The 60,948-nt window shown below is 40.0% G+C and overlaps 1 protein-coding gene across 6 annotated transcripts; it reads right to left on the reverse strand.

Moving 5' to 3' along the window:
• Positions 1 to 5,221: 5,221 nt before the first annotated feature.
• Positions 5,222 to 38,430, reverse strand: IL20RA (interleukin 20 receptor subunit alpha). Of its 6 annotated transcripts, none has more exons than XM_061428104.1 (8): positions 38,181 to 38,430; positions 35,264 to 35,309; positions 19,962 to 20,097; positions 14,793 to 14,971; positions 13,264 to 13,439; positions 12,548 to 12,692; positions 8,300 to 8,439; positions 5,222 to 6,132 (listed from the first exon to the last, which is right to left on the reverse strand). In XM_061428104.1, exons 3-8 carry the CDS (start codon positions 20,036 to 20,038, stop codon positions 5,341 to 5,343), a joined length of 1,509 nt encoding a protein of 502 aa, XP_061284088.1. In that variant the 5' UTR covers positions 20,039 to 20,097; positions 35,264 to 35,309; positions 38,181 to 38,430; the 3' UTR covers positions 5,222 to 5,340. The 6 variants fall into 6 exon arrangements, with proteins under 6 accessions (XP_061284088.1, XP_061284084.1, XP_061284083.1 ...); XM_061428100.1 differs by lacking the exon at positions 38,181 to 38,430 and adding an exon at positions 36,876 to 38,126; XM_061428099.1 differs by lacking the exon at positions 35,264 to 35,309 and having other exon boundaries at positions 38,181 to 38,391.
• Positions 38,431 to 60,948: the final 22,518 nt, after the last annotated feature.

A 60,948-nucleotide genomic window follows, 5' to 3' on the forward strand; every position in this document is an offset into this window, starting at 1 on the left:
CGGAGCAGCCCCTCAGAGTTACCTGAGAGACTGCCTCCCAGGCTTAAATCCTCAGAAGTTCTGTCAAATAAAATATAAATCTTAACCTCTAGGTTCTCTAATTTTTTTCAGTTGACAATCCTTATATAGCTTTGTTTCTCAAATGCTGCCAGATTCTTTTAGAAGCACAAATTTGACAAATTGAATGAAGATCCAATATCCATGCCTTCTTTCGGGGGGGAGTTAGGATTAAAATTTTCCACTCTCACATCAAATGTTCTGAAGGGTCTGCATTTCAAATCAATTTCAAAGTGGGGAAGAATGCACTTCATGAGAAGGAAGAATAAACTGTCTTAACTATGTTAAGTCTGTGAGACCTCTCAGAGCAGTGTCTAATTCATACATCCCACAGAAGTCAGTTTCAGGGACAGGCAAATGGCAGATGGTATTTATCCCCAGCAGTGTTCATCGTCTCCGTGGCCTGGGTGTGAAAACACAAACATGAGCCATATGTCCATCGTCTGAATTGGTGGGAAGCCTCCAAATACCACTTAATTCAGAGAATGACAGATTGAGATACCAAAAGAAATCTGTTGAGAAGTAGGAGAAGATACCTCATCTGCTTCCAAATTTAGCAAAGTGCCAGAGATACAGTTGTAGGAGAACCCAAGAGAGACAGCCTTGCCTGAGGACAGAAGAAGCCTCCTTCAACTGGCATAAACGCAATGCAACCCCCAAGCCCTCACCGCTTCAGGAAGGGAGCTTTGGATGAAGCAATGTTCTCAGAACCTTAGCCCTACATCTATACTGACTTTCAGAAATGAAAACGAACTGGAAGATTTGTTAAAGTCTAAAACTAGTAAAGTAGAACAGAAATCTTGCTGCTGCTACAGACAAGAAATCTGGAGGAAAATCAGTGATAAACATGAATGAAAGCCCAAAAAGCCAAGATTGCCTTCTAGGACCTATCACTGAAGATCTTAAAGACTTTAAGAGGAAAAGTGGTCAAAATTAAGCGCAACAGAGTCCAGCACCTCAAAGGAAAGGTAAATGACCATCTAATAGTCATCCAGCCACTTTGCAGGATGTGATTTCCAGGAAAAACATTTTGGAGAGGTTCAGTTATCTTTAAAGGATCCATTAATAACATGGCATTATTAAGATCCATGTTGCTCTTAATAATGCCAACTTTTGGTTGCTATTTGACTAAAAAAAATTAAAGAGTTAAGTTCAGAAAAAATAATTCATCATCTGTCATTTCAGTAGTTCTAGTTTGAATAAGATTGGTGCTTCATAAAGTTAATCTAAGTATAGTTAAGACAGATACATATTTTTGAGTGAGTGAAAAGAAGTTATGAGAGAGTTCAGTAGGATTCTTTTTGGGAGAAAAACTGCAACTAGCTAATAGGCTGCATGAAACTAAATAGTAATGTACCTTGCTGGTAATTTGTGTGTAGTCAACCTCTTCTTTTTTAATTAAAAATTTTAATGTATTTATTTTTAATTTAACTTTTATTTTATATTGGGGTATAGTCGATTTACAACATGGTGTACAGCAAAGTGATTCAGTTATACATACACATTTCAGATGCCTTTCCCATATAGAATACAGAATGCCTTTCCCATATAGAATATCGAATAGAGTTCCCTGTTCTACAGAGTCCTTGTTGGTTGTCTATTTTATATATAGTAGTGTGTATATGTTAATCTGAAACTCCTAATTTATTGTATTATTTATTTAAAAATTATAGGCCTAAGTTTTTGAGCAAAGTCTTTGAAAAAAAAAAAACATAGATAGAAGATTTATGGAAGATACAATGTGGGGAATCACAAAGGAAATTGGAAAAAAGTTCTTCTCAAGATAATTTAGCAAAAATTCATCTCAAGACATGGGGGTGGTAGTGTGTGGGCCAGAGAGAATTTGATTAATGAGCCAGGTGCACCGATCCACACTGATGGAGCCCTCTATTTGATGTTCTCATTAGATTTACCATGCTGCACAGACTTGTGCTCTGGGCTGTACAAGCAATTTTACCCTGCACCGATTTCCCTCTGAGATGAGTTCAGCCTGGGGGCATCTGAGCTTGTCCACATTGTGGCTGAGGGGAATGCCCCTCTTCACCTACTTCCTTCCCATGAGCATTGTTGACACTGGGTCTCACTCACTTTGTAGTGAGGGTGTTTTTATTCACCGGGTTGTTTAGAATTTATGGGGTGTGGACATAGAGCCGTCAGCAGGTGTTTTAACGAGGAAAGACCATCTGATGTAGAAGAGGTGTGTGAAATCCTAAAACTGATGAACAGCTAATGAAAGGAGGAAAGCGCTGGTCCAAGATTCTGAAACCTCAACTTCCCAGCTCCCTTGGGACCTCAGTCCTAGGGATGGAATCTGCTGAGGCCCCAGAGGATGGCTTCTTCAAGCTGCTGAGGCTGTGGTCACAGAGGTAACAGGAAGCATGATGGCTGCCACCCACACAGGTACACCACATCAAAGAATGTGCCACCTTTCCCCCCACAAGACATGCCTACTGTATGCTCACATTTGAATATGTATATGTGTGTATGTATATTGCAAAGTACTGAAGAAACAAAATTTTACGAAGGCTTAATACTTCTGATATGCTTAGAATGACAAGAGCAACTCAGAATTAGATTCTCTTTTACAAAACCACAGATGGATTTCAATCTGAAGGCACAATGTAGGAAGGAAATTACTATTGTACTTTTAGGGAAGAGAAACACAGTGAGGCGAGCTCTGCTTTTGAATCACAGCAGTCATACGTCTAAATGGCTTGTCTTCTTGATGCTAAGCACATGGTTTGGAAGTTACTAATGATAACATGGAGAAGGAAATGACAGCCCACTCCAGGATTCTTGCCTGGATAATTCCATGGACAGAGGAGCCTGGTGGGTCCCAGTCCAGGGGGTTGCAGAGTCAGACACGACTGAGCGACTAACACTTTGATGAAAACAAGCACTGCACTCACTATGTGCTGGGCACTGTTCTAAGTGCTTTACATGTTCCAAGGCTTTTTCATCCTTAAAATAACCCTAAGGTTGCTGTTATCCTCCCTACAATGAGCACGTGGTAGGACACAGTAGATGCTCAGTAAGTATTTTGTGAATGAAATTAATGAAGCAAACAGTCGTCAATCACTTTATTTTCTTTTTGCTCTTAATAATAACTCATTCTTTCCCACTCCTGAACTTCCTTTATAATAATAATAAATTTGTTCTTCAAAACGGGCTGTCTGTTTTGAAGAAAATGGTGAAGGAGAAAGGAATAGCTAATGGAATTTAACTAGGATAGTATTGTTTTATGATATACATTCGTTCCCACAGTATATTAAGTCAAATCTTTCATACACTCTCTCTTACATATTTACTTAATAATACATTTGTTCTTCAAAACTAGCAGCATAATTTTTACAAAGATTGAGAAGAACAGGACACTCTGGTTAATAGAATTATGCTCTAAATTAAATCGCTAGATCAGAAGCTGTTTGGATTTGTGGACAATCTCAAAAGACCATGACTTCAAAATCCAGGGTTGTCTGTGCCAAGAACACAAATAAGAAAATATGGATATTATCCGTTTTCCTGAAAGAGCATCAATGGATCATGAGTTCATTATTAAAACAAACCTACATTAAGGTAAATTATAAAAAAATTGTTGTCTCTGCAGGTCAAATATGAATAATTTTATATGGCTCAACTTAACAGATTCTGTCATATTTTAACACAGTGTTACTACTGAATTTTTTATTTTCTAGGCAAACAGTGAAGGAGGTGGGAATGGTTACTGAAATTTAACAAGGTTGGTATTGTTTTATGATATAGTTTCATTCTCACAGTAAACTATGTCAAAATTTTAATACACTCTCCCTTACATATTAACTCAACATTTCTTTTGTATGTCTTTACTTACTGATTTTAAGATTATGTAGTTATGGGATATTCATTCACATAAATTCCAAAAAGTCTCTGAGGCACAGTCCATTCAAATATAATATTTAATATTATAATGGTAACTGGAAGGACTGATGCAGAAGCTGAAACTCCAATACTTTGACCATCTGATGCAAAGAACCGACTCATTGGAAAAGACCCTGATGATGGGAAAGATTGAAGGAGAAGGAGAAGGGGACGACAGAGGATGAGATGGTTGGATGGCATCACCGACTTGATGGACATGAGTTAGAACATGATCCAGGAGTTGGTGAGTGATAGGGAAGGCTAGCGTGCTGCAGTCCCTGGAGTCGCAGAGTTGGACACAACTGAGCGACTGAACTGAACTGAATGGTAACTGACTCAGCTACTAAATATGTTTTGGTTTATAGACTACCTAAATATCTTTTTGAAAAACACATTTCCAGAAATAAATGTAAGACTATTATAAAATGTGACATTTTCTTTTAGGTTAATTCCCTACTAAAAGCTCCCACTAAATTATTGAGAGAATATTTTCTGAGTATAAAATAATAACAACAATTTATATTTACACTCCAGAACTTCTCCTAAAGTATTAATATATCTACTTACTGTAGTCCAAATCATGTGACATCAAGATCTCTGCCTGATACCTTCACTCTGAACATGGATTATTATGACTAAAGAGTGGATTAGGGTCTTTAAATGTGACCACTTCCCACCCATTTAGAGGTATTTGCAAGTTTTACGTATGTCATCATTTGGGAAACAAACCAAATTCTAAAAAAGTAGCGCTTGTACAATGAATGACCTTCATGGAATGTTTTTTGTGTGCTATACACTTGATAGGGGCTTCCCTGATGGTTCAGATGATAAAGAATCTGCCTGCAATTCAGGAGACTTGGGTTCGATCCCTGGGTCAGGAAGACCCCCTGAAGAAGAGAATGGCTATCCACTCTAATATTTTGCCTGGAGAATTCCATGGACAGAGGAGCCTGGCAGGCTACAGTCCATGGGGTTGCAAAGAACTGGACATGACTGACTAACACTTTCAGTCTCACTTTCACAGTTGGTAAAGGCCCAGGAAAAACTGTACAAGTGTTAGAAAACCATAAATAAGAAGACTACAGTATACCCACCTGAATAAATCCTGCATCCAGTTTGGTCAACATTTTTGAATATTTACTGGGTACAAAGAGGGTCAGCCCCTGCACTCTGGGAGCCCACCATTGGTGCAGGAGACCCCCATGCATGACTAAATCACCCACATGAGGCAGAACTAAGCAAGTGCTATGAAAATAAAAGAAATAAGTGATTCTCACTGACACAGAAATCTGAGTAGACTTCTATCTCAGTACTTTATTATTGGGTCACTTCTCTGCACTGACATGTTTTGTAACAGTAGAGGTCTGGCAAAGGGACATTTGAGGGTTAGTCTTCCATTTGTACATATAATCCCCATTCTTCCATAAATTGCATGAGATAGGCTTCATTTTCTTCCGGTGCCTTGTCTGGAGCCTGGTCCTGGTAGAGTCTAGATAAGAGGCCCTCCTCCCCGAGCCCCTCAGATTCAGGATGGCCACATCCCTCTGGGTCATGTTGAAAGCTGGGTAATGAAGGTATACACAGCTTGCCAGTCTGAGGGTCCCAGTCAACCAGCGTGGTGGACAGCTCTTCCTCTGGCCCCTCCTCTGTGTCCACATGCCCCTGCCGCAGGTGGTCCAAGTCTCTGAGCTGAGGGGTATATGAACACAGCAGTGTTTGTGGACCCAAGTCTGCTAAAGGTGCCTGTTGTTCAAATATCTTTCCTTGAAGGGACTCCTCCTCCTGCAAATTGAACTCCTGTCCTCTAGGCCCCACAGAAATGTCACTACTTCTTACATCATATTCATATTCAATGACTGTTTTATCCATGGGCGTTGTTCTGCTGGGTGGCTCTTGCTGGGTTAAGGACGTCCCTTTGGAGCTTTTCTCAAAGTCACATACGATGTCCACCGCATGTGACACATAGCCCAGGTGTTCCGCCCCCACATCCTCCCAGTGGGGTTCCTGGTCCTCGATGGGCTCATTCAGGTCTGATGCCTCACTGCTTTTCTCCATTACACTTATATCCTTGGAAGAAGTTTTAGAATCCTCCAAAATATTGAGGGTGATGAAGTTGATCACAATTTTTTCAGTAGGTACAAAAAATCTTTTGTCAAATTCATTTCCATAAATCAAAACCTAAAAAGAGAGAATAGAACAGTTTTCATCTTTTCACTTTAGGGAGACATTAAAAACAGCTGTTAGTTAGAATTTATACTGTCCCCACATGGTTTTAAAGGCCTATACTTACCAACTCATGAAAGTTAAAGCTATGCTTGGAATACACAGGAAACCTCCCTCACCTGGACCCAGGGGACCCAAGTTGCACGAGATGCACAGGGCAGTGAAAAGTGGTTCCCCGGGTGGTCCCGATCTAATCCAAGGGTCAGGGTGTGATTGCCCCTTCCTCTAATTGGCTCGGGGCATTCAAGGGGGTTATTTAAATTCTGGAGCCTCAGTTTTAAATTCTGTAAAATCAGAATTCCTGCTGTGTCAGGAGGGGTGAAAACAAATAGAGGTTTTGAAATTCCTTTGTTAATTACAGTTTGAAAGTGAAAGTCACTCAGTTATGTCCCACTGTTTTCGACCTTATGGACTGTAGCCTGCCAGGCTCCTCTGGGATTCTCCAGGCAAGAATATTGGAGTCGGTAGCCATTCCCTTCTCCAGGGGATCTTCTTGGCCCAGAGATCGAACCCAGGTCTCCTGCACTGCAGGCAGGTTCTTTACCACCTGAACCACCAGGGAAGCTCTAATTATAGTTTAAATGTACTTATCAATAAATCATCCTCTGGGCCACCAGCTCTTTTTTGCATATACTCTGGACAGGAAATGTGGAAGGGTATGAAAACTAGGTGTAAAAAGGGAAGTAAGCACATGACTAGAGATGGTTTAACTAACTGCCTCCCTACACTATGCTATAATAGGGCCAAAATCGGAAATTCACCTGCCAGTTCATAGTAGATGGAGAAACTCTAGATCGTGGGAGGAAACTTGTTTAAGATTAACATTTTCCTGGGGATACGTGGACGGTGCCGATTTAGACTGTTGACCATGAATTACGTTCCAGTTCTCACTGTCCACGCTATGATGTGATTTCATTTAACTAGAAAATAGCAACTCCAACATCATTCTTTTATGAAAGCTTTGGTTTCAAAAAGCCACACATGGTCAGTTCTCCTGTGCCTTTTCCTCCTAGGAAAGGTCTCCGTATCTCATTAAAAAGCTAACTCTGAAATCTAAATGAAGGCAGAACAATAGAAATGTTTTAAAACAGAACAGAAATGCACGTATGTATCATGTACATATGAACATGTATTTTGATAATTCCCAAAGAAATAATTTTTGCTTGTTAAAATATGCTCAGCCCTTGGAAGCCCTCTAGTACATGGTCTAGAAGCATAAGGTTTGTTCCCTCTTCTACCTTCTTGCTTCTCCTTGCTGTGAGTAATGAAGTCCTGGCTACTTTCCCCCTAAACGTGTCTCCACTCTGTGTCTGTCTCTCCTCTTTTAGACTCTTATCTTCTGTCTCCTGGACAACTCTCACAGTCTCCTAGCTGCTTTTTTGGTTCTAGGCTTCCTCCCCTTAAAGTTGTCCTTAACACTATCTAGATGTATCTAAAACTCAATATTGACCCTGATGATTCCAACCCAAAACCCGACAGAGTTTTGCAAACACAATGAGGCCCAAGAATAGTACCTTGGGCTAGATAATTCCTTAGAATAGCACCCCAATTATCCCATTACTTGGCCTTACTCCCTCAGTCTCTTTCATAGCTCCTTATCAGGAATCTTGTGGTTTAGAAATATTATGTGGTTTTCCAAATATCCACCCACCTTTGACTCTGCTATTTTTTCTGCCTGTGGTAGGTGCCCTAACTCTCTCAACATTCATGACCAAGCCCTGGCATGAAATTCCTTCTGATCTTCCAGGTAGGGTGCCACTGCCCTTCCTGTACCCTCAAGAGTCCTGAGAACCCACTTTCATCTTAGTCTTCACATATCATTTAAAAATTCTAGTTCCAAACTAGACTTAAGCCTCTGGAGGGGCATGGATCATAACAATTTATCTATGTACCTCAAGACCTAGTCTAATCTGTTCAGTAAATATAAAGTCTTTGTCAAAGTAAAGGAATCTTTCTCTTTAGTTATGTTAATGAGCTAACCTAGTACAGAAAGTGTTTTTAACTCATCAGCTCTTTAACTTGAAACACTCTGCCCACAAAAGGAATGGTATCTGTTCTAGAACGTCCTTTTCTATCTTCTTGGAGGTGTGTTATAATGCCTCTCACCACAGTAAGCACTCACCAGATTTGCTGGGTGTTTCTCTTTGCCGACATGGATATATCTGTACATGGAGTAGCCCATCACAGAGAAAATAAACACAGTAACAGATATGGGCAAAACATACCAGAGGATGATTTTAACCTCCAATGCTGTTGTTTGATCTGTAAAAATAGAAAAGCGAGGTGGGGTAGATAGTTGTGATTTGGTGGGGTGGGAAAACATTGCTAATGTCAAGCGACTTTGCAGAGATCAGTTTAAAAATTAAGTTTTATCATTTATAAACTGAGAAGCTTGAGCTAAATGTTATAAGGGATCTCAGAATTCTTACTCTAACAATAGATGGCCTTAAGGAATCATCTGGACTTGTCTCAAACCTTTACGGCAAGGATGCCTTAACAACCCAAATCAGCAGATATTCCAACAGCTTATATTTGGCTATGAGACTCATACTGGTCCTTATATTTGAAGTTAAGTGTGTATTAAGGCAACTCAGAGCACTGCAAACCAAACAAAACCCTCTTGTGACGATCCCATTAAGCTGCTCCACGTTTCCACATCTCTCATTTGACTCAATCTTTTCCATATATTCGGGAGAGGAGAAGAACATATGGTGTCGTCTTCTGTGTAACAGATAGAACCATCGAACACAGTTGGCCAGGCCTTCTGGTAGGTCTGGAGCGTGGGGATGCGTGTGGGAGGTGGCTGAGGTGGTATGTGCTGAGAATGGCAGTAACTCTCTTCCAGGTCCTGCTGTACTGTAGGTGCATGGTGAATTTAACAGTCAATAGAGGAATGAAAGATCTGCTGAATAGTTTTAATAAAAGTAGTTCTGGATCACCACTGATCAGACTGTATGGTTGATGGACAGGACTCACTGTGACTAATTTATATTTGCTAAGCTTCTATGGGGTACCTGAAAATTGAAAGGGTTAATTTTACATGTCAATCTATGTAGGCCAAGGTACCCAGTTATTTGGTCCAACATTATTTCAGATGCTTCTGTGAAAACTTTTTTAAGATGAGATTAGCATTTATATGCGGAGAAGGCAATGGCACCCCACTCCAGTACTCTTGCCTGGAAAATCCCATGGATGGAGGAGCCTGGTGGGTTGCAGTCCATGGGGTCGCAAAGAGTCGGACACGACTGAGTGACTTCACTTTCACTTTTCACTTTCATGCATTGGAGAAGGAAATGGCAACCCACTCCAGTGTTCTTGCCTGGAGAATCCCAGGGACGGGGGAGCCTGGTGGGCTGCCATCTATGGGGTCGCACAGAGTCGGACACGACTGAAGCGACTTAGCAGCAGCAGCAGCATTTATATGAGTAGTCTTGAGTAAACCAGATTACCCCCTATACTGTGGGTGAGCCTCATCCAATCAGTTGAAGGCTTTGATAGAAAAAAGACTTGATTACTCCCCACTCCTCTGGAGGAGAGAATTCTGCTACCTGATCACTTTCAGACAAGAACTGTAACATCAACTCTTCTTTGGTTCTCCAGCCTGCTGACCTGCCCTGTGGATTTTGAATTTACCCTGTGCCTTCAAAATCATGTGAATCAACTCCTTAAAATAAGTCTTTTTCTCTCCCTCTTTGTGTATATACATATAAAGATTATGTATATTGTGTTCTCCAGAGAATTGTGACCAATACAGCTGTAGAAAAAGGGGCCGCTTTAGCACAAATGACAAACGTTCTAGGGCATTGCGCCTGTGTGCTCTGTCGCTTAGTTGTGTCTTTGTGACCCCTATTGACTCTTTGTAACCCCAGGGACCCCAGTAGCCCACCAGGCTCCTCTGTCCAGGGGATTATCTGGGCATGAACACTGCAATGGGTTGCCATTTCCTCCTCCAGGGGACGCTCCTGGCCCAGGGATCAAACCCACCATTTCCTGTGGCTCCTGTACCAGCAGGTGGATTCTTTACTGAGCCACCTGGAAGGCCATTCATTACATACTAATACAATCAGCAGGCGTGTCCCGAGAGCATTCTAACCCATGCAGACAGTGGATGCTCTGGATGCCTAGTCCTGGGAGAAAGCTGCCAAGTCACTGTCTGGTTAACTGTCCAGTTAAAAAATGGAAAGAGAAGCATCATGGACTTCTGGTCAACAAATGCCAGTAGGAAAGGTCCAGGTACATGGGTCTAACTGCAGGTTCTTCCACCCGAGAGTGCATCGGTCTACACGTTCCACATAGAAAGACACCAACAATGCAGATGTGGCAGGTGACTGAGTATCACCTGCTCCTACTTCAGGCTACAACTCAGCCCAGTCCTCTTTATTTAAAAAAAAAAATTTGTATTGGAGTTTAGCTGATTTACAATGTTGTGTTAGTTTCAGATATACAGCAAAGTGAATCAGTTATACATAAACATATATCTACTCTTTTAGATTCTTTCCCCATACATGCAATTACAGAGTATTGAGTAGAGTTCCCTATGCTATATAGTGGGTCCTTCTTAGTTATCTATTTATTCTAGTGTGTATATGTCAATCCCAGTCAGTCCAGACCTCTTAATACAATCTCTGATCTCTGGACTAAACTCACCCTGCTTAAACAGGGCTGCAACAACAATGACTGATGGCACCAGCATAAGTTTGCAACAATCACTTGATAATCTGTATCTATATTTTAGGAATTGGGGGATTTTGGAGAACAGAAATATTTCTAAGAATAGTCGCAAAAGAGGTAATAGCAAGTTTTTGAAAAAGTAGCCCCTCATAGTGGTGTCTTAGAAAGGTACCTGGGTTGATCAACAGCTAGGAGATCAAGAAAAGGTCAGAACCTGAAATGGAACCTTGTTGTTTTGTTACTTTTCCAGGACTAGTGAGAAAGTCAGTTCCATCTGCTTACTGGGAAGTATTTAATTTAATCTGTATTTTAGTTGCTTTAGCTTTGCCAATGGCTTGAATGATTTCCACTGGGAATTCATTCCTACCATTTGGCCACTGATCAAGCTGTTAGTAAACAGAACACTCTTCCAAATACAAAAATGATTTCCTCAATCTGCTTTGTTTTGCCTTTTGCTTGTTTTGCATTTTAATTGTATTGGACATATGGTAGAGAATCCTTTGTTTAAAAGGGGAAGGTATGATAAGGATGGAGATTCAAACATAAGGTTTTTCATTTTTGATATGTATTCACAAAATTCCCTCTTTAATCCCTGGGACAGTTTCATCTCAAAATGTGGAAGGCATGAGGAGAGAGGAAAACAGGGATTCTGTCACCATTCCTGTCCCATAGCTGTGATGAAAAAGGCTTGGGGGAAAATGGTTGTTTCATGTGGAAGGCCAGAACATTTGGAAGAGAGAAACAAGAATGGATGAAGAGCTGTTCCATGAAGGCAAACTTTAGGATTTATTTTCAACTTTTATGTTTTGAGTTCAAGGTCTTACCACTCTCAGGGAAAGTGTCAGTCACTCTGTCGTGTCGGACTCTTTTGCGACCCCACTTTTACGAGTCCACCAGGCTCCTCTGTCCATGGAATTCTCCAGGCAAGAATACTGGAGTGGGTTGCCATTCCCTTCTCCAGGGGATCTTCCCGACTCAGGGATCAAACCTAGGTCTCTTGCATTGCAGGCTGATTCTTTACTGTCTAAGCCATCAGGAGGACCCTCCCTCAGGGAAGAACAATTAAACAAATGCCAAGCTCCTAACTCTAGTCTCGTAACAGGAACAAGAATCTTCAACCGTACTTCCTTGTCAGCCAAGTTCAGAAAACATGAGAAGGAGGCAAATAGAAAGAGAGAAAAGCAATCATAAAACAGAGAGAGTAGTAACTGATTTGCTGACCCCAGGCCCTCCCACAGCCAGTGAGTAATATTTGAACACAATCCACACAGTCTCTAATTTGTATTCTGGAGGAGAAGCCAAACACTATCTTAAAGTGTTTTTAGGGTACTGTCTGTTTCTAGGAATAACATCATCTGATGTTCTTTAAGACCCAAAGGACTTCTACTGATCAGAGTGATTATAGATTTAAAGAAGAAAGACCATGTGAGTAAAAATTCCTATAATTCTATTTCTGCAAGGCAGAGTGATATTGGCAGTGGATGCCAGGACCTGTACTGAGAATTCCCCAGGACGTGAAAACACTGTGAGTCAAGTTCAGAGGCAGAGTCCCAGGCTGTCTGGGGATGGTTGTTTCTGTCTTCGCTTCAGCCTGTTTCTGGTAGACATGGATTTGTCAAAACCTTGTCTATACTGCCATACTTCCTTCTAGTTTTACCAGATTTCCTTCCTTAGATCAGATGAGATTTTCAAAGCTTACCTTCTAGAGTACTGACACACTGCCTCTCAGAAGGGTGAGTGAGGCGAGGAGGGCCTGGGACAAAGGACTCCACGAGTACACAGTACAGAGTGCCCGGCTCCAGCCAGCTGAACACCAGAGTGTGGTTTGTCACACACTGGGACCACTAGGATAGGGAATTGCAAACACAGTTAGAGCCAAAAATTTCCAGCAACCCCCAGACAAACAATGACAGAAAGAAATAAAAGATGGAGGTACCAGTAAGTCCTTAACTATCACTATGAGTTTTCTTTTTAGCAACAGCTTTAAAATAACTTTTCCCTTAAGCTTGGCAGGATGTCGTCAGGAACTGAACAAATTGTGGGAACAACTCTAAATAATGACATAGGAGGGATTTCTTATTCAGCTTTGTCCTGTGTTCTTCCTAATATTTTTTTCTTTCTCGGAGAGTGACTGGCAGATGTTAAGCAAGCAGAAACTCTCCATCAAAGTGAGGTGGACAATTGCTCTACATGACAGCAACAACATCATAGCAGATACTTTCTGTAAGGAAAATCTGAAGGTAGCTCTTTAAATTTCTATGCATCACCTTCATCTGTATCCTGCAAGGCATCACTTTTGAGTAACACACTTTTCCAGATTCACATGCTGGGAATTTTAGAATCAGGGCTGCATGTTCCAGCATTAGGTTCAGAAAGTGACACAGATTACAGGTCCCCATTCCATTTCAGGCTTACCGTTCTATTGGATTTAGTATTATATATAGACACATTATACTTCAGATTAGAGTATATTTGTTGCATGGAAATAGAGCTTTCTTCTGGATTTTTCTTCCACTTCTTTGGAGCCGTCAGAACAATAGAAATGGATTTCTCATCAGTAGTCAAAGCAACCTCTGGTGGGCCAATTTGTGCTTAAAGGGGAGGGGAGAGGGAATTATCATGTTCAGATGTAGAAAACACCTTGGATGAAGCTACAGTATAATTCTACTGGGATCAAAGCTCTAAACCCCATCTTCTTATTTGAAGTGCCTCAGAATACTCACCTAGACCCAAGTTATACCAAATTTTGAAATAATCAAGTCACAGACTCTGATACAGTGTTAAAGCAGCTGATTTACTTAGTCACATGCAGTTCCTAGTTACTTAGATAAACAGTACTAGAGGATAGTAAATACAATTAAACGTATTTGCAACACTACTATGACCTGACATTATAATGTGATAAATAACATTAATCAGATTTGATGTGTTTGTAAAGATCAGCAGTGGAGAAATGAAGCACTGCTAAAGACCTTTGGGGATGTAACCTTGGGAGAATGATCTAGAACAGAGATTAGCAAACTTTTATCACAAAGGTACAGGTCGTATTTTAGGCTTTGCAGGCCACGTGATCTCTGTTGCAACTATTATTTATATAAATGTAAACACCATTCTTGTCCTGTAGAAAAATAGAAACGAGTAGGGTGCTGTATTTAGTCTGAGGCTCTGGTTTGCTGACTTCTGATCTAGAAGGGCAGCAAGGGAAAGGTGCCAGCTCCAGAACTCAGGGAGCGCTTGTAAATGTCATCCTGGCAGCTCTGAGTGGGTCCTCTATGGCCGAATCAGTCTTAGATTGGGGATGGAAAAATTTAAAAAGCAAATACCAGGAAGATGTTGCCTCATTCTGATTTATACCTAGAAATTACGTCATCACTCTATCGAGTTTATAACAAGCAGAGACTTAGTTTGGTGATCAGAACAGTCTTTTGTTAAACTTATTTTTAATTAGAGGATAATTGCTTTACCATGTTGTGTTAGTTTCTGCTGTACAACAATGTGAATCAGCCATAGGTACACATATATCCCTCCCTCTTGAACCTCCCTCCTGAAAACAATCTTTAGTCACCCTGTGGGCGACTAAAATAGTCAAATAGTTTCTAAAACCGCAACATTAAGATAAATCTGTCAGTTGTTCCTGAAATTATACAGTCTCAATTGAGCAATAAAACAAAATCAAAATTTGACAGTTTGGCCTCTAGTGTCAATTCTGGATCGGGGAGCAATTTGAGAGACACTTGGTCAAACCTTTTTTTCTGAAGATGAGGCTCTGAGATACAGTAAGGTGAAGTACCCAGTATTGGGCCAGTCACTCCACCTAATGGACAGAGCGCAGAAGAGAGCCAAGCAGAGCACTGGGATTTGGAAGAGGCTTTGTATGAGGCAGAGATTGTTACATTAGGTTAGATGAACTTGATACTTATTTAATACACAACTGCGCTACTTACTTTCTAAGAAAGGATAGAATCGTCCAGTTTCTACCCATTTGGAACAATTTGTTCCCCACATGGCCTTAACTTTAGCATAATATTGATGTTCATAGTCAGAAGTTTCAGCAGAGAGGTCACAGTAGGTCCTACTGATATTTCTGCATTCAGATTTATTCAGCCATTTCTTTTGCCCATATCTGCTGAGAAGAAAACTGTGAATCAACAATGAGGTGCTCTCCATGCTTTACAATAGGAAACAAAAACAGTCATTATATAAAACTGAATGGAACTTAAGACCTTCTCTTCAAAACAACAAAAGTGCCTGTCACTGAGATAAAAAAGAATCTACTTTTGCTGCTAGCAATTTTTTTCATTAGCTGTCAGGAGCATGAGTCAGAGTTTCTGTAATCATCTTTCCTTTCTGTGAATTATAATGTGGATAGTACATTTGAAAGCATGTATTTTATTATTATTCTTGGGCTACAGTATAAATTTTACAGATTGTGTGATCAATTTTTCTATGTAAGTTTACAGCCCACATGCATACCAAGGTCAGTTTGATGGATATTTTTTGTTTGTTTGTTTTGGATGGGATGTTTTAAGAAAAATTACTTTTTTTCTTAGAAATTCTTCTTGACATTTTCATAAAATTTAAAAATATACTTGCCTTCAAGGGTTCTAGGGAAAATTCACTAGGTTGGAGTTCATTTCCAAATCTGCATTTTCGATGATCATAGTGATAATGATGATACAGACTAGGTTGTTTATATAGATTTTTCCTCTCCTTTATCAAAAACATAACACAGCAAATAGGGAGGGGGGATATTTCTAGCACTTTTCAGGTGGGAGAAACTGAGGTATTGAGAGTTTAAGAGACATGGGATGAGCCAAGTGTAAGAGACAGGGTTGCAAGAGAGGCTACTGAAAGGATTAAAGCAGGCATGTTGGGCTATTACGTGTGTCGGGCTATTAACTCTAGTGGTAGCGGAGAGAACGTGATCGGTCATGAGTGTCAGACTGGGGAACAGTTGAAGAGAATGCTGCAGTGGTCCCGGAGGAATATGTAGGTGGATTGTACAAGTATGGTGACAGTGGAATGAACGACAGGGCAAAAGTAAGAAATATTAGGAGACAAGACTTGGTGACTGAGTGCACATAAAAGATGATGGAAAAGAAGGTGTTAAGCATTACATCTCTTTCTGTCCAGGATAGATAGGTAGAATGGTGGTAACATTTATCCAGATCAGGAATGTGGAAGAGTGGGTTTGAGAAATGGGGAGTGGGGGACGGGGAGGAAGGAAAGACGAGTTCAGTTTTTGACACGTTGAGCTTAAGATATGTGTGAAAGGTATCTGAATGCAGGTGCCCGGAAGGAGCTGGAGCTCAGCAGAAAGGTGTGCGTGGGAGGTAGGGATTTTGAAATCAGTGACATAAAGCTGCTCATTGAAGGCACGGGCATGAATGAAATTATCCATGGAGACAAAGAAAAGCCTAGGATAAACTTTCAGGAGCATCAACTTTTAAAGGTGAGATACAAAGTATCCTCAGAAATAGCAGCTAAAGAGGGAGAAGGAAAAAGAAAAACAGACATCACAAAAGTCAAGGGAAGACTATGTGTTGAGGAGGAGAAATTGCCAACTTTATCAAGTGTTGCCAAAGCCTAAGGGTATCTTCCCTTTTCAGAATATGGCAACAGAGTCCTGAAAGTAAACATCTCCTGTTTCCTAAGTACCATAGTTACCAGAAAACACTAAAAATGTAGTTAGATCTAGGGACATTACTGGCTGTCCAGTGGTTAACACTTTGTCTTCCAATGCAAGGGGTGTGAGTCTGATCCCTGGTTGGGGAACTAAGATCCCACATGCTTTGGCCAAAAAGCCAAAACATAAGACAGAAGCAATATTGTAAAAAATCAATAAAGACTTCAAAAACGGTTCACATAAAAAAAAATCTTGAAAAAGATAAAAAGAAATAAGAGTTTGTTGACCAATTTCTACAATTCAAGTAATCACCATGCCAAGGGGCTTGCACACTTTTGTCACCTTCTGTGATGGTGAGCCACAGAAAGAAATACATTTCACACTGTGACACAGTTCATACATATATCTCATATACTAAAACAAAGGTTTTATAAGATCATACAACTTTACTACATGCCAGGCACTCAGTTATTTTATTACTCTAATCCCCTCCACACCATCCTAAACCTTGGCATGCTAGTTATGTCCCTCAAAATTGATTTCATGGCTCACCAACAGGTCTTGACTAGTGGCTAGAAAAATACTGCCATCGCCTATGTGACCCTTTCTCCTCAAACTTCCTGACTCTGCCAAGGCCAGTGCAGCATCCCATGATAGGTGTTGAAGGAGAAATACTCTTGACCAAGTTCTGGATATAATGCTTTGTAAGTTTGACAAGCTGATATACATGAATCCCACAATAAATGCTACACCAATGATGTTTATCCATGCCCAAAAGTCATGTGGGGCTCTAGGTGGTCTCCGACTGCTTTCTGGTAACAGCAGGAAACATTTATCAAGTGCCATTAAGCATGGATGCGTGCTTAGGATATGAAAGCTTTATCTCATTTAATTGTCATAATAACCCTTGGAGGTGGGTACCATTGTATTCATCCCATTTTACAGATGAGGAAATCGAGGCTCAGTGATGTTAATGGAGCTGCTCAAGTTAGTCTGACTAGGAACAGGCATAGCGGATTTGAACCACTTTCTCTGAGGCTAAAATTTGTGCTTTTAATGCTACACTATATTTTCTGCATTAAATTCCTCGCGTAGATATAGTTTAAACTTTTGCTAAAATTTCATCTTTTACTTGGAAACAAGCTTCACTCAAAAGTAAAAACATATAATCTATAACCAGCCAGGTCCACAGCCTGGCTGTGAACCCAGGACTGTTTGCCTTCGGAACCGAGCGTGGAATCTGTTGGTGACACACACAGCCCTGTATTCCTGCCCACCATCCACATGTACAGGGGCTGTAAGAACTCCAAAATGGAAAGTTTATTTTCAAATATTCTTTTTTGAAATGCAAATAATCTAAATTATCTGCTCTCAGAGCAGTGATGACTCTCTTTTTTAAAAAATCCTTTTGTGAATCACACAAACACATGAAGAAAAGAGCAAGCTCCTTGCTCCACCTATTGGAAAACGAGGCAAGGGCACACTCATGAGCCATTTCTCTTGACAGAGTGATGCCTCTTCCCTAAAATACTGGTTCCTGAGAAACTCAATGGCAATGAGCATGAGGTTCCAGATAAATGAGGTCATTGTGAATAGCAGCCAAAGTCTTCTGCTACCTTTAATGGTCAGAATATTTTTTTTCAAAGACAAAAACGACATTATTGTTTTTATTTGTAAATATGGTACATTTTTTAAACTCACACAATGAAAAAAGTATAATGGAGAGATAAATAAATTACCCTGAAGCCCATTACCCCAAAGCATTTGGTACGTGTGATTCTGTACATCTCACTGTGCTTATATGTATCCAGAAGAAGGATTCAATAATTGAATACATAGACAAAAACTCGATTATGCCATACTTATGATTTTAATAAAAATAGTAAATTTAATTTGATTTGAACTTTAATGAGAAAGAAATTAAACTGAAATGAATCACTGCAGTTCAAATGTTTCATCACCACAAGATATTTGTTCTTAATATCTTTTAATAAGATAGTTTAAATTAAGAAAATCATATATGAAAGATATTGAAAGTTTAGTTATTCAAATGATAACATTTTCATTTTGGATCACATATAATACCTTGGTGCTATAAAAGTCAGTACACGTACAGTCTTTCCCCACCTTATGATTTGCTATATTATTAAGTCCAAACATTCAAAGAAAGTTCTGTAACCACATTTCTCATTACTGTTTAGTCTTAGTTCTACATTTAGGTGGTTTCAATGCATGCTACTCATCTTTTTTGCCATAATCTTGTCATTATTAAGGTTCTTTAGGTTCATTTTATCTCTTTCAGTTGGAGATCCTCTTTAGTTAGTGTTTCCCTTCCAAACCCTCTGCAAGAAAGTTTCAGTGGAGCGATATCCCAAGTTCCACCTGCTTGAAAATACATTTGTTGAACTTGGTAGGAGTCTTAGGTCACAACTATATTTCCCTCAGAAGATGTATCACTGCCATCAGCTGAGTGTTGCAGATAGAAATCATTGCTTTTACTATGATGGTTATAAATCATGTCATTTTTTCAAAGTTCAATAACTTCACCAGGATGTCTTCCTATTATTTTTATTAAATTTTCCTAGTCAGAGCTTGCATTTACAATATGCAATTCCAGACAGTTATTATTACCTGTTCAATTATTGCTATCAGCTATAATAGATTTTTCATCTCCATAAAACATTTTTATTTTCTATCTTCTTCCTAAGTTCTGCCATCTTGCTTTTAAAAAAAGTTCTTCCTCTTGGAGTCTTAGAATCTTCTTTTTGACTGTTTATCTCTTCTTTGACATTTACCATTAGAGACCATGTTGTTTATAGACTCAAACTACAGACAATTACTTGTCTGAATTTTCTTTCTATTTCCACAAGAAAGCTTTCAGGAACTTTTAACTTATGCTCATTTTTTTTTCTTTCTCCCTTTCAGTAATTAGGGATAGGCTGCTGGATTCTTTGGGACAATTACTCTTTGAAGGGAGCAGTTCTTTATTAAATACTAGGTAAATGGTATGGGAGTGACAATCTACCCCACACTCGCTCATCATTTTGCATTCTTTCTTGTTTGTCATGAGTTTTGAGGGAGAGGTGAAAAGTGGAAATGTCCATTCATTACTATCTTTAATAAAAACCATGAGTTGTACAGAATTCTGTACTGTTTCACTTAAAAATACCCTGTAATTCTAATAAGTTTACATGTTTCAGAGGTGATGGATCTCCTTGTTTGCTCAGCCACAGAATAACATTTGATCAACTTCTTTTCTTCATTTAAATATTTCCTCTCTTGCCTAAGCACTCAACACTCTGTTTACATGAAGAAATTATTGTCTAATGTAATCTAACAAAACATAACAAGATAATTTAACAGGAAATATCTAAAATCTCTCTTTTTCTTCAAACACTCATTTAATAGAATAGATGGTTTGTTAATCTTTGCATAGGATTCTAAGTCTTGCTTTTATAAATAAACTGAAGGAAAAGAATAGACTTACATGAAATACTGCACAGTATAACTAACTTCCATGCCTTGTAAGCCCTCTGGGGGGTTCCACTGTAGGATATTCTTCATGTTTATGGATATGAAGGCGACATTTGTAGGTTTAGGCAGATCACCAGAGACACAGGGAACTGAAAAAGGAGCAGAGAGGAATTGAGGGTTAGTGGAGAGAAAGGAAGACCTAACCTGTGGTGGCTGGTCTCTAGATACAGACCCCAAGAAGCAGTACCTTCCAGTACTTGTGCTCTGTGAATTTCCTTCCAGCCCGACCTGACTTCATGACCCTCTTTAACCAACAGAAGTGATTCTGAGACTGAGCCTTAACAAGGCCTGTGAGCTTTCACTTTTGCTCGTTTGAAAGCCCTGCAATGTAAATGTGGGCTTTTTACTGCAATGTAAAATGTGGGCTACTCTGCTGGACAAACCATGTCGAGAGGCCATATGACAAGGGAGATGTCCAGCTGTCCTAGCGTCCCAGCTGAGCCCAGCTTTCCAGCCAAGGAGCCAGAATGAAGCCACTGTGGACACTGTAGCCCCATTTGCCTCAGACTAAAGCTGCGTGAGAGACTTTGAGAGAGGCCAGCAGAAGAACCATCCAGCTGAGTCCTAGTTAATCATCAAACCGTGAGAAATAATAAAATGATTGTTTTAAACCACCTTGCTTTTCTGAAATAAATTACCCCCTGAAATGTGTTGTCAGTCATTAATGTTCAACGATGCAACAGAAATTTTGATTAGAGTTTTGTAACTGTTTAAGTGATCCTCTAGAACTGCTAAGTGGTGGTTTATTTGCTCAGCTGTGTCTGACTCTTTGTGACCTCATGGACTGTAGCCTGCCAGGCTCCTCTGTCCAAGGGATTTTCCAGGCAAGAATACTGGAGTGTGTTGCCATTTCCTTTTCCAGAGGAACTTCCTGAACCAAGGATCAAACCCAGGTCTCCTGCATAGCAGGCAGATTCTTTACTGACTGAGCCACCAGGGAAGCTTAAAATGCTATATCAATTATCAAAATGTTACAAACTCTGTATCCTAAAGGATTAATTTCTAGAAATCTACTGTAGAAAAATGATTAAAAAATAAATATTTTAATAGTTTAAATAAAAGTAATAATTGGTTAAATACAGAGAATTAATAATGTGACAACAATATCAAAACACTAAACACTTTTCTCACCATACCATTCTATTTTTTGAAAATAAAACATATTTCATTATAAATGTTGTGAACCTCTTTGCAAGTTTACATTATGGATAAATCATGTGTATTGCCACAATTTTGCTGGCCAGTCTCCAAGATGACCTTCAGTAATCCCCTCTTCCTGGCATTCACAGCCTGCATATTCCCCTCTCACACTGTAGCTGGGTTGGTCTATGTAACCAATAGAGTATGACAGAAGTGAGAGTACATCATTTCCAATATTAGGTTATAAAAGATACTGTGGCTGGCATCTTGCCTTCTCTCTTTTGGATTATTTACTCTAGGAAAGGTCAGTCGTCTTTTTGTGAACAGTTCTCCACAGAGGACCTTGTGGCAAGTAACAGGCCTCCAAGATATGTTGAAGAATTGAATGAAGTTTCTTGCCACAAACACATGAAAAGATGCTCCATATCACTCATTATCAGAGAAATGCAAATCAAAACCACTATGAGGTACCATTTCATGCCAGTCAGAATGGCTGCAATCCAAAAGTCTACAAGCAATAAATGCTGGAGAGGGTGTGGAGAAAAGGGATCCCTCTTACACTGTTGGTGGGAATGCAAACTAGTACAGCCACTATGGAGAACAGTGTGGAGATTCCTTAAAAAACTGGAAATAGAACTGCCTTATGATCCAGCAATCCCACTGCTGGGCATACACACTGAGGAAATCAGAATTGAAAGAGACACGTGTACCCCAATGTTCATCGCAGCACTGTTTATAATAGCCAGGACATGGATGCAACCTAGATGTCCATCAGCAGATGAATGGATAAGAAAGCTGTGGTACATATACACAATGGAGTATTGCTCAGCCATTAAAAAGAATACATTTGAATCAGCTCTAATGAGGTGGATGAAACTGGAGCCTATTATACAGAGTGAAGTAAGCCAGAAAGAAAAACACCAATACAGTATACTAACACATATATATGGAATTTAGAAAGATGGTAATGATAACCCTATATGCGAGACAGCAAAAGAGACACAGATGTATAGAACAGTCTTTTGGACTCTGTGGGAGAGGGAGAGGGTGGGATGATTTGGGAGAATTGCATTGAAACATGTATAATATCATATATGAAACGAATCACCAGTCCTAGTTCTATGCATGATACTGGTTGCTTGGGGCTGGTGCACTGGGACAACCCAGAGGGAGGGTATGGGTGGGTGGAGGGAGGGGGGTTCAGGATGGGGGACACGTGTACACCTGTGGCGGATTCATGTTGATGTATGGCAAAACCAATACTGTAAAGTAATTAACCTCCAATTAAAATAAATAAATTTATATTTAAAAAAAAAGGCACATTAGTGAGCTTAGAAGTGGATCCTCCAGTCCCAGTCAAGCTTTCAGATGACTACAGCCTCAGCCATCTGTACTCTCATATATACTCTTGACTATACTCTTGTGAAAGACCCTGAGCCAGAACCACCAGATAAGCCATTACTGGACTCCTGACCCACAGAAACTGAGAGATAATATTTGTTGCTTTAAGCTGCTAAGTTTTGAGGTAGCTTGTTACACAGCACTAGATAGCTAATACAACAAAGAGTCTAAAACTTAGAGAAATTAATCACTTAAAACACAAGTTAAATGGAGGAAGGAAAAAAATGGTTCCCTTCATTTCCATGATGTTATAAAGGACTACTGCAGTCACAATCTTGAAAAATGTTCTATTTAGTAGTTTCATTTCATCTTTATGAAAAATTTTTAAAAACCAATGAGAAGAATGAAAACTTCTTAGACTTTTAATTACAAGTGAGGGTTACAGCAACAATTTGTTGAATTTTTTAAAAAATATAAATGCTCTGTAAAAAACATTATATTGAGTTGGCCAAAAAGTTCATTTGGTGTCTTCCACAACATCTTATCATGAACTTTTAAGCCAATCCATTAAATACACTAATAAGGATTCAGAGTAGTAAACACCTTTAATAGAAATACATTTTAAAATGGATGTTGCTGTTTGGTACACTATTTCTGGGGGAAGACTATCCTAGCTTTTAGTCCTTTAGATTCATTTGGATTGACATTATCTTTTAGATTTCCTAGGCAGAAAAGATATCAGTTTTGGATATCCTCTAGTCAATAAATCAAAGCATGACCCCCAGGGACAGCCCTAAAATAACAACAACAACAAAAAATCTGAAGACATAGGGATACACCACTTGAAGATGGAAGATTAGAGTGATACATCTGTAAGTCAAGAAGCCTGGCTACTACCAGAAGCTAGGCAAAGTGAAGAAGGAGCTTCTCTCAGAAGCTTTAGAGGGGCATGGCACTGCCAGCCCCTTGGTTTCATATTTGTAGCTTTCAGAACTGTGAGAGAATACATTTCTGTTGTTTTAAGCCGTCCAGTTCATGGTACTTTGTCATGGCAGCTCCGGGAAACTAATACAGCTGCCACCATGTGGATACATAATGATGAATAAGCAGGTATGTTTCTGCCCTTGTGGAGATCCCAGACTAGTGGGAAGAGAGACACCATTGACAAGTCAAAAATCAGACAAGCACGTGGTGACCCAGCTATGGAAGAGAATAAGGTTGGAGTAGTGGGTCACAGAACCTACTTAGATAGGGGCTTAAGAGTCAGCTGTGAGGTGGGAGGGCAGTGCTCCAGGCAGACTCCAGAGGTGGGGAAATGCCAATCCAAAAATACCGTGCCCGTGGAACAGTCAAAAGGTCAGTGTGGCTGGAAAAAGTGAAGGCTACTGGCCATGTTGTGATTGAAGTTCAAAGGGGCTAGATCCTCCACCACCGCCCCTGTCTTTGTAAACACTGGACAGGAAGTTGGGATATAATTGAAATACAGCAGAAAAGCACTGATGCCTTTTAGGCAGGGGAAGTCAAGAGCCTATTTGTATCTCAAACGGATTACTTCACTATTGAGAGGAGAAAAGATTGAATGAGGGCAAGAATAGACCTGGAGAAACGGGTGAGACCACAACTGTAGCAACCCCAGTGAGGATGGCTGAGCTGGCACCAAGACGCTGGCTGTGGATATGGAAAGTGGGGTGGCAACAGCTTGGAGCTCTATTTTCAGTGCAGAAACAACAGGAATCTGTGATGAATCAGAGCTATGAGAGTCTTATCGGGTGTAAGCTACATCAACAGATGAGGATTTATTCAGGAATATTTGCCCTTTTGAGGAGAAGGCAATGGCAACCCACTCCAGTACTCTTGCTTGGAAAATCCCATGGATGAAGGAGCCTAGTAGGCTGCAGTCCATGGGGTCGCTAGGAGTCGGACACGACTGAGCGACTTCACTTTCACTTTTCCTTTCCTGCATTGGAGAAGGAAATGGCAACCCACTCCAGTGTTCTTGCCTGGAGAATCTCAGGGACGGCGGAGCCTGGTGGGCTGCCGTCTCTGGGGTCTCATAGAGTCGGATACGACTGAAGCGACTTAGCAGCAGCAGCAGCAGTAGCAGCCTTTTTGATGATGCAAAAGAATGATGGAAAATAGAATTAGTACTTGTTTCTGAGGGGGAGAAATAGCACATTAAAAAAAAAGCACAATCGATAACCAGTATTTCCTCGTGGTGTTTTCATCTTTACAAAGTCGTAGGTACTATTTGTTTCCAGTTTGGAAAAACATAAAGAAAACACTCCTGAATAAATGTTCCAACTGAGATAAGTCATTGTCTTAACCTGCCAGTACTGATAAGATAATTTAGTCAACATCCAAGTGAAAATATGTCATACCCACATTGATATCAGGAGTCATGTGCCGATCTGTGAGTTACAAAAGCACTTTTGTTCACATAGATTTATGGCCTGTGAGTACAGATCCGAACTTCTGAAAGTCCTTCTATTTAATATCACAATCAAAATCACAAAGGTTTTGGATTGGTACACATAATTTTATTTCTGGGAGTGCTGTACCACTACAACCTTGGTTTGGTACAAGGGTCTCCACAGCCTGGTCTGGCCTCTCCTTACGGTATTCAGCCAAATGCACTACATTCACTAGTCACAGCAAATTACCTGCAAACCCCTAACTTGCTTAGCGTTTTATACCCTTTATAATTTTGGTACTCTCTCCCTAAATATCTTTTGGAACTAGAAGACGCCTTATTTTCCCTTGTATGCCTCCATTCAATGAATACTGGCCTGTGCTATTCTAATGACATGATTGTGTTGTGATATTGTGGAGAGTATGCATGGTATACCCTAAAAGGGAGTGGGCATTTCTGATGACAGTCACTGGGGAGGAGGCATTTCTTTCGAGAGAAAGTGAAATTCAGAAGACCTCAGAAAGGGACCAGAATTTTGGGCTCCCTTTGAGCTTCCCTGATGGGGGTGTGAATGTTGGGCAATGGGAGGGAGACTTGAGGCGGGGTCCCCTTGGATTAAGGGTAATTAAGACGGCTTCTGCAAACTAGCGGTTATCAGTGGGGAGGGAGGAAGGGCAATACAGGGGAAGAGAATTAAGAAGCACAAACTATTACGTATAAGATAAGCTACAAGGATATATTGTACAACACAGGGAATACAGCCTATAAATGGAGTGTGAATGGACCAATGAACAACAACAGAAAAGATGGCTTACTACCCTAACAGAGCTGTGAGGGGTCAGCAAGGAGGACCCACTTAATGATCTCCCAAGTAATGATGAGTTAGCTCTGGCTTGTAAGTCATGTCATTTAGACTTGTGTTCCCTCTTTGTGTTTATTTTCCTCTCATTATATCTTGGCCTTTGGGAAAGCCTTCTAGCCCAGCTTCACCTATGTTATAGCACCATAAAGAAAAGGTCCTTTGTCTCCTCTTGGGTCCTTGAGTAGAAAGAGAATAGATAAATGGCATTTGAAATGGGTAAGTCTTTGACAAGTTCATTAGTGGAGTTTTACGAAGTGTGGCTGCTGTATTAGTTCCAAGAGTTATCTTATAGTTACCTTTCTGTAAGTGTAATGAAATAGTACGACATTTTCCTAATGGCCTCAAAGATAATACTAAGGTCACTGTCTAAATATGTTGCAGTTTCAATCATATGCCTGACAGTAAAAGGTATTTCTATTTCATTACACTGTGGGAAAAAATCAATGCATAAATTAGTACTCGATGAACACCAGTTAAAAATGGCGAGGTTTTCAGTGTGAACTCATGGAGGGTAACTGGTCTCATGGTTACCCAAACCTCTCTCTTCTGGGGCTGAGACTTTCTGACTTACCCTTTATGGACAATATATTCATGCACTCCTGAGGAAAACCACCAGACTGTAAGAGGCTGAATAGTCAAATGTGGCCACTTCTGGGGACTTCCCCTTGGGGCCATTCAAGTTTCACAGGCTCATTAACTTGGGAACCTCAGCATTGAGGAAGCCCTGCCCAGCTCGGCCCTGAGAAAGTCTCCAGCCCCATCTGTCTTTCTGCAGCTGAAGCAGTGAAGCAATCACCAGGCTCTGAGCTGTTTGACACAGGGCACCATGTCTTACAAGACCCTTTGTATTCCCAGTGCCTGGCAAGTACTTTTGAACTGAATGAACCAGGGACTGCTTGGCTCACATACGTCATGAAGACAGAGCAGGAGCCAGGTTCATATGAACATCGGAACGAGGGTGATACAGTGTGAACTACCAAACCTTGACAGCTTGAAACAACCCCGGGAAACTTGCAGTGTACACAGGGGATACTCAACATACTTTTAATGAAGGAAGAGCAGCTCATGGCAAGTGGTTGCCACATACTGTAAATGTCTTTCAAAATAGGAAAATACTTGACTACCTTGTAAGACCAAAAGAAGAGAAAAAAATCACCTGACTGAGTTTTCTGTTGTGGGAAATGGGGTTAAGAAGAGTTGATGTACAAAATGGCACCAGAGGGCGATTAATCAATTTCAGGAAGCAAAGCTGTAAATATCTCATCCCAACCTCCACCAAAGGAGAGCTAAGCAGTGTCTCTGCCTTCCAGTAGATGAAGTATTGTTCTAACTTCATCACGCTAAAAGGAAAGGCATATTTTCTTTGGTCTTAAGTTTTAAATTATTTCTCCTGAAAAACATGAACTCTTCTTTCCTCCTTCCCCAGCCACTGCAATTATATTTCAAGTGCTCTTAAAAAGTGAGTCGTCTAACCAACACTGAAAGCGTGATGCAGGAACTATTTACCTGAGAAAATATACTTAACTGTCTTCTATGAATGAGAGAGTACGGTTTGGAGTTAACATTAGTTCCTCGATTATCTTTCTCTACCAATTCTGCTACTATTTCCCTATTACCGCTTAGCCCATTTGCTGTTGTGCTTTAGTACGGCCTCTTCTTTGTCTATAATAGGACTGCTCATTGTTATACAGGGCACGGCCACCTGCTCTATCTCATTGGCTTCTAATAATTGTTTATGTAAGTAGGTCAGAGAGAAGTCATAAGAACAAGAGTTCTAGAGCCACACTGACACCTGCTCCCTGCTCTCTGCTTACCTAAGCTGTGTGCCCTGAAGTAAGTTATTCAGCCTCTGCACTCAATTTCCTCATTTGTAAAACGAAACAATATTATTATCTGCCTCACAGGCCTGCTGGGATGATTAAATAAGGTTCCTAAGATAGTGCCTGGTACAAAGAAAGAACTCAGTAATTATTAGCTCAGCCTTGTCCTTCATGTGCTTCCCTGGTGGCTCCATGGTAAAGAACCCACCTGCCAATGCAGGAGACACAGAGTCTATCCCTGAGTCAGGAAGATCGATTGAAGGAGGAAATGGCAATCCACTCCAGTATTCTTGCCTGGAGAATTCCATGGACAGAGGAGCCTGGTGGGCTACTGTCCAAGGGATCGCAAAGAGCTGGACACGACTTAGTGATGAAACAACAAAAACGTTGTCCTCCATGGTTACTATTCTCCTTTCACAGCTGAATAAAGGCCCAGAGAGGCTGACCAACTTGCCTGCGGTTATTCAGCCATTCGGAGGGTGATTGAGTCCAAGTGTTCTTAGGACAACAGAGATCTCTCTGCTAGGATACTCACTTGCTGCCTTTAGGGAATGCTCCAAAGAACAGTGTTGTGGGAAGAAGAGATTGCACAATCATTATAAAGTTTGCATGTTACTGAAAATTGCTTCTAAGGAGCTATGTAAGAAATTCAATGAGGAAAACCTGAGTATTTCTCCTTCACTGAATCTTTTTCTGGTGGAAGTATACTTAGTCATATCATTCATTCAACCTCATTACCAGGCACCTACTAGAAATAGAAAATCCAGTTACTAAGGTGCACTGGAAGACAGAAACACACAGAAGGCCCTGCTCTTTCAGAGCAGGTATGTTCTGAATCTGGACATAATCCATCAATACACGCTTTCCCTGCCAAGTATGTGAATGTTTATATGGATGAGTGATATATAAGTCATACATGAAAAACATGTTATTTCTTTATAGCCACACCTCAATAAGTAAATCTATGTGCTTAAACATGCTCTAGAATATTGCTGTTGGTACATGAGAGTAAATAGGACTTTAAGATTGAGACTACCTCATTAAATATATTGGCGTTTACCCATCAAAAAGAGTGCACATGTTCCAAGCAGTTTCCTTGGGGTGGTTTATAATTATTTCCGGCATTGCTCAGCTCCGGCATTTGGGACACATATCCTTTTAGCTACAACTGTCTTCAGAGGTAGGTTATAAATATGCAAAAATTCCATCTCATTATTGAAAAATAGGCACACCTTGTTTTTGCCCAACATAGCATTTCTTAGCTTGGTTATACAAGTTGCTTGGAAGTGGCTCTGAAAGATTTTGAAAATTAAACCACACCTTCAAGATGAGGTTTGCCACTTAATGGGTTATTCTGACCAACGTGTGCAGGTTCTATCCAGAACTCTGAAAAAAGGAGTTAAGGAAAAACAGTCAGATTTTTGTGCATAGCTTCCTAAAATGCCTATTTTGAAGATGTCATTATCAATTTGTATATGCTGGTCCCATTGTTAGAGTATCAGTCTCACTGGCTTATGTCATTTCTTGTGTGAATGCCTTCCCTTCCTTTTCAGAAATTGGCTTTTTTGAGGGCAAGGGTTTGATTTTCTCCACATTTTGTGATTGCCAAAGTGTCTATCCAAAGTGACTACCACAGTAACTATGGGAAAGAAGATTCACATGTGCGTTGTAGTCTCTACAACTCAATAACTTGCCTCAGAAAGGAAAAGACAGAAGAAAGAACAGAGACAGACTTCCCTAGTGGAACAGTGGATAAGAATCCACCTGCCAATGCAGGGGATATGGGTTCAATCCCTGGTCCAGGAAGATTCCACACGCTGCGGAGCAACTAAGCTGCCCAACATAACTACTGAGCCTGAGTGCTGCAACTACTGAAGCCCGTGTGCCTAGAGCCTCCGCTCCCCAGTGAGAGAAGCCACCACAGTGAGGAGCCTACATACCACAACAAAGAGTAGTCCCCACTCTGCAATTAGAGAAAGCCCACGTGCAGCAACAGAGACCCAGCGCAAGCAAAAAAATTAAAAATAAATACATGAAAAGAAGGAACAGAGAGAAACCATTTGGAGCCACTAAGGTATTGGAAAGAACAACTATTGGGAGCTCCAAGTTCAATCAACAGATATTTATTAAATATCAACATATATCATCCACTTTATCTTTCACATCATTTTCAAATCCAGTACTTCTTTTTATCCTCACATATGTAATACAGTTTTTCCACTGATATCTCTATCACTTCACATATTCAGAAAGAAAATGAACAAGATAAAAATGTGAGAAGACAGAGAAAAATAGAAAAAAAGTAAGAAAAACAAACAAAAAAAATAAGCCTTAAAAATAATTACTTAGTAGTGGAGATTTGGAAGTAATCATTTAATGGAGACTTGGAAGTAAGTAATAGTATTTACTTCTGCTCATTGTTGATTGGGATTTTGAGGCAAATGAGGTTGAGAGTGTGATCTCAAGCTGTCTAATCAAATAAGATGAAGACAGAAGTATATGGCAGCCATTAAAAATACAGTCAGAAAGATGTGTTCTTTTTCAGTGGGCTACCTCTTCTCTGTAGTGACAAGTCAATGCTTTGATGTTTTTGACAGTGACCTGGACTCGATTTAGACCTCTTTAGGTTGGATTATGCCTTGATGAAGTTGTGTAACTAAATGTAACACAATGGACAGGGGATCCATGTGCAACACAGGTCCCTCTAAAGATCAGCCCTTAGGGGTAGTTATCCTGCCACAAAGATGTTAAAAAAACACCGGTCAGGCTAAGGTACTGGCAACAAGGGACTTCTCCAGGATCAATGCAGGGGATGAATTGATGCAGACATTCCCTTGCTCTTGTTATTAAAGCTAACAGAGCCTTCAAAGGACGGTGTTGGTTCAGGAAGCAGGAAACAGCACCTAGGATACCAGCCTTCTTAGAAAACTGCAGCTGTAACATGGGTGCCTTTTGATAACTGCAGATGGACTCAGCACTGAGTAGAGCCACAGTCCACAGTGACCTGGTGAGGCTGTCAATGACCTTGAGGTCAGGCTGTCCGTAAGCTGCAAAGCTCCTTACTCCTATCCATTTGGCAATACCACCCTCAAAAAAAATCCCTCCTTTTCGTAGGATTTTGCTATTTGTTGTTGGGTTTTGTTTGTTGATTAGTAGCTTTATAAGAAAGAAATATAAGTGTGGAAAAGGAATATTAACTACCTTGTTTTACAGATAGAATATGCTTAGAGCAGGATTTAACTTTATTTTCTTGCTAGTATTAAAATGAAAAATACAACGAGTATATTGGCAATTCTCATAAGTTTCAGTTTCCCTTTTCACAGAAAGCCCTGCTTGACTCCTAAATTAGAGCAGTTGCCTTATTCTGTGCTTCTAAAGAAGCTTGGTTTCTTCAGTTCTGGCATTTATACTGTAATCATCTGAGATTAAAAGCTCTACAAAGAAAGCATCCTTGCTTTCTTGTTCAATTCAATACTTAGAACAGTTCCTGAAATGCATGAATGAATGACTCTGAGTAAGTGAATGAATAAATGAAAAGTACTCAAAAGAAGGTTATTTAAAAATCACATTGCATCAAGTTATATTTTAACTTATGAAAACTCAAAATGAATGTGTGGGGGTAAGAAGCTGATTCTTTTTCATTACATCCGATCAGCTCAAATACCTCATTCCCCTAAGTTATTTACTCTTAAGTTGGTACATATGTTGTTCTATTTTGCATTAAACCAACCATTAGCCAACTTAAAAAATAACAACCTAAAGCATTTAGTAGATAATTTAGAGAACCTTTTAAACATATACATTTTAATGTAAAATGGAGGAGGGAGGCTGACTTGGAATCATATGAGTAATTAGCCTTAAGCATGAAAATGGTCCATGTTGGAGCAAGATTTTGCAGGAAAGTGCCCCACAGAGAAATGGAGGCAGGAGGTAGGGGTTGGAAGAGAGTGAACCCCTCTGCTGAAGAAATTTTAACTCCATCATCTTAATACACATCCATTGATGTTTCTCTTTTTTAAAAATTAAGATATAATTGACATAAACATTATATTAGTTTCAGTCATACAACATAATGATTCCATGTTTGCCTATATTACAAAATGGTGGCTTTCTCTTATGCTCATGTTAAAGAAAGCATAAGAGAAGACTCATCTATGCCCTTTACATTCTCAAGGGACGCTTTCATGTGTGAGACCTCTACAAAAGTTTCCCTTTGGCAGTGGACATAGATTAATAAATATGTTGAGGAGAACTACATAGGATTGAAAAGGCAGCTTTTCTTTACTTTAGGAGCCAAGCTCATGGGTCCTGCTCACTACCCTCCAAGTCTTTGAGGGTATGGTGTGTGCCTGCTCAGTTGCTCAGTCATGTCCAACTCTTTGCAAACCCCATGGGCTGTAGCCTGCCAGGCTACTCTGTCCATGGAATTTTCCAGGCATGAATACTGGAGTGGGTTGGCATTTCCTCCTCCAGGGAATCTTCCTGGCCCAGAGATTGAACCTGGGTCTCCTGCGTTGCAGGCAAATTCTTTATCATTGAGCCACCTGGGAAGCCCGCTGAGGGTATGGTTGGTGTTATAAATGTATGTTGAAAGGAGTATGTTGCAATCCCAACCTCCAGTACCTCATTAGGGTGGGCTTCAATCCAACATGACTGGTATCTTTATAAAAATGGAAAATTTGGACACAAAGAGAGACATGCACAGAGGGAAGATTATGTGAAGAGACAGAAGGAGCACTGTGTGAAGGCAGAGGACTGGGATGGTGCTCAACAGCTAAGGAACGCCAAGGATTGCCAGCAACCACCAGATGCTAGGAGAGAGGCGTGGAACAGATGCTCTCCTACTGTTTTCAGTTCTAGCTTCCAGAACTGTGAGACAGTAAATTTATATTGATCTAAGCAACCCAGTTTGAGGTACTTTGTTATGGCAGGCCTAGAAATGTAATATAGTAGGTGTCTGTTGCTCACATCTTTCCTCAAAAATGAACATAATGTTTATTTATGAGAACAATGAATGCTTGAAGGGCTGCCAAGTTACCTGAAAGTAAAGAGGAAGGGACTGATGTAGGAGAAAAAAAAAAAAACTGCAACATTGAAAAGGAGGAAATTTAAATGGGGGAAAGACCGTAAACAGAAGCTTTAACTAAGAGGATACACTTGCCAAAATACTCATACTACCAAAATACAAATGTAATTGTATGAAATGGAAATTTCAGGAGGCTGGATGAAAGGCATACATGCTCAGACTCAAGAAGGAGAACTTCCTGACAAACCTGTAGAAGAGAGGAATGCCATTCTCTGTGCCTGGAGGTGGAGCTGGCATTTGATGAAGCTGCGCATAAAGTGATTGGAAAAGTTGAGCGGAAGTCATTTTGGCATCTCCGCGTGCAATGCAGTGAGCACTGCATTGAAAAATAGAACTGATTTTTAATAGATAACATTTGTAATCAATAAAAATTTCCTTTCCAGAAAAGTCTCATTAATTGCATTCAAGTCCATCATCACAGATTTCACCAGCTCTAGCCAAAACATTATGCCATACTTCCATTCTCTGCAATCTAAGAAGTGAAGAGAAAGAAAACTGCCTCTACAAAATGAAATTATATTTGTATGAAATTCTGAGTTTAAATGAGGGGTCAAGGTCTGTGTCTCATAGGAGAAGACAACAAAGATAAAAAGGGAGGGTAAGCATTAGAGACCTGTGTTCACCGAGAACCTGATGGTAAATCACTTAAGGACCAACATGCCAGGGGTAGTGTTTAAAATGTGGCAGATGAGCCATCTCATCATGATCTACAGTGAGTCAACCTGACAGCTTACAGACAATCCAGAATACACACCTACAGAAAAGACCAGGAGAAAGACCTGGCATGGTGTAACTGGGGAGGTGGTTAGCTGAGATGAAAGAAGACAGAGGGAATGTGATGGTTGCAGTCAATGAGCTGAGCAGATTGTTCTGTACAATTTGATCCACTCAGAGTGAGGACCAACTCTGAGAGAGACAATGGGAGAAGAGGAAAGAGATCACGATCTCAGCTCATTACACAGAAGAACATTCCAGTAGCTGGAAGTCTGCAACGACAGGACATCATGACTTGGGTGTCAGGTAGTGAGCTTCCTACAATGGGAGGTGCTTCAACAGCAGAGAGGTAATGCCTTGGAAGTTATGCTGCAGAAGAGATTCACAAGAGAAGGAGTTGGATGGGATTTTAAGGTCTTTTCAAGCCTAGTTTTCTGTATCAAAAAGAATTCTGAAAATAAAGCAGTTGCCAGTCAGCTTTTTTTTTTTTTTTTTAAGAGGGCCTAGAAACAACATTCCAGTAGCAATGAGATTTTGGTTTCTAGATCTTATTCTCCAGGAGAAGGAACTAGAGCTCCTTGGGGAAGTGGCTGATTCAGCCCTTCATACCTGCATGCTAAGTCACTTCAGTTGGGTCGGACTCTTTGTGACCCTATGGACAGCAGCCCACCAGGCTTCTCTGTCCATGGGATTCTCCAGGCAAGAATACTGGAGTGGGTTGCTATGCCCTCCTCCAGGGGTATCTTCCCAACCCAGGGACCAAACCAGTGTCTCTTATGTCTTCTGCAATGGCAGGCGGGTTCTTTACCACTAGCACCACCTGGGAAGCCCGTTCAGACCTGGGGAAGGGAAAATACAAGATGAACTTGAAATATTTTGTGATGCTACAAAGTAATGAAATGCTCAGGAAAGAATGGGGCCTGTTGAAAGCATGCAGGAACCAACTAAAAGAGCTTTTGATGGCCAAAGCTGGAAAATTTGAGCAATAAAATTAATACTAAATAATAATAGTATTGGATTATAACTCAAATAATAAAGCAAAACATTTATGAATCCATATTAATATATGTAAGAAACTAAATAAACAAATAAATGACAGAGAAGCAAAGGCTCTTCCCTGCATTAGAATTCCAATTTAATAAATTGAGAAGGAAAGAGTGAAATTTAAAAATCACCGTTAAGCATAATAGTTATTGCATCCAGTATCCACTGATGAATATTAAAATTAGTGGGTGTATGTTTGAGGAGAAACAGGATACTTGCTCCATCTCAGAATATCTTCCCACTAGATATTTATTTGGAGAAGGCAATGGCACCTCACCCCAGTACTCTTGCTTGGAAAATCCCATGGATGGAGGAGCCTACTAGGCTGCAGTCCATGGGGTCGCGAAGAGTCGGACACGACTGAGCAACTTCACTTTCACTTTTCACTTTCATGCATTGGAGAAGGAAATGGCAACCCACTCCAGTGTTTTTGCCTGGAGAATCCCAGGGACGGAGGAGCCTGGTGGGCTGCCATCTATGGGGTCGCACAGAGTCGGACACGACTGAAGCAACTTAGCAGCAGCAGCAGCAGCAGCAATTTATTAATCAGAAAATGAAAATAGGAACTCTACAGTGAAAAACCCTACAGACACCACCTAAACCAAATGATCAAAGTTAACATCATCAGGAAGAAGATGTACTGATATCATAAACCCTTTGATAGGATGGGCTGATAAAGATAACGTCATTTCTGTGGTATTATTGCCCAAAGGGAATAATCTCACTCTAATGAGGAAACCTCAAATGAACCCATACTGAGGGACAAGTCTGAGGGAAAGATGATCAGGACTTCTAAAGTGTCAAGGACAGGAAAGCAAACAGAGACTGAGGAACTCACAGATTGGAGGAGAGGAAGGAGACAGCAACTGAAGGTAACTGGGATCCTGGAACAGAAAAGCAGCATTAGTGGGAAAAAAGGGTAAAACTGAAACAAAGTCTGTAGTTTAGCAGATAGTGTTACATTGTTGTTGTTTAGTTGCTAAATTGTTTCTGACTCTTTGGGATCCTACGGCCTGTAGCCCACAAGGCTCCTCTGTTCATGGGATTTCCAAGACAAGAATACTGGAGTGGGTTGCCATTTCCTTCAACAGAGGATCTTCCCAACACAGGGTTCGAACCCGTCTCTTGCATTGGCAGGCGGATTCTTTACCACTGAGCCACCTCAGAAGCCTGAACAGTGTTACATCAATGTTAATTTCACTGTTCTGAACACTGTATGGTTATATAAGATCTTAAAATTAAGAGAAACAGGGTGAGGGGGTTCATGAGAGCTCTATTATTTCTAGAGCTTTTCTGTAAGTCTCATATTAGCTCAAAATTAAAAGCTAAAAAGGAGAAAGCAATGAAAAAAATTTAATTAGTTCACTGGAATCATTTGTGTGTGTGAAAAATATCTTAAAATAACTTCTCCATGAAATAAAATACCTGCTACTGCTGTGTTTATATCAAAGAAGAAACACTTCAACAAATACCCTCACTGTGTTAAATATAGCATATTAGTTCTAACAAGCAGAGATACTTTAATATTTAGACCATATTCAAAAGCTTCAAACCTAGAGTTGGCTCCTTTGTTCATAGACACAATAAATTCTATTTTTTCCCTCTTTGGGGATTTTGGGAAGCTCTTCTTGAGGGAGGCACACTGGAGGTGAGATGTCAAGTCTGAACAGGAGTTAGCCAGAGATAGAGTGGGCTGGAACATTCCAGCACAAGGAATTGCAAGTATGAAGTCCCTGTGATGCAAAACAGTTTGGTTTGCTCTAGGAACTGGAAAATGTCCACAATAGTAGGAATTAAGTGGTGTGAGTGAGGCTGAAGAGACTGGCAGGAGGGGTCACATAAGACCACACAGGAGACTTTAGAATGATTCTATCAGCAGTGGAAGTTTCTGAAGGGTTTGAGGAGAGGAGATACGTGACTTTGGCAAGTTATCTCCTCCCACTCTCTGTTACTGGCTTTAAATGCTCATTAATATTATGCTGACCAGGATTCTTTATCTGCAGTGACGAATAAGACATGGGATTAGGCCAACAGGACCAGACTGCCAAACCATAGTGATGAATTTCTTAGTGAAACTTCTGTCCCTGGAGAGTTGATAGAGTCGAGTTTGTGTCCCTCCTGCCTTGTGGGTGTGGTACAGATGTTCCAAATTCCTTTAAAAGTTGACCTGAAATGAAATACCAAGAACTTTCCTAAAATGCTGATGCCACATTGAAATATTTTTTTTCTTTCTCTTTGGATGTTTGGTATTGTAGTACAGCCCAATCCAATCACAGAGTTGCGTGACTTCAAATTTTTGTGCCAAATTTTTTGAAATGTTAAAGCCTTTACTACTGGAATGTGGCAATGTCACATAATTCTTAGAAAGTTCACATGGCTCAACAGATATGGTGGTGGAACCAACAAGATGGGATAGCTCTCTATCCGCATAAACACATGTACCTTCTCACCTGATTTTCCCATCAGCTCTCAGTGTGCCTTGAGGCCCAGAAGAGGACAGGAATGTTTTAAGACGAGCCAAGAAAGTACCTGGGTCAGGAGAGAGTTTCTTTGTTTTTCCCCCTAATTTTGCTTTGAAGCCAAGAATATTATTACCTTCTAATGTCAGCCTCCCAATACAATTAAGAAGCAAGCTTTATTTATTTGATTAGAAATAGAAACAACCAAATTCCTGTCAATTAGTTGAAGCTCAGTATCTGGCTAAGTCAGGAGCAGTCTCTTCCCATTCAGCTTACCTAGGAATATTTATCACAAGAGAAAAGAATGACAATTTCTGGTAACTTCAGGATTTAGAAGAGAAAGAGAAGCTTTTTGTGCATAATGTCTATTGTCCAAAAATCTCTCCAAGATCTATATGCACGCTTTTCTTTTAATTATACTGAACTTTTGCAACTTGTTCTTTGATTACTAAGGACACCACAGTTTCATGGGCAACTTTTTGCATTCACAGTCATTGTTCAGTTCTGGGTTAAAAACATAGAGGCCTGGGCCAAATCTGCATAAAACACAGTATTTCAAGCTTTGTTGTTTGAAATTAAAAAAAAAAGAGAGGATCCTAGGTACCTTGCTTTAAAAACATTCTTTTTCTCGTACACCAGAAATGCAGAAGGAAAACAGAAATCAGTTAATGAATCATTCTGATTTACTGGCTTGCAGCTGGTAAAGTTAAAACTTAAAAACAAAACGAAAAAAAACCTGTATCACAGATCAGTTCCAAGTTTTGTTACTTCCGAAAAATCAAAGGGCATTTACATGTACGTGGTCAAAACTGCAAAGGAAAAAAAAAAAAAAAAGACTTGCCCAGGAAAGGGATCTTACTTTAGAAACGTTGCCCCTTTCTAGCTCCTGTCCATTGCGAGCCCAACTCTTTCCCGGAGTTTGGTTTTTTAAAGTGCAGGCATCGCCTCTTTCCCTGGGGTGCTCCCTGTAAAAGGGCAGCTGGTCCGTGGGGCCGCGGCGGGGGTGGCGACAGCCTGCGACGTGGGGGCAAGTGCAATGTGCAAAGGCACTGTCGCCGACCGCAAGTTACCAGCTGCGGGTCCACTCGGAGCGACTACCGTCAACCTGCCTTCACCGTCACCCGCAACCCTCGCAAGTTCTCAGCGCACGCGAGGCAGCGGCGTTTCTTCCCGGGCTCCCTGGCTCCCCGCGCGGACCTGAGCTCCTCCTGCTCCGCGCGCCTGAAAGCAAAAGGCGGGGTGGACGAAATCAGCCGGAGCTGGGCGGTCGGCTGGCCCCGGGCGCGATACTCCTACCTGCCCGTCCCGTCGGCGCGGCCACCAGCAGCAGGAACAGCAGGGCCGGGAGGCCGGGTGCCGGGGCTCCTCTGGCCGCCGCCCTCGCTGAGGGTCCGGGGGCGCACATGGGCGCCGGAGCTGGGTCACATCTTTGCAGGCAGCCGTCAGCGTGGGACTCCCCCTCGGGCCGCGGGCGCTGGGAGCGTGGTCTCCCCTCCGCACCCTGGGCCAGGGCTCAGGCTGCGCGCCGCGCTCCAATTGGCTGGGTGCCCGGGGAGGCGGAGCTGCGGCGGAGCCCCACCCGCGTCCCGCCGGAGCCTGGGCTGGGTGCCAGAGCCAGGGGAGTGTCCGACTTCTCCTCTAAGCCCGTCGGGCTAGCAGCTCCGAGAATCCTTGACTTTCCACCTCCCTAACCAACAAGGTCACTTGTTACTGTTGTTTCGTCTCTAAGTCGTGTGGTTCTCTTTTGCAATCCCATGGACTGTAGCCCACCAGGCTCTTCTGTCCGTAGGATTTTCCAGGCAAGAATTCTGGAGGGGTTGCTATTTCCTTCTCCACAGGATCTTCCCCACCGAGCAATGGAACCCACCTCTCACACTGCAGGCAGGTTCTTTACCGCTGTGCCACTGGGGAAGTCCAAGGAGGTCACTACTGCAGGGAAAACTTCCCTCCCGACTGTTTAAACAGTTCCTCGTAGCAAATTCTTTCTGTTAAAGTAAGCAGTGTGTTTTCTGTTTTCCTAACTGGACTCATTGATTTGGTAAGAGTTTGGAGAAGGAAATGGCAACCCACTCCAGTATTCTTGCCTGGAGAATCCCATGGAAGGAGGAGCCTGGTGGGCTACAGTCCACGGGGTCGCAAAGAGTCGGACACGACTGAGCGACTTCACTCACTTTCACTAGGAAGGACAACATTTTATGTTATCAGTGGCTTTATGTTATCAATGGGCTTCCCAGGTAGCACCAGTGATAAAGAACCCACCTGCCAATGCAGGAAATATGAGACGCGGGTTTGATCCCTGGGTCGGAAGATCCCCTGGAGGAGGCATGGCAACCCACTCCAGTGTTCTTGCCTGGAGATCCCCGTGGACAGAGGAGTCTGGTGGTCTACAGTCCATGGGGTGGCAAAAGAGACCCACATGACTTAGGGACTAAACACATAACACACAATGCTGCTGCTGCTAAGTCGCTTCAGTCGTGTCCGACTCTGTGCGACCCCATAGACGGCAGCCCACCAGGATCCCCCGTCCCTGGGATTCTCCAGGCAAGAACACTGGAGTGGGTTGCCATTTCCTTCTCCAATGCATGAAAGTTAAAAGTGAAAGTGAAGTTGCTCAGTCGTGTCCGACTCTTGGCGACCCCATGTACTGCAGCCTAGCAGGCTCCTCCATCCATGGGATTTTCCAGGCAAGAGTACTGGAGTGGGGTGCACACAATACCACTTCTCAAAACAAAACCTTAAGAGTTGGAGGAAGATTTGATGAGATAAGATTCCATAGGATTTTAAAGGGCTTCCCTTGTGGCTCAATCAGTAAAGAATCCACCTGCAGTGCGGGAGACCTGGGTTCGATCCCTGGGTTGGGAAGATCCCCTGGAGAAGGGAAATGCTGCCCACTCCAGTATTCTGGCCTGAAGAATTCCATGGACTGTATATAGTCCATGGGGTCACAAAGAGTCAGACACGAGTGAATGACTTTCACTTCTTTCACTAAAGCAGTTAAGTCCCTTTCTGGATTTTAAATACTAGATATACACACACACACTCTAAAGTGTCACTCAGCCATAGCAAAGAATGAAATATTGCCATTTGCAACAACATGGATGAACCTAGAGAATATTTACTAAGTAAGTGAGACAAAGACAAATATGTGCTATCACTTATATGTAGAGTCTAAAATATAATACAAATAAATATATATACAAAACAGAAACAGACTTACAGACATAAAAACTAACATGGTTACCAAAGGGGAAAGGGAAGGAGGGATGGATCAATGAGAATGAGATTAACAAATACAAACTACATAAAACAGATAAACAGCTAAGACTTAATGTAGAGTACAGGGAACTATATTCAACATCTTGTAGTAGTCTATTTGGAAAATAATCTAAAAATATGTGTACAAATAACTGAGTTATTTTTTTCTCTATCTGAAATTAACACAATATTGTAAATCAACTATATTTCCATTAAAAATTAGTCTAGCACCATCATTATTACTTCAATTCTGGTGGATTAAACATGATGTATATTTGCCACAGAAGTATTTTGAGTCAATCATTTTTAGTATCTAAACCTTAAGACTTGTGTGTGTTTTGGTTCCAGTGTGAATTGTTCATGGCCCTAAAAGGGCTGAGGCAAATATACATAACTTTCCCTCCCTGTCTCCCAACCCCTCCCCCCCCCCTTTTTTTTTAAATTGATGTATAGCTGATTTACAATGTTGTGTTAATTTCTGCTGTCAGCAAAGTGATTCAGTTCTACATATATACTTTTTCATATTCTTTCCCATTATGGTTCATCACAGAATATTGAGTATAGTTCCCAGAGATCTATAGTCCCCTAACACTCCTTAACTTGAGCAGGAACAGTTTATTGTTCCCTTCTTCTAGGAAGCAGGAATGGGGAGCGTGCCTGAGACCTGTAGTCCTTTCCACTCTTAAGTGGGTGCCCCTTGTTTGTGAGCCAGCCATCTTCTGTGTGCCCTTGCCTCCCTCCCTCTCTCCCTTCCTCCTCACCTTCTCCTGGGCACTGATCAGACAGTAAGTCAGAATTTTTCGGTCTCATACCTGTGAACACACTCACATTTCTGTCCTCAGTTGCCTATGGCTTTTGCAGGATGAGTGTGACCTGAGAAATTGCTAGGCCTTCAGTTGTTGCCCATGCATTAAAGAGGACAGACATGACTTTTGCTTTTAGCTGTGACCTGGAATTCACCTTAGGGCGTTTCCTTAGTACCTTTAAATTCTACCATCTTCTCACTATTGTGAACTTCAGTAAGAGACAGTCTGAGTCCCTCCCAGTCTAAACCTCTCGGGTTGAAATAAATTCTAGTATATCCTTCCACAGATTTTTGAAATGACTCAACACATTCAGATCAACATTTTTCTTCTCCTCAAACATTACAATTCTTCTTGCCATGACTTATCACACTGGGATCTTAGTTCTGTGAAACCTGATGTATGAGTTTCTGGGCTTTCTGTTCAGAAAGGTCATAAACCAATCCTTCTCATCCCAGCCTGGACATTAATACTACAAACAGGTAGTATAAATTTTCCCTATTCCAGTTTAACTCCTAAACAGTTTCCAGGGGTAATATCATCATCATCATCTGAAGTTACTGTGTTCTTATTGTCAGCCAGGTACCAACTAAAATGTCTATATTTGCTGCTTTCTTTAGTCCTTAAAACAATTCTATGAATCGGTTATGTTACCCCGAGTTACAAAAGGAGCAAACAGGCTTGTACAGATGGTTTACTTAAAGGGATAGAACAAGGATCTGAATCCTGGTTAATGCAATTCCGAAGGCTGTATTTTAATGACTTCCTTGTATGCCTCTTATATTAATACATAACAAAATGAATCACATACACATGAGGGGTGAACTGTGAAATAGCGTACATAGTAAGATGTATTCTTATTAATTTATGAAAATGCAGCATGAGTTGATTTCCTTAGTGTAAACTACCCTGTGAGTGAAAAGAGATGCCATTCCTGCACACCCAAGCATGAACAGGGCAGGATCAGAATGTAATAAGGCTACTGCTCCAGGAGTACACCTGAATATTAGGGGACAGGTGGCAGTTAGAACATGAGGGGTGGCAAGATAAAGTTCTCTGAAAAGGGTTGGGGGTGGTGGCAGAAAAGGAGAGTTCTGGGGAAATAATAAGCATCCAGTATTTAGAGGATTTCTACAGTCCTTTTAGGCTACTCTGCCATGCTCTCTTCATTGAATGAACTACTCTGTGGCTATATGGGGGCACTAGTAATTTTTGATATGCTGTCTGCTTAAATCCAAATTATATCTAATGTTTCAAATCCTATGGGATCTTATCAAATCTTCCCCCAACTCTTCAGTATTTATTTTGGGAAGTGGTATTGTGTCCTGTGTGTTCAGTCACCAAGTCATGTCTGACTCTTGTAACCCCATAGACTGTAGCCTTCCAGGCCTCTCTGTCCAGATTTCCCAGGCAAGAATACTGGAGTGGATTGCCATTTCCACCTCCAGGGGATCTTCCTGACCCAGGGATTGAACCCATGTCTCCTGTGTCTCCTGTGTTCCTTGTGGGTTCTTTACTGCTGAGCCACTGGGGAAGCCCCTTTGAGAAGTGGTACACACTTTTTTTTTTAATTTAAATTTATTTATTTTAATTAGAGGTTAATTACTTTATTTTAAAAATGTTTTGTAATTGTGAAGACTAATATGTACACAGAAAAATGCACAAATGTAGTTATTACAGCTCAGTTCAGTTCAGTTCAGTTGCTCAGTCATGTCCGACTCTTTGCAATCCCATGGACTGCAGCACGCCAGGCTTCCTTGTCCATCACCAGCTCCTGGAGCTTACTCAAACTCATGTCCTTTGAGTCAGTGATGTCATCTAACCATTTTATCCTCTGTCATCCCTTTCTCCTCCCGCCTTCAATCTTTCCCAACATCAGGGTCTTTTCCAAGAAGTCAGTTCTTTGCATCACATGGCCAAAGTATTGGAGTTTCAGCTTCAGCATCAGTCCTTCCAATAAATATTCAGGACTGATTTCCTTTAGGATTGACTGGTTTGATCTCCTGGCAATCTAAGGGACTCTCAAGAGTCTTCTCCAACACCACAGTTCAAAACATCAATCCTTCATCACTTAGCTTTTTTTTTATAGTCCAACTCTCATATCCATACATGACTACTGGAAAAACCATAGCTTTGACTAGATGGACATTTGTCGGTAAATGTAGTGTCTCTGCCTTTTAATATGCTGTCTAGGCTGGTCATAACTTTTCTTCCAAGGAGCAAGTGTCTTTTAATTTCATGAATGCAGTCACCATCTGCAGTAATTTTGGAGCCCTCCAAAATAAAGCCTGTCACTGCTTCCATTGTTTCTCCATCTATTTGCCTTCAAGGGGTGGGACTGGATACCACGATCATAGTTTTTTGAGTGTTGAGTTTTAAGTTTAAAACTTAGTTTAAAACTAAGTGTTAAGTTTTAAGCCAACTTTTTTTCCCCTTTATATATATATATTGTGAATTTATTTATTTTTTAATTGAAGGATAATTACTTTACAGAATTTTGTTGTTTTCTGTCAAACACCAACATGAGTCACCCATAGGTATACATATATCCCCTCCCTTTTGAACCTCCCTCCCATCTCCCTCCTCCATCCCACCATTCTAGGTTGATACAGAGCCCCTGTTTGAGTTTCCTGAGATACACAGAAAATGCCCATTGGCTTCTTTTCTACACATGGTAATGTAAGTTTCCATGTCACTCTCTCCATGCATCTCACCCTCTCCTCCTCTCTCTGCATGTTCATAAGTCTGTTCTCTATGTCTGTTTCTCCATTGCTGTCCTGCAAATAAACTCTTCAGCACCATTTTTCTAGATTCTGTATATATGCATTAGAATATAATATTTATCTTTCTCTTTCTGACTTACTTTACTCTGTATAATAGGCTCTGGGTTCATCCACCTCATTAGAACTGACTCAGATCTGTTCCTTTTTATGGCTGAGTAATATTCCATTGTGTATATGCACCACAACTTCTTTATCCATTCATCTGTCGATGGACATTAAGGTTACTTCCATGTTCTAGCTATTGTAAATAGTGCTGCAGTGAACAATGGGATACATGTGTCTTTTTCGATTTTAGTTTCCTCAGAGTATATGCCTAGGAGTGGGATTGCTGGGTCATATGGTGGCTTTATTCCTAGTTTTCTAAGGAATCTCCATACTGTCTTCCAGTGGCTGTATCAGTTTATATTCCCCAAAACAGTGCAAGAACATTCCCTTTTCTCCACATCCTCTCCAGCATTTATTGTTTGTTGATTTTTTGATGGTAGCTATTCTGACTGGTGTGAGGTGATATCTCATTGTAGTTTTGATTTGCATTTCCCTAATAATGAGCGATGTTGAGCATCTTTTCATGTGTTTGTTAGCCATCTGTATGTCTTCTTTGGAGAAATGTCTGTTTAGGTCTGTTCCTACTATTTGATTGGGTTGTTTGTCTTTCTAGTCTTGAGTTGTATGAGCTGCCTGTATATTTTAGAAATGAACCTTTGTCAGTTGTTTCATTGGCTATTATTTTCTCCCATCCTGAGGGTTGTCTTTTCACCTTGCTTATAGTTTCCTTTGCTGTGCAAAAGCTTTTAAGTTTAATCAAGCTCCACTTGTCTACTTTTGTTTTTTATTTCCATTACTCCAGGAGGAGTAGAGGATCTTGCATTGATTTATGTCATTGAGTATTCTGCCTCTGTTTTCCTCAAAGAGTTTTATAGTTTCTGGTCTTACATTTAGGTCTTTAATCCATTTTGAGTTTATCTTTGTGTATGGTGTTAGGAAGTGTTCTAATTTCATTCCTTTACATGTTGCTGTCCAGTTTTCCTAGCACCATTTATTGAAGAGGCTGTCTTTACCCTAGTGTATATTCTTGCCTCATTTGTCAAAAATAAGGTATCCATAGGTGCATGGGTTTATTTCTGGGCTTTCTATCTTGTTCCATCAGTTTATATTTCTGTTTTTGTGCCAGCACCATACTGTCTTGATGACTGGAACTTTGTAGTATAATCTGAAGGCAGGAAGGTTGATTCCTCCAGTTCCATTCTTCTTTCTCAAGACTGCTTTGGCTATTTGGGGTCTTTTGTGTTTCCATATGAATTGTGAAATTTTTTGTCCTAGTTCTGTGAAAAATGCCATTGGTGATTTGATAGGGATCACATTGAATCTGTACATTGCATTTGGCAGTATAGTCATATTGATTCTTCCTACTCAGGAACATGGAATATCTCTCCCATCTGTTTATGTCGTCTTGGATTTCTTTCATCAATGTCTTATAATTTTCTGTATATAGTTCTTTTATCTCCTTAGGTAAGTTTATTCCCAGATATTTAATTCTTTTTGTTGCAGTGGTGAATGGGATTGACTCCTTAATTTCTCTTTCTGATTTGTCATTGCTAGTAGATAGATATGCAAGTGATTTCTGTGTATTGATTTTGTATCCTGCAACTTTGCTAAATTCACTAATTAGCTCTAGTAATTTTCTGATACTATCTTTAGGATTTTCCATGTACAGTATCATCTGAAAGAGTGAGAGCTTTACTTCTTCTTTTCCGATCTGGATTCCTTTTATTTCATTTTCTTCTCTGGTTGCTGTAGCTAGGACTTCCAGAACTATGTTGAATAATAGTGGTGAAAGTGGACACCCTTGTCTTATTCTTGAACTTAGGGGGAGGAGTGCTTTCAGTTTTTCACCATTGAGAATAATGTTTGCCGTAGGCTGATCATATATGGCCTTTACTATGTTGAGGTAGGTTCCTTCTATGCCCATTTTTTGAAGAGTTTTAATCATAAATGGGTGCTGAATTTTGTCAAAGGATTTTTCTGTATTTATTGAGATTATCATTTGGTTTTTATCTTTCAATTTGTTAATATGGTGTACCACATTGATTGATTTGCGTATACTGAAGGATCCTTGCAACTCTGGAATAAACCCAACTTGATGATGGTGTATGAGCTTTTTGATGTGTTGCTGAATTCTGTTTGCTAAAATTTTGATGAGAGTTTTTGCATCTATGTTCATCGGTGATATTGGCCTGTAGTTTTCTTTTTTGTGTGTGTTGTCTTTGTCTGGTTTTGGTATCAGGGTGATGGTGGCCTCATAGAATGAGTTTGGAAATGTTCCTTCCTCTGCAATTTTTTGAAAGACTTTTAGAAGGATAGGCATTAGTTCTCTAAATGTTTGATGGAATTCTCCTGTGAAGCCATCTGGTCCTGGGCTTTTGTTTTTTGGGAGATTTTTGATCACAGCTTCAATTTCAGTGCTTGTAACTGGGTTGTTCATAGTTTCTATTTTTTTCTTGTTCAGTTTTGGAAGATTGAACTTTTCTAAGAATCTGTCCATTTCTTCCAGGTTATCCATTTTATTGCCATGTAGTTGTTTGTAATAGTCTCTTGTAATCCTTTGTATTTCTGCATTGTCTGTTGTAACCTCTTCTTTTTCATTTCTAATTTTGTTGAGTTGATTCTTCTCTCTCTCTTTTGTTTGTTTTCTTTTTTTTTAATTTTATTTTATTTTTAAACTTCACAACATTGCATTAGTTTTGCTGTTTTCTTTTCTTTTTTTTTTAAACTTTACAATATTGTATTAGTTTTGCCAAATATTGAAATGAATCTGCCACAGGTATACATGTGTTCCCCATCCTGAACCCTCCTCCCTCCTCCCTCCCCATACCATCCCTCTGGGTCGTCCCAGTGCACCAGCCCCAAGCATCCAGTATCATGCATCGAACCTGGACTGGCAACTCGTTTCATACATGATATTATACATGTTCCAATGCCATTCTCCCACATCTCCCCACCCTCTCCCTCTCCAACAGAGTCCAAAAGACTGTTCTATACATCAGTGTCTCTTTTGCTGTCTCGAACACAGGGTTATTGTTACCATCTTTCTAAATTCCATATATATGCATTAGTATACTGTATTGGTGTTTTTCTTTCTGGCTTACTTCACTCTGTATAATAGGCTCCAGTTTCATCCACCTCATTAGAACCGATTCAAGTGTATTCTTTTTAATGGCTGAGTAATACTCCATTGTGTATATGTACCACTGCTTTCTTATCCATTCATCTGCTGATGGACATCTAGGTTGCTTCCATGTCCTGGCTATTATAAACAGTGCTGCGATGAACATTGGGGTATACGTGTCTCTTTCACTTCTGGTTTCCTCAGTGTGTATGCCCAGCAGTGGGATTGCTGGTTCGTAAGGCAGTTCTATTTCCAGTTTTTTAAGGGATTCTTCTCTCTTTTTTTCTTGATGAGTCTGGTTAAAGGTTTGTCAACTTTGTTTATCTTCTCAAAGAACCAGCTTTTAGTTTCATTAATCTTTACTATTTTTTCTTTCATTTCTTTTTCATTTATTTCTGCTCAGATCTTTATGATTTCTTTCCTTCTTTTTTTTTTTTTTTTTGTTTCTTCTTCATTTTCCAATTGCTTTAGGTGTAAAGTTAGGTTGTCTATTCAATATTTTCTTATTTCTTGAGGTAGTATTGTATTGCTATAAACTTCCCTCTTAGAACTGCTTTCACTGCATCCCACAGGTTTTGAGTTGTCATGTTTTCATTGCCATTTGTTTCTAGAAATTTTTTTATTTCCCTTTTGATTTCTTCAGTAAGCTGTTAGTTATTTAGAAATGTATTGTTTAATCTCTATGTGATTGTGCTTTTTACATTTTTTTTTCTTGTAACTGATATCTAGTCTCATAGAATTGTGGTTGGAGAAGATGCTTGATACAATTTCAATTTTCTTATATTTACTGAGGTTTGGTTTGTGACCCAAGATGTGGTCTATCCTGGAGAATGTTCCATGTGAACTTCAGAAGAAGGTGTATTCTTCTGCATTTGGATGGAATGTCCTGAAGATATCAATGAGATCCATCTCATCTAATGTATCATATAAGACTTATGTTATTAATTTTCTGTTTTGGTGATCTGTCCATTGGTGTGAGTGGGGTGTTGAAGTCTCCTACTATTGTTGTGTTACTGTTAATTTCTCCTTTTATGTCTGTTAGTATTTGTCTTATGTATTGAGGTGCTCTTATGTTGGGTTCATAGATAGTTACAATTGTTATGTCTTCCTCTTGGATTGATCCCTTGATCATTATGTAGTGTCCTTCCTTATCTCTTGTAATCTTCTTTATTTTAAGGTCTATTTTGTCTGATATGAGGATTGCTACTCCAGCTTTCTTTTGCTTCCCATTTGCATGGAATATATTTTTCCAGCCTCTCACTTTCAGTCTATATGTGTCTTGAGGTCTGAAGTGGGTTTCTTGTAAAGAGCACATATATGGGTCTTGTTTTTGTATCCATTCAGCCAGTCTGTGTCTTTTGGTTGGAACATTTAGTCCATTTACATTTAAAGTAGTTATTGTGTAAAGTATAATATATGTTCCTATTGCCATTTTCTTAAGCCAACTTTTCACTCTCCTCTTTCACCTTCATCAACAGGCTCTTTAGTTCTTCTTCACTTTCTGCCATAAGGGTGGTGTCATATCTGAGGTTATTGATATTTCTCCTTGAAATCTTGATTCCAGCTTGTGCTTCATCCAGCCCAGCATTTTGCATGATGTATTCTGTGTAGAAGTTAAATAAGCAGGGTGACAATATACAGACTAGACGTACCCCTTTCCCAATTTGGAACAAGACTGTTGTTCCTCGTCCAGTTCTAACTGTTGCTTCCTGACCTGCATACAGATTTCTCAGGAGGCAGGTAAGGTGATCTGGTATTCCCATCTCTTTAAGAGTTTTCTACAGTTTGTTGTGATCCACACAGTCAAAGACCTTGGCATAATCAATAAAGCAGAAGTAGATGTTTTTCTGGAACTCTCTTGCTTTTTCTATGATCCAACAGATGTTGGCAATTTGATCTCTGATTCCTCTGCCTTATCTAAAACCAGCTCAAACATCTGGAAGTTCATGGTTCACGTACTGTTGAAGCCTTGCTTGGAAAATTTTGAGCATTACTTCTCTAGAGTGTGAGATGAGTGCAGTTGTACCATAGTTTGAACATTGTTTGGCATTGCCCTTCTTTGGGATTGCCCTTCTTTGGGATTGGAATGAAAACTGATCTTTTCTAGTCCTATGTTATAGCTCAGTGAGTTACAAAGTGAAAGCATTGGTAAACATCACTCAATTCAGGAAATGGAACAGTTCTAACCTGATAGAAACCCCTGTCCTAACCGTTCTCTTCTTTGCCAAATCACACAGGGTGTATTCTGTCTTCTCTCACTAACACTAGGCTATGAGAGTTATCTGTGTTACTGCCTGTAGCTGTACTGTCATGCTGAGAAGTTATTTATCAGATGACTATGCCATGATTTATTTATTCATTCTATTTTTGATGGCATTTAGGTTGTTTCTGGTTCAGAACTATTAGCAATAGTACTGTTTTGAACATTCTTGTATGTGTCTCTTGCTTGGGTGCGCATATTTCTGCCAAATACATACCCAGAAGTGTAATTGCTGGATAAGACAGACCTAATTTCAACTTCTGTAACTTAAGTAACTTACTACCAAAATTGATTTCTGAAGTAGTTAAAGAATTTACACAATTCACACCCCTGTCAGGATAATGAGAATTCTTTTTCCACATTCTTTCTAATATTTGATATTTTCAGCTTCATAATTTTTGCCATTTTATAAGATATGTAGAGTTATGTGATTATGGTTTTCATTTCCATTTTTCTGATGATTAATGATGTTAAGAACTTTTTGGCAAATTTATTAGCCACTTGGATAATACATACTAGTTCTTGTGTCATGGATCTGCTTAAGTTCTTTTCAATTTTTTTTTCTGTTAAATCATGTCTTTTAATTTCATTTTTAATTGTTTTGAAGGAATTTGTTACATCTTCTAAATATGACACCTCTAGCTGTTATATATGTGGCAAATATTTTCCCTCTTGTGGCTTGCCTTTTCACTCTTGAGAGTAACAAAAGAAATTCTTAAATGTAATCAAATCTAATTTACCAATTAGTTGTTTTATGGTTTGTTTTTATTCTGTCCTCTAAAAACTGTTATCCAAGGTCATGACAATATTCTTCTAAGTTTTCTCCTGAATCTTTTTTTGTTTAATTTTTCACATTTCAAATTATGATCCACCTGGAATTGATTTTTATATATGATGTGAAGTAAGGATTCAAGTTTAATTGTTTAAGAGTCCAGCTGACCCAGCACTATTTACTGAAAAATCATCCTTTTCTTAGAATTCTTCATAAACTGTCATCCATGAATGGGTTTGTTTATAGACCATACTCTTGTTCTGTTAGTCTATTTGTCTATTACTGTGCTGATTCCACACTACTTAAATTATCTTTTTGCTAGTAAAGCAAGTCCTTGTACTTTGTTCTTATTCAAGTACCTTGGCTATTTTTTTTTTCCCATTTGGATTTCCAAATAATTTTTAGAATCACTTTCCAACTCCCACAAAACAACTGATGGAGACTTAAAAAAAAAAAAAACTTTTTAAATTAAGTCATAACATATGTAAAATAAGGTACAAAAAATTCACTTAAATTTTTCATGGATACACAACTATGTTACCAAGTACAGAGAAAATTCCCACATGCTCCTCTCACATCCCTCTAACATAGTCACTATGGTGACTTCCATTACTATTTTATTAGGTTTAAAAAGATTATTTGGTCGGATGCATTGGGTCTTAGTTGTGGCACACAAGATCTTCATTGTGGAGTACAGGCTCTGGAGAGCGGTGCACGGGTTTAGTTGCCTTGAGGTACATGGGATCTTAGTTTCCTGACCAAGGATTGAACCCTTGTCCCTTACATTGAAAAGCAGATTCTTAACCACTAGACCACCAGGGAAGTCCCAACACTTGATTAGTTTTTACTCTTCTTGCCCTTCTTATTAATGGAACCAGACAGTATGTACTTTTTTTTTGCGTATGTCTTCTTTTGTTCCACATAATGTTCATTTGAGGTTCATTCATGTTATAACATGTATCAGTAATTTTAATCCTTTTTTCATTGCTAGGAAGTGTTCCATGATAAGCTTTTAATATCTGCATTTGTTCATTTCTGTGCCAAAAGCAAAAAGTTTCTAGGGCAGAGATCAGAATTGCTATTACTGTTGTTTGTCATTTAGTTGCTGCTGCTTCTGCTGCTAAGTCGCTTCAGTCGTGTCCGACTCAGTGCAACCCCAGAGACGGCAGCCCACCAGGCTCCGCCGTCCCTGGGATTCTCCAGGCAAGAACACTGGAGTGGGTTGCCATGTCCTTCTCCAATGCATGAAAGTGAAAAGTGAAAGTGAAGTCGCTCAGTCGTGTCCAATTCGTAGTGACCCCATGGACTGCAGCCTACCAGGCTCCTCCGTCCATGGGATTTTTCCAGGTGAGAGCATTTATTTGCTAAGTCATGTCCAACTCTTTGTTGACCCCATGGACTGTAGCCCGCCAGGCTCCTCTGTCCATGGGATTTCTCAGGCAAGAATACGAGAGTGCCGTTTCCTTCTCCAGAGGATCTTCCCGACACAGGGATCAAACCCACGTCTCCTGCATTGGCAAGCAGATTTTTTACTACTGAGCCACCAGGGAAGCACCACAGATAGCATAACTGTATCCATTTTCCATGCTCTATTCTTCTCTCTCTTCTGAGATGGTGTGAGGAGAGCCAGGTAGATATCCTATGCATGAGAAAGAGGATAGGAAGTCCTAGATTATGAGTCTGGAAGTTCAAATAGAGTATATATGGCTTAATGACTTCACTTTCACTAACTGCTGCCTACCTTTCTGAAAAAGGGAAAAAAAAAAAAACCCTTATCTTCCCAATGTGAACAAACACTTGGGAAAGTAAACAAATTGTCTCAGGAAAGTAAAAGGGGAAAGTCCCTACCCTGGCCTGCAATCATTTGGCTCTGGGGGAGATAAGTTTTATTATCCTTTGGATGGGAACATATGGCTCCAGGTCTAACACCCTTGTCATGTGAGGAGCACTGTGAGTCTGGAGAAGAAGAAATGTTCTATGGTGTGCCAATTTTGTTTGAAGACAAACTATCCAGAAATGTGAAAATATTCGTGGAGCATTGTTTCCCTGACATGCCATTGTGTGAATACTTTATCTCACTTATCCATCCTCCTGTTGATGGACATTTGGCTTATGTCTTATTATGAAATTGTAGGAGTTTTTTTAATGTATTTTGGATATAAGCTTTTTGTCAGGCATATTTGTTGCAAATATTTTCTTCCAGTTCATGAAACCTTATAATTTTTAAAATGATGTCTGCTAGAGCAAAAGTTTCAAATTTTGTTAGTCTAGTTTTTCATTTTTTTCTTTTTATCATTGTGTTTTGATGCTCTATCTAAGAAATTTTTGTGTGTTTGAACAAAGATTTTGTAATTAAATACATTGTAAGTTATTTTTTTGTGCTTAATATAAGGAAAAAGTAGAGATTAATTCTTTTCCCCATAAGACGTTCTGTTTTGCTAAAAACAGATTTGCTAAAAGATTTTTGGTGCACACTGAACTGCTTTAGCCATTTTCCTGAGTCTATTGACCATATATGTATCGGTCTATTTCCGAATCTCTATTCTTCCCACTGATATTTGTCTTTTTTTCACCAATACCACATTAAAAAAGCAAAATAACTAACCTTTTTAGGGACTTCTCTGGTGGCTCAGTGGTAAAGAATCCACCTGCTAATGTAGGAGATACAAATCTGATCCCTTATCTGGCAAGATCCCACATGATGAGAAGCAACTAAGCTGGCCCGTGGCACAGCTACTAAAGCCTGAGCACTCTAGAGCCCGCCAGGCTCTTTGTCCATGGAATTTTCCAGGTAAGAATATTGGATTAGGTAACCATGCCCTTTTCCAGGGGATCTTCCCAACCCAGGGACTGAACCTGGATCTCCTGTGTTACAAACTCTTTACCATCTGGCCATGAGGGAAGTTATGTACAAACCTTTAAAAAAATACTTAATTGCTGAAAAATGCTAACCATCATCTGAGTCTTCAGTGAGTCATAATCATTTTGCTGATGGAGGGTCTTTTCTCAGTCTTGATGGCTGATGACTGATTAGGGTGGTGGTTGTTGAAGGTTGGGGTGGCTGTGACAATTTCTTAAAATAAGACTACAGTAAACTTTGCTGCATTGATTGACTTTTCCTTTCATGAATGATTTCTCTGTTGCATACAATGCTGTTTGGTCGTGTTTTACCCTCAGTAGAACAGTGATTGGTGGAGCAGTCAGAATACAGATGTTTATCGATTAAATTTTATATGGGTGCAACTCATGGCTCCCCAAAACAATTACAGTGATAATATCAAATATCACTGGTCACAGATCACCATAACAAATATAATAATGATGAGCCAGTCTGATATTGCTAGAATTACCAAAATTTGACACAGAGAGAACAAGTGAGCAAATGGTGTTGAAAAAATGGCTTGCTCAAAGCAAGGTTGCCACATAGCTTCAATTTGTAAAAATGCAATATTTTCAAAGCACAATAAAGTGAAGCTTAGTAAAACAAGGTATAGAGTCCAGCATTTATAGACACTTGATAAGTGACAAAGGGGATATATATTCTTTTTCATATTCTTTTCCATCATAGTTTATTATAAGACAGTTCCCTATGCTATATATATATAGTAGGAGCTTGTTGTTTATCTACTTTATATATAATAGTTTGTATCTACTAATCCCAATCTCCTAATTTATCCCTCCCCCATCCTCTTTCTCCTTTTGTAATCATAAGTTTGTTTTCTATGTCTGTGAGTCTGTTTTCATTTTGTAAATAAGTTCATTTGTATTATATTTTAGACTCTACCTATATGTGATACCATATATTTGTCTCAAAGAACACTTTTAATTAAAGGATTTATAATAATTTGGGGGGTCATCTTTTCTATTTTGAGGTTGAAAAATGGAAACCATACTCTTAACAGAAACAATGACTTCTGGAAGGGTTTATAAAAAGCCACAAAAGTTACTCCAGTCAGTACCATAAAGAATGGTGGTAATAAAGAAGATGAAAGTCCTTGCAAATGTTGAATGACCTTTCATTCATGATCATCAAAAAAGTTCTCAATGCAACAACTGTTGGTATAATAATTCAGCTGGTAGTTGCATCTGCCAGGCATGCTAATTAGCCAGACTATGCAAAACAAAACTAAAGATTCTTCTTTTCTGGTATGGAAAGACAAAAGCACAGCAGTAATAAACCTCTTTCCTCCAAATCCAGATTTAGACCGCCTTTTCTTGGTTGTAGTATAGTACCCTCTGCTGGGTAATTTAAGGAATTTAAATCTGAAGACTTTTGAAAATGCTAGATTAGCACAGAGGTCATTTCAGAGTTTTTATTTCAAAAAGGCTTAGAATAGTCAAGATAACCTTGAAGAAGAACAAAACTGAGCAACTTACACAAAGATATTGTGACTTATGACAAAAAAAACCGCAACAACACTGTTAAGAGAATGAAATGGTAAGTACAGGGCAGAAGATACTAGCAGTAAATACATACATCAAAATAATGCAGAAAATATGAATAACACCCACATATGGCTGTGAAAAAGACAGGCAATCCACTGTAAAATGGGCAAAAGTTTTAACAGGTTCTTCACTAGAGTGAAAGTGAAAGTCTCTCAGTCATGTTGGACTCTTTGTGACCCCATGGACTATACAGTCCACGGAATTCTCTAGGCCAGAAAACTGGAGTGCATAGCTTTCCCTTCTCCAGGGGATCTTCCAAACCGGGATCAAACCCAGGTCTCCCGTATTGCAGGCAGATTCTTTACCAGCTGAGCCACCAGGGAAACCCAAGAATACTGGAGTGGGTAGCCTATCCCTTCTCCAGCAGATCTTCCCGATCCAGGAATCGAACTGGTGTCTCCTGCATTGCAGAGAGATTCTTTACCAACTAAGCAATCAGGGAAGCCAAAAGAAGATATCAAAATAAATAATAGACTTCTCAACATCACAGGTCATCAGGGAAAGGCATTAGATTCTTTTAGGAGCTCGAACCCCACTGTGAGCTGAGCTTGTGAGGGATCTTGGTTGCAAGCTCCTTATGAGGATCATCCTCAAATCTTCAGGGAAAGGCATTAGATTCTTCTAGGAGCTCGAACCCCACTGTGAATTGAGCTTGTGAGGGATCTTGGTTGCAAGCTCCTTATGAGGATCATCCTCAAATCATCCCCCACCCCCAGTTTGTACAAAAATTGTCTTTCAGGAATCAGTCCCTGATGCCAAAAAGGTTGGGGACCTCTGCTGTTGGGCATGGTCCTGAGCAGGGAGGGAAGTATAGTTTGCGTGTCTGTGCTGTTCCTTGGGACCCTTGTCGTGGAGAGCACTCACCATGCCTATGACCACAGTATTCTTGTGGAACCCCAGTGCCTGGGACTTTAATGAAGCTCAAAGGAATACAAGATAAGTGGGGGATGCTGACAGCCCTGAGAAGCCCCAGGTCTGCTAGAACCAGATCTTGCATTGAAAAGAAAGAACACAATGCTATTTTAAGAAACACAAAAACAAAGAATTCTACCATATTCTTACCTACTCATGTTATTTCCTTGCATTAGCCAAATGCATATGCTAGCAATGATAACATGGAAGGAAAGGAAAGATAGGGCAACCTATAGTTCTTTTTCCTTTTGATCCTGCTTTCTCAACAGTAAACCAAGGGTAGAAAGTATTGGGCAAGTACCAAGAAGCAAAGCAAAAATATTTACCTTTGTTCCAGGAAGCACATTCACTGTTCTGTTAAGAATGAGATGTGTATGCATGTACAAGCTATGAAAAATGAATTGTGCTATTTCAGTGATCCTGTCTGCAGCTTAAATGCTTTAATATTTGCACTTGAAACAGCCATTGCCCAATATAAAGGTAAACAGTAAAATATATGTCAAAATGTAAGCATTTTAATTTTTTTACTTACTAAATAGCAAATAAAAGAACACCATGACAAGTTGAGAGAGACTTGGGAAAAAGGAAAAAGCTTTACATTGTAGTATCTTTAATAGCATGTTTCTCTACTTTTTGAACAAGAGGCTTTGCGTTTTCATTTTGCATTGAGCCTTGCAAATTAGGTAGCTGGCCCAGTTTCTGAATCAGTGATTTTAACCCTAGATAGAAACTCAACAAAACTGAATGCTTGTTTTCACCCAAATACATGTACAATAATGTTAATAATAGATTTCTTCATACTAACCCCACAAAAACAAGAAATAATCCAAAAGTTTGTTAACAATAGAACATATAAACTGTACCATAACCATACGATGGAATATTAGACAACGATGATTAAAAAAATGGATTACAGCTACATGTAGCCCCATGAATGAACCTCACAGGTGATTATTGAACAGAAGAATCCGGACGCAAAAAGAGCATGTGCTATGTGATTTAAGAAGTTAAAACAACTGACTAAATAAGTATATAATGAGAGAAACAAAAATACTGGTTACCTTTTGGGGGTAAGCTAGAAGGGGACAAAGACATCTGAGGAGCTGAGAATGTTTTATATCTTGATCTCAGTGGTGGTTAAACTTTTACAAATGTAAAAACTCAAATGTGTAAAAATTAAGCAAGCTGTACCCTTTAAGATAAGTGTAAGTGAAGTGAAATTCTCTCAGTTGTGTGTGACTCTTTGCAACCCATGAACTATACAGTCCGTGGAATTCTCCAGGCCAAAATACCAGAGCGGGTAGCCGTTCCATTCTTCAGGGGATCTTCCCAACCCAGGGATCAAACCCAGGTCACCTGCATTCCAGGAGGATTCTTTACCAGCTGAGCCACCAGGGAAGTCCAGATAAGTGTAAATTATACCTCAAAAAGAGGAAATAAAAAGAAAAAAGTATCTTTTCCGAAGTATCTTTATCATACTTTGTCAAATACTATAATGAAGATAAAAAGCTTTCTCCACTCTGTGTGTGTGTGTAAAACACCCTTAGCTGGTGCTGGGGGCCCTGGGAGGTCTGAGTTATATTTTGCCTGTTAAACTCACTTTAAGTAGGAGACTGAATGAAGCATGTGACTCTCTACTTTCCTGACTCTTTGCCTCTACCTTGAAATAATGATTTTAAATAGTGCCATTTGTTATTATATGACAGTGTTTTACTTTGGGTCTGAATTGGCTTTGAATTAGGATTCAAAGATCGACTGTAATTAACTGTTGTACTCTCCTGTATAAAATACAAAAGTTGAGCTTAGGCTCAGAGGCTTTTCATCTTTAAAAATAGAATTAAAATTGCTTTTATATATAATTACTTTTATCAACACTGACACCATTTAAAATTTCCTCTGTGTATAGATTTTGCACAATGGCTCCTTTTTATTATTTGCCTGTTTTCTATGTTTGGACTGTACTTCCCTTGATATATACATGGTCTGACCCTTCAATTCATGTTTCAGCTAAAATGTCCTCAGAGATCTTGTATGACCACAATGCAAAAATAGCAGCAATTCTCCTGTCAAAATCTATGTGCTTATCTTGTTTCATTTTTCTTTTTAGCATTTACCATGACCGGACATTATGGGATCGCCATATGTGTGTGTACATGTTTGTGTACATTACTGTCTGTATTCCCCAAGAGGGAAAGGATTCCTCTTGTACTCATGGCTTGGCACCTAGTAGCTTCACAAAAAAAAAAATTTGTTAAATGAATAACAAAGTTTATTTATTTTCAAAACAAAGGAAAAAATGTAATCTTAGAATTTTACATTTTCTCAAGGGTTGAACATTTATTCATTTTTATGATGCAGTTTAAGACATTGCAACTCTAGGAAGAGATGAGTGCTGATTCTGAAAGTAAAAAACCCTAGAATATGTGGAAGGATAAATATTATTGGTTAGAACCTGGTTGGTCTGAAATCATAACCTTTTTGGAATCTCAGATGGTTGGGAGGCTTGGAAAGACAAAAGCAGAAGTCAGCCTCTGGAGTAAAGAGTGAACCCCATCTTTCACGCTCAGGGTGCACCGCACATCGGATATGCAGCCGGCCAGCCACTGGATGTCGCTGTTTCCCAAATGCTTGAGTCTGGGCGTCCCGCTGGTCTTTGTGTATGAATATGCAATGTCCTGGTTTATGACCCTGACAGAGGGCGCGGACTCACCTGTAAAGGCCTCCTCAATATGGGATCACTTACTGCTCCTACATAAAATTGATTTTCGGTTCTGAGCAGCACAGAAAGGTTTAGAAGAGATGAATGATCTCAAGTGCCCCTCTCAGCTGTAGTCTCAGCCTCAATACAGTGCTTGGGAGAAGGACCACATCTGCCATTTATGTTTCAGTCACGAAGAATCGGACACGATTGAACGACTTCACTGTCACTTTTCACTTTCATGCATTGGAGAAGGAAATGGCAACCCAGAGTCGGACGCGACTGAAGTGATTCAGCAGCAGCAGCAGCAAGAGTCAGGACTCCTCCAGGGGCCCAGGTCTGAAAGCAAGGCCTGGAAATCATTTGGGTTTCATGGCTAGCTTACATTCCAGTCAAAGATAGCACCAATATTGTTCCATTTGAAAAAACTGAGAAATTAAAAACAAGGCTTAGTGACTAGTTTGGTGCTTCCCCAGTGGCTCAGCAGTAAAGAATCTCTTTGCAATGCAGGAGATGGAGGTTTTATTCCTGGGTGAGGAAGCTCGCATGGACAGAGGAGCCTGGTGGGCTATGGTTCATGGGATCGCAAAGAGATGGACATGATTGAAGCAACTGAGCATGCACGCACAACCAGTTTATGTCAAAACAAGACAATTGCTCTCATTCTGAAAATACTTAACAGCACAAGGTTACGGTTTGATTCAGAAGTACATCTTTAGTCAGTCCCAATCAGATTTTCCTTCCACAGACATTACTTGCTTGCCTCCCATACTTACTGACCCATACAAGTAGAATAAAGTAGGTGAGTTGCTACGGGCTCTTTCCTCATTGCTTCTCTCCCACCCCCTTTAAGCCTATGCTCACGTTTATCATTCATGTCATGGTGTGAATATAGGAACTCCAATTAGGAGTATTTCCTTTGAAGCATTTATTCAACTATTCAACCCATATTCATTGAGTGCCACCTTCAAAGTACTGAGCACTGTTTTAGGAGCTGGAGACACAGCAGTGACACAACAAGGAAAGTCCCTGCTATAGTGGAGCCCACATTCTAGTGTTCAAATGGAGATGAAAATCTTCATCCAAAAGGAAATCACCTGACTGTTTCTACAGACATCAACCAAACGAGTGGGGGTGCATCTTCCTTCTCATCACTCAGAAGGTGGTTTGGCAGCTCCCTAAGTAAACAAGGTTCTAGTGAGAGCCACTACATCCCCATGGATCATTCCAACAGCCTTTGAAAGCCTACTTGAACTCCAGTCATTTCTGCAGTGGAGTCAGTCACCTCCCTGGATTAATCAGGTTTTCCCTATTCCATAGTCCTCATAATGGGCTTCCCCAGAAGGCTCAGTGATAAAAAAAAAAAAAATTTGCCTGCAGTGCAAGAGCTTCAGGAGATGTGAGTTCGATCCCTGGGTTGGAAAGGTCCCCTAAAGGAGGGCATGGCAACCCACTCCAGTATTCTTGCCTGGAGAATCCCATGGACAGAGGAACTTGGCAGGTTACAGTCCATAGGGTTGCAAAGAGTTGGACATGACTGAAGTAACTTAGCATGCGCGCACAATAGGGATGCTGTCCATGGAACCTCTCAGCTGCCTGAGCCTGTGTACTGTCCTTCACATTATCCCATTCAGTTTATCCCAGTTAACTTTCACGATGTGCTAGTTTTCAGTATCAGTGCTCCATATACCACCCTTTGTGGGATCCTCATTAACAGCTGGCCAGCAGACAACTTATCTCCAAAATCCCAAGTTAGGGTCTGATTCCTAGGATCATTTCTGTGGCCAACTGTCTTTGGTTGGGTCCCCTGGAAACAGCTCTGAAATAGAGATTTATGGGCAGTGTTTAATTGGTAAGAGCTTCAAGGATCAATACTGGTCAGGGAGCTAGGGAAACACTGTTGGTGCAGTGAGGTTAAACTGTGATATAGTAGTTGCAACAGAGGCCTCAGCCAATCTGGTGAGGGGCCTTGGAACTGAGAGGACTTGTCCTAATTGAAGGAAGAGACTGCTGGGTCTTGTAAGTAAATCACTGTGAACAGTAACTGCAGTTATGAAATTAAAAGACTTTTGCTCTTCAGAAGGAAAGCTTTGACAAACCTAGATGGTGTATTAAAAAGCAGAAACATCACTTTGCCAACAAAGGTCCATATAGTCAAAGCTATGGTTTTTCCAGTGGTCATGTGCAGATGTGAGAGTTGGACCATAAAGAAGGCTGAGTGCTAAAGAATCGATGCCTTCGAACTTTGGTTTGAAGAAGGCTCTTAAGAGTCCCTTGGGAGGAGGGTTCAGGATGGGGAATGCGGGTATACCTGTGGCAGATTCATTTCGATATTTGGCAAAACTAATACAATATTGTAAAGTTTAAAAATAAAATAAAATTTAAAAAAAAAAGAGTCCCTTGACATCAAGGAGATTAAACCAGTCAATCCAAAAGGAAATCAACCCTGAATATTCATTGGAAGGACTGAAGCTGAAGATCAATACTTTGGCCACCTGAAGCAAAGAGCCAGCTTATTAGAAAAGACCTCGATACTGGGAAAGATTAGAGACAGGAGGAGAGGGGGACAACAGAGGATGAGATGGTTGAATAACATCACCAACTCAATGGACAAGAATTTGAGCAAACTCCAGGAGACAGTGGAGGACAGAGAAGCCTGGTGTGCTACAGTCCATGGGGTCACAATGAATTGCACATGACTTAGTGACTGAAAAACAAGTGATCACGTGTGTATTAATTGCAGTAATAAAATGAAAACTAGACAAGCCCCCCCTCAAATATTTCCAAGGTAGTACTTCTATTATGAATTACTTTACTATTTTTAAGGTGCTAAACTATTTTACATTAACTTTGAAAAACAAGAACTTAATAACTGTCTTACAAGTTTATATGTGTATATTATCTGTAGGTTTCTGCAAACAGTAATTGCAGACAAGAACAGATTTTTTTTAATGAATCATTTCACAGCT

This window comes from Bos javanicus, chromosome 9, assembly GCF_032452875.1.
Source record: "Bos javanicus breed banteng chromosome 9, ARS-OSU_banteng_1.0, whole genome shotgun sequence".
Lineage (NCBI taxonomy): Eukaryota > Metazoa > Chordata > Mammalia > Artiodactyla > Bovidae > Bos > Bos javanicus.

Excerpts from the sequence above, each read along its gene's own strand:
- IL20RA (XM_061428099.1), bottom strand. The coding sequence starts at position 38,289 with ATGTGCGCCCCCGGACCCTCAGCGAGGGCGGCGGCCAGAGGAGCCCCG. Across the intron at positions 20,098-38,180 it reads CGCGCCGACGGGACGGGCAG|TTCCCTGTGTCTCTGGTGAT; the intron begins GTAGGAGTATCG and ends CTCCTTTTTCAG. Across the intron at positions 14,972-19,961 it reads TATACTGTGCAGTATTTCAT|ATATGGGCAAAAGAAATGGC; the intron begins GTAAGTCTATTC and ends TCTTCTCAGCAG.